Below are 72,089 nucleotides of genomic sequence, written 5' to 3' on the forward strand. Positions count from 1 at the left end.
CACCCTATGATCAATACCTCCCAGTAGACCCCGCCTCCAACAATAGAGGTCACATTTCACCATGAGATTTGGGGGGAGCACATGTCCAAACATTATCAAATGTGTTGCTGGATTTGGATTGCTAGTCTTTTGTTGAGGATTTGTGCACCTGTGTTCATCATGATGCTGACATGTAGTTTTCTTTTTTTGTTTCATCTGTGTCTGGCTTTGGTATCAGGGTAATGCTCACCTTGTAGAATGATTTTGGAAATATTCCTTCCTTTTCAATTTTTTGGAAGAGTTGAGTAGAATTAGGATTAGTTCTTTAAATGCTTGATAAAATTCATCAGTGAAGCCATCAGATCTTAGACTTTTCTTTGATGGGGTGTTTTTTATTATTATGGTTTTGATCTTGTTGCTTATTTTTTTGTTGTCATTGTTGCTAAGGCTTTCTACTACTCCTTTATGGTTCAATCTTAGGTTGTACATTTACCAGAATTTACCCATTTCTTCTAGGTTTTCCCATTTGTTGGTATACAGTTCTTCATAACAGTCTCTAATGGTTCTTTGTATTTCTGTGGTCTCAGTTATTATGTCTCCTTTTTCTTCTCTGATTTTACTTACTTGGGTAATCTCTCTTTTTTTATTAATCTAGTTAAAGGTTTGTCAATTTTGTTTATCTTTTCAAAAGAACAAAACTGAGACTAAAAATTGCAGTCTAGAAGATCAACAAAAAAAGGTGGATTTTTTTTTAAGATAAACAAAATTGACAAACCTTTAGCTCGATTAAACAAAGGTAGACTCTTGTATCTACCTGGCCCATCTTCCTAGTACAGGTTGAGCATCTCTAATTTGAAATCCTATATCTGAAATGCTTCAAAATCTGAAACACTCCTAAATCCAAAATTTTTTGAGTGCCAACATGATGCCACAAGTAGAAAAGTCAACACCTGACCTCATGTGACAAATGTACAAAATTATTTAAAATACTGAATAAAATTACCTTCAAGCTTTGTGTATAAGATATATATGAAACATAAACGAATTCTGTGTTTAGACTTGGGACTCATCCCAAAGATATCCATTATATGCATATACATGCAAATGTTCCAAAATGCAAAAATTCAAAAACATTCTTCTCATTTTCTCTATTCAAATCATAATGACCATCCTTTTCTCAAAACTCTTTATATTTCATATTGTCTGTTAAGACTTTCTCCGTTAAGAATATCAAGCCCTTGCCACCCCACTTACCCAGGGACCCCTCTACCCCTCATATTGCAAGCTTCTCTCCTAGCTACTTTGTTATCACTGAGGCTTAAATGTTTCACATAATGGATCAGAATCAAAAAGCAGAGAAGACCTTGGTATAGGGCAAAAGAAAGAGGTGGAAGCAATCAGGAAAGAGGTGAGGGAATGAAGAAGACTTCAGTTGCTTCTCAATTTGCCGTAAGGAGTTTTGTTTTGTTTTGTTTTGTTTTGTTTTAACCCATGACGACTGTTTATCCCCTCAGGATCAAAAAAAAAAAAAAAAAAAAACTACAGAGGAAGAGTTTGAGGAAAGATCATTCCAATTAAAAGAGTCTAACTAGGATTAAAAGAGGCACTTTTAACACATGAAGTAGAACGGAAACTGTCCCTACAGGGCATTTTCAGTATTCCTATAAGGTTTAAAGTTGTCCTTGGGTCTGGAACATAGATTGAGCCTCAGCCCAACTCCCAGAACCAACACCCATTCTCACAAAGTCCATGGTCTATTGGAGAATATGCTTAGGCCTGTCTTTGCTCATCTTATCACCAGAGTCTTAAGAGTTTACTGAGCTCAATATGCTTTCTTTAAGTCCTACTTCTCAGGTCATCTTTAGTTTCTCAGAAAACCATGAAATACTTACCTATAGGCAATGAGAACAATGTGGCTGCCTTGCCTCTAACTTCTCTGCCCTCCCTGCCATTCTGATCCCATTATAGTAAAATCTATTACAGAAATCTCTTTCATCATCTCTTATATTTAAAAGCAGTTACTCTGTTGCCTGCCAGCCAAGTAAAATGTCATAAAGGCCACTATCAAAGAAAGTAAAATGATATAACAACATCCACAATAGAAAAGGAAAAACTAATGAGCCACTGACCTTAAAACATTTATGATCCCAGGGTTAGTTATGTGAAAATCCTTGAAACTTCCCCACTTTGAGTTATTAAAGAGACAATTTATTGGTTGAGTTATTAAGACTTTTTAAAATACTCATGGGGGGCAACATAGCTACTATGTCTTGGAATTTTATCCAGATTGTGAAAGAGCATCAGGGTTGAATATGAAATATCAGGATGGTCCAATAGGGACAAACCCAGCACAGAAAATATGAAAGTGGGTAGGGATGGTCAGCGAACCAGGCCACAGGTGGTATTAGGCAGGCTGTCAGTAAGTAGCTAAGCCCAGCCACGTTTTTTTTGAAACTTTCAGCCAAGACTCTAATCACTGGCAGAAGCTTTTTTCAAAATTGAAGATACAGAAAATTCAATGCAAATTTGTTTAAGCAAAGTAGAAAATGAACTGCCTCAGAGTTGGCTTAAGACATGGTTGCTTGAAAGGACCCAAATGATGTTAGCAAATGTTCTCCATCTGTCCTCCTCTACTTGGCTCTACTCTCCTCTATATATTGGTTTCATTTTTTAAGAGTCACCTTCAATGTCACAGAAATGGTTACTGAAGCTCTAGAACATGCAGCTTCTTCCATCTTAGCCTGCATAAACTAAAGCATGGGTTTCCTGGTAGATCCTACAAAAGTGCTCTCCTTCTGACTCTGATAGAAACCGCTTGTGTCACATGCTTAGCCTTAAACCAATGACAAGGGCTTGTAAACATGAATGACAGAACTGGGTCATGTGTTCCATCCCTGCAAGTGGGGAAGGCATGGGATGCAGTTACTGAAGAAGGCAAAGTGGTTAAGTGACATCTATAAATAAATACTCACTACATAATCATACTGCGCCCCCATTCTGGGAGAGTGAGGGTATGGACAAAAAAAAAGATAGGAGCACCCAGAAGAGCAGAAGAAAAAAATCATTTTGTCAAAATTTTCCACAAAATTGAAGCCTAGTTATTACAACAGTGACAAAAAGTCAACAGCAGAGTAACAGCAAGAAGTGATTTAGGTAAAACTCCATAACTCCATGATGTAAACGTCAGGATCTGTCTTAGTTTCTCGTAAAGGTATGGTCATGTACATGATTTATGGCAAAAGGAGCACTCAGAGGCAGGCCTGATATTCTTCTGCTGAAGAATGGAGTACACTCAAACTAGGTCCCAAGTAAGAAAGATTAGCTGCGTCCAGTTTACTTAAATTCCTTGTCAACGAATATGAGGAGACAGTGCCCAGCTGCTCAGTTTTTATGACCCATGGAAAAGTCCTTCTGAAGAAAGTGATGGTTCCATGCAAGTTCATGAAATTGTAAAATCTTTGCAAATTCTGCCCAAACCACAAGGTAATGAATAAACAGGTTAAACCAAGTGCATAGGAGAGCAACTGAATGCCTCAATTTGGATTCTGAACATGTGTCTTATCCCAATTCCTAGCAAGAGATGCAAATCCAAAGCTTGAGAGCAAAAGGCACTCAGTAACTGGCCTTGCATGTGTCAGCTGGGGGCTGCCTAATAGACGATGACAGCCTGACCCCTCTCCTGGACAGCATCATGACAGGTCTGGACACTTGAAATCATCAGCTTCCAGAGGCGAGGTTCCAAGCAGCTGCTGCCAGGCATGAGCAAAACACAGACTCAGCTGCAGCAGGCAGCACGCTACATCCCAAGAACAGCAACTGAATGGGGCAGGGAAGGAGGTGAGTTGTGTTTGGATCCTGATTCCCACACTAAGCTCGACTCTAGCATAAGCAAGGACATGCTTACTGCCAGAAGAGCTTTAAACTGTGCTGTCAGAGAGTTTTGTTTTCCAGAGCTCTTCCCAACTGGACCTTCTGTCCTTGTTGGAACAGATTCTCTAACTCTCCCTGGGACAAGGCAGGTCCTTATTCCAACCAGTTACAGCTGATTGCACTTCATCCCACAGTTCTACATGGAATATCTGAATTCCATTCTGACAAACTTATTTTTAATTTAGTATTCTCATTCTAACTAGACTTGGTTTTATACCTCTAGATTGGTTTGAAAAATAGAGTAGTCTTACCTTAAATCTGAGTATGACCTAAGAATGTGCTAACATTCCTTGTCTAAATATCAATTTCCTGCCATGCTTAAAGCTGGATCTGTTTCCAAAATCCCTTGTAAATTTAAATTATTTAGTACATTCATTGATTAAAACATTAAAGCATGTATTGATATTTAATATGAATGTGTTTACGTGTTATACCACCAAATAGGTAGCATATTCATTCAAGAGAGAAGCAGAAAATTAAATAACTTTTGCACCTGCACAGCACTTGGAGAAGGGCCAGTGACTTTCCTTACTCCTTACCTGAACCCATGAGACCACCATCTGCCTCTCTATGCTGGGTTCTGGAATCAATCTCCTTCTTAGACAGGGTAACTGTTGTAAGCTACTCAGGTCAGTACTGAAGGGTCAGCATCAAATCACACTTGCTGTTAGTCTCACACCAACCCAATCAAGTAAGCAGTCTTCCAAAAGCTATACCCAGGCTTGATCCCATAACCCTGACTGAATCTCTAGGTAAGCAATATGTCCTATGCCTTGATTCCCCTAGACTAGAAGCCCTGTCCTCTTCTTGCCAGTCACTTCCCCAGTTCCTGGGGACTCAGTTTTTCTACCATAAATCAGACCTCCTTGCAGCTCTTCAAATGCTTCCTCCCAGACACCTCATTGTTTGCTCCACCTCTCTATCAATAAAATCTTCTTACCTCTTTTAGACCGCCCGATGCCTCCAACTTGCTAAGAAACCACTTGCATCCACTTACCAATTACAATATGCTATAGGATATGTTTCATCCACCTGGTTTACCTTTCTTGCTCCCCTAAAGGGTGGCCAGGGCCTGCCCTACTTATGGCTGTGAATTCTGCCTTTCCTGGCCACTTCACTACATACAGCTCATTTTGTATATAGCAGGTACTCCCAAGTGGCATTTATTTGTTTTGTTTTGGTATCTTGAAATAATTAGTTGAAAATGAGAAAATGGTCATCTCACTCTTAGCCCGAATGTGCAGTACTTCCAAAGACCTGAAGCCAAGCATTATTTTCCTTTTCAGACAATAGAAAAACATATTAGTTAATTCTTGTGCAAACACTAAATTTCCCTGTCATGCAGATCGGCCTTCTTAAGCTTCACCACTGAAAAACCTTTTGCTTCAGAGCACAATAAAACACATAACGCCTGCGTCAGACTTGCTTCCCCACATGCTGAAAATCCCTTTGAATTTGAACATTTTATCCTAAAAATGAAAATTTAGCTTCTACCTCATAATATATACTTTTTTGCATTTTAAAATACTTAATTACTTACCCTCAGGTAGAATTGTAGCTACTTCAAGAAAGTGGATTCCATTTATTCTGTGGTTTCATACATCCCTTCACACATATTTCTGTTTCCACAGCATATATTCAGCCTTAGCCTGATAATCCATGTAGAATAAGATTAATATTCTTTTCAGAAAAAAATCTTATGATCTATTGGATTGAACATAAATATAATTGACAAAGTCTGCCTCCTTTTGCCTCCTTAAAAAAAAATAGCTTATTTTCTCTTATTCCACATCCTCTATGAAACAAGACAGTTATATTTCCCTAAGAATGCTGTGAAGTTGAAAAGCTTCCTTTTGTTGAAGTTTCTAAAGGAAAATAGCTATTCTTGGCTACCTCAAATAAAATGAAATATGTGGTGTTACTTTATTCCTGACTTTACTGAAAATACATTAAATCCATGTACTAATTTTGGACCTACATCCCTATCTATAATTAGTAGTAGCAACATCAATACATGCTTTTTTAACTTCTTAAAAAATATTTTATCCTTGGCTCCTACCTTACAGAGGAAAAAAAATTTAAACATTATATATTTGAAGTAGAAGTCAACTTTACTGACAGATTAAGACACTTTTTGGTGCTCATTAATTAGGAAATTTTTATGTCAATTAAGATCTTTGAACAGATAATATAGTCCAAAAATGTTACTTTAATGAGAATTTGATGAGCCTTTACACAGAAGACTTAAAACAAAACAAATTTCAATTGATCTGGGAGTGTAGTTCTTTAAAAAATGAATAGACAATTTCTATTATACAGTAGAGTTTTACAAAACTGTAGCATGAAAAGAAGTATTACAATTTGGTGGAGTGGGAAGAAAGGCAAGCTAGCAATCAGAATGTCATATTTCACAATTCAGGAGATCATAGTCCTGGAGATTCCTCCAGTCCTTGTTGGCCTTACCATGTCCTTGAGTACTGGATATAACCCTCTTTGCAGGAAAAGCAGAAGAGAAAAAAAAAGGCCTCTTTGAAAAGCAGTAGTAAAGGATCCCTGGAGGATTTCTGAGCTCTTGAAACAAGCTTCATGGCAACAGCTTGACTCTGCTTCCTGCCTCAGTGAAGGATGCTGAAATATGAATTGGGAGTGAAGCATTGGACTATTTGCAAGTTCATGTTAAAATATGATTTCCCAGTTCAACAATAAAGTTGATTCAGAATTAAATCAAAATAGTGATTTAAAGGTGCCCTACAAAAGAGCTTGGTGCATTAAATAAGCACCAACCACCTTTGTTCTTACAAGTAGTCTCATGCGGGAAGATGTAAAGAAGATTCCATCATCTCCAATATTGCAGAGAGAAAACGTATGCAGAATACAGTATTTCACCAATGGTCATAATATCAATGTCATTAAAAGTTACATATGGAAATTGCTTCTCAGGTCAGTATTCAATCATCCATATTACACCACTTACAGTTTATTTTTAAATTTTAATAAATCAGGATAATGCCTTCTTTACTATTATAAAATTCCTTTCTCATTCCAAACCATTGCATGGTTTTCTTCCATGAAAGTACATACCCTAAAAACAAACAAGCTTGAAAAACAGATAATGGTGGGGGGAATGTATAAAATAGTGTAAATTACTTTCTGTATCTGTCTTTAGGCACTTTTAATGTGTGACTCTGTGTTCTCTTATTTCACTTCTCAATTCCCATCAACTGTAAGACACACCAATTTAACAACACCTTTTGGGGCAATGGATACACAATTAAATTGAAAACAAACTGATAAATACTAGACAATTAGTAATCCTTTTATGCTTCAGTATGAAGATCAGTCTGATCAGTAATAAAACTCTTATTTGAAAATAAACAGAAAACAGTTCATAAAGAGTAATGTGGATATTATATATATAAATTGGCTCTGTCTCACTCATAACAAAAATAAATCTAGAAGATGCCTTTTACATTAAAAAAAATCAGTTTAAGTATAAATGCCCTTCCAATTCAAAAGTCCAAAGATTCTTCATCATCAGTTTTGGCCATCATACCATCACAATGCCACACTTTTTAAGCCATACTTTCAAATCTTTTTCTATATAGCAACTTTAGTATTGATAGTATAATTTCAAGTGTTTAATCTGTGCTTCTCATGTGATCAAAATTTTTTTTTTATTTCCTTGTTGAATTAGTTACTAAAAGTCAAACAACTTCTCTTGACTGTCACCTGGAAGCTGATGATGATGGTGGATATTCAGTGACAGTTCTTCATGAAATATGAATTGTTCCTGAAAACTGTCCTGGCTTGTGACAAAAAAAAAAAGGAAGCTTTATCCACAAGTGGTAATTTCCACCACCGAATTCTACTGCCTGGGATTGGACAGTCATCTGCATTCATGTTCTTATTCAATACTACGCCATGGTATGACATTTTCAAAGGGATTTACATGGCACATCATGTTACAAGCACCAGTAACATAGCTGAGGGACCATAAAATTAACTGATACCTTGTGTGCATGGAAAAGTTCATATATTCACAGAAAATGTACCCGAAGTTTTAGTCCTCTTACTGTTAGCTAGGTAATTTATTTTGATATTAATAAAATATAATAGAATGTCTCAATTCCAAGAACTACTCTGAAACATAGACCTAAGAGGAATTCATTGGGGCATTATGCAAAGTGGCAGCATTTTGCTAATGGGCTGTTAGCTATAGATACCCTCTACGGAAGACTCACTGGCCTCTATTTGGCAAAGTTTTTCTTGTTGTTTGTTTGTTTGTTTTTTAGGGGGTGCAGTAGACAGGATTTCTAAGAAGTCCTCTTAAAAATGTCCTGCCCTACCCCCCAGAAACTGTAACTATAGGATATCACACACATGAGTATGTTTTGTTACATTACAAAAGGGACTTTGCAGACGTAATGAAGGCTACTCGTCAGTTGACTTTAAGATGGGAAGATTACATTGGTTTATCTTGGTAGGCACAATATAATCACACAAGCCCTAAAAACCAGACACCGTTTTCTGGCTTATGACAGGGAGGAAAGCAAAGGGAAATTCAGAAAGAGTCAGAGCAGAAGAAGAATTCAGTGTAACACTGCTGGATGAAAGATGGAGGGGGCCACATAAGAAGGGACTCAAGGGGCCCTTGTAGCAGACAGTGGACCCTAGCTGACAGCCAGTAAGGAAATGGGAATCTCAGTCCCGCACTGCAAAAAACAAAAACAAAAACAAAAAACAAAAAACAAAGGATTCTGCCAACAATCTGATTGGGCTTGGAAACTGATTCATTCCCAGAACCTCCAGAAAGAATCCAGCCTGACGGAAACCTTGATTTGGCCCGTGGGAGACCCTGAGCAGAGAACCCTATTAAACCTACAAAGACTTCTGACATACAGAACTGTGGGTGCTGTTTTAAGCCAGAGTGTTTGTGATCATTTGTTACTGTAGCAGTAAGAAACTGGCACAGGCAAATAGCATGTGGAGCAGGAGGAGAGGATGGAGACTGTAGTCCAGTCAGTCTGAAAAGATAGTGTAGTCCAGTTGATGGAGGGGATGACTGGTGTCCTAGCTGTTTCACCTTCACCTTCCAGACATAGAGATAACAACATAACCCGTGAGGTATGCATGTGAGCCATCAGAGTTTAGCTATCTATACATATAATTAAGGTTTTGTAGGGTTTCTATTTTTAGGAAAGAAGTATAAGCAGTTGTTCTTATAAATCTGAATTTTTAAGTGATAATATTTTTTAGAAAAAATTATTCCTCATCCAGAACTTAAGAAGTCAAAAAACCTTAAGATCCATGCCAAAATGGTTTTGTTTAATGGTGTTTTTGCCTAACTCAGTAAACATAAAACTCAATATGTCATACATCATATCAGGCATTTTCCCACTTTCTCAATGATTTCTGTCAATTCAGTTTACTAATACCTACATTTTTCACCCAACCTCACCTCAAAGACAACTATTCCCTTTTCCAAAAGAGTAGACATCTGTCCTTATTCAACCAGTATTCATTAAATGACCCTATTAGATGCCAAAACATTCTACTATTAATAGAAACTGATCAAAGATGAACAAGATATAATCCTTTCTTTCAAGATTCAAGATATCTAGTATGGAGGACATAAAACAAGAAAATATTCACTTACCGAGCTATCACATCTTAAGAGGAAACCTAGAAACTGGAAACTGAGTGATAAATAGCTTGTGGAAGTTTAAAGTGTCACAGTGCAGTGACAGAATGTGAAGCCTTGCCATACCTGTATATTTGTTTAATTCTTTAGTTCACCTTTAAAACCTATCTCTAGATATACAAATCATAGAGAGATGTGATGAATAAATTCCACAAGTGAAAAACACAGGTGAGGAAAATACCAAGTGTTATAATTTAATCTATACACAATTCAGTCTAATCAAGAGAGAAAATGGTCAGAAAGCATTTGATCTGTTTTTTTCTTGATATTATTAGTTCTATAGCTAATGCAATGTTTTTGGAGCTGGGGTTTGTTTTTCTTACTTGTGTTATCAATTTATTAGTATAAACTTACACCTGTCAACACAGATTTACAGCAATGGAACTACCTATTACAAACATTATAGGCTTCAAGGACACTTGGTTAAGAGCTCGAAACACTTAAATTGCTTTAACACTTGCTACTATATTTCAGTTTTACTTATAAGAAAACATAAATAGCCAGAGTCCTGCTAGAAGAAAAAGTTATTTTGGTAATACTTCTGATTTTCCTTCTGATTTTTCTTTCTAATTCCAAGGTTATTTTCATCTGTGAATCATTGCTTCCAATACCAAATAATGACGATAGTAATTCTGCCCACATGGGGATATTGCAGGAAACAGGGCTAAATTTCACTTCCTACCATAGAGCAGTTCAAATGGAAAAACATTTGTGTGCTTTGAAGTCATGCCCACTCAGATTCTTTGCAGAATTTTTTTAGTAAATGCACTAAAAAGGGGGAATTTAAAAGGGGTATTCATGTGCTTGGAATTGAGCTGTGACTTTAACTGAAAATATGAAATGACTTCTGCCCACAAGAAGTATTCAGGGTAGTTGACAGTAGAACAATACGCTGAGTTTGACTGTACGGACTACTTTCCATTCCCACTGCTCCTCATCTGATCCAGGCCTTCATCATCTTTTGCCAGGACAACTGCAAGAGTCTCTCAACTGCCCACCTGTCTGCTACCCAAACATCTTCCAAATAATATCCCCGCCATATACAGCCTTAATCAAAATTCTTTGTTTTGGATTATATTGCTTCCCTGATAAAAAGCATTTGATGGCATAGAAATGTATAAAATTCAACTCAGTAAGCACTAAAGAAACCCATGTCCTGCCTTCTTGCCACCTCTCTCTCTCTAGACTCTTCTCTTTAACCCCCAGCCCTGCCATTTTAATGCATGATCCAACCAGTCTTAGTTGTTTTGCCTCTATGCACCACACCTGGCTGTTTCATACCTCCAGTGCCTTCTTGTTGCCTGGAGTATTTTCTCTTCTGCTCCCACACACTTACTCCAGTCTCCACAGGTAGAAGAGACCATCTCCTCCTTTGTGTTGCTTCGGTATCCCCATAGACTTCCTTCTATCAGACCTTTGTCATCCAGGCTGGAGTGCAGTGGCGCCATCATAGCTCACTGTAATCTCAAACTTCTGGGCTCAAGTGATCCTCCCATCTCAGCCTCCTGAGTAGTTGGGACTACAGGCACACACCACCACTATGTTGGACTAATTGTTTTATCTTTTAAAATATGTTGTAGAAACAAGGTCTCACTATGTTATCCAGGCTGTTCTTGAACTCCTAGGCATAAGTGATCCTCCTACCTCTGCCTCCTAAATTGCTAGGATTATAGGCATGAGCCACTACACCCAGCCACCATCAGACCTCTTATAATGGATTTGGAGATATCTTTCTCTTCAGGTCTATACTCTATATTAAGCTACAATAAGGCAGGGGACATGTCATCTTCTTTGTATTTCTCCGAACTGTCTTCAAGGACATTAAAACATTGCTAGAAATAGAAAACCCATATATGAAGCAACTACAAATACAAATAAACAGTATAAAAAGAAATGTTAAAGTATATGTATCATGATCTGTCCACATTGAAAGTTCTATGAAGTCACAGGTAGAGTCTTGGTGTCAGACAGACCTGAATTCACATCCCGACTCTTCCATCTCCCAGCTGTGTGAGCACACATACTTCAGCTAATTTCCCAGAAGTGCCTACCTGACTGAGTAGCTGTGTAAACAGTAGATGAGATGTGACAATCCATCACAGCAGTTGCTAAGAAAATATCTATTCTCATACCTCTTCACTGAGAAGGGAGAGTAATTATATGTACTAAATTACTCAAGTATAACTGCTTAAAGTAGTTGAGATTTGAGCTTGACCTTGAATAGCAAGAAGAATTTGGACAGATAGACTTTTATACAAAGTGCCATTCATATGGAGAAATAGCTGTAACGAAGGCAGCTGACCTGCTTAAAACTCTTCCCAGATGTACCTAAGACCCAGCTTTCAGATGCTCTATCACTCCCACAACTCACCCCTCAGAGCAATGTGAGAATCATTACACATGAATGCAATCCAGCTTCAAAACCCCTTTGTAAATTAGAGAGAAATGTAAAATAGTAGTAATGGTATTTAGAAAAGACTCATGCTTTAATGAAAGAATGTTCCTGAAAAACGATATTGGGCTGTTCACTTGTTTGCACAGAAGTACACATTACACTAACAGACAGCAGAGCTGGCACGACAATATCTACCAACATTCAAGCAAACACAGGGTAGGTAATAATTTCCACGTGTGGATGGTTCCAGTGTTAACAAAGCAGTCTAAAGCAATCTCATTCACTTTTATGGTTAAGTATTCAAGAAGCATCTTTTTTTTTTTTTTTTAACATCTGAATGTTTTCATGGCTGAAGGGAGACCAGTATAGCCTGAAAAACAATTTACAATGATGTGTAAAGTAGTTACATTTTCCAACAAGTCTGTTTCTTCAATTATTCCACCTATATTAATAGCTCTTCATGGCATTTGATAGATAATAGTCCCAATCCAATCACCCACTTCAGCTGGAGGAGAGCAAGTGCTATCCAAATAGAAAGAGTCCAAGTTTCAAGTTGATTACAAACTCAGGCCTTTGTGCTGACCATTCCCAGCACCAGCTAGCTGTCACTGAGAAAGGGTGCTGTCGGTAGACTGGCCTGCTATCACTCTAACGCCAGTACATTCTGTTTCAGATCTGCAGCTAGGTTTGTGCTATCAGAAAACCAAAGCAATTGCTTCCTTTCTCCTACTGTTTAGATAAGTGGAACAATGTGTAATTTGGTTTAGGTAAAAAAAAAAAAGAAAAAGAAAAAATATAGATTGTAGGAAAAGGCTTAAAGAAAGAGATAAAGACAAAATGGAATTTTTATCCATCTCTTGAACACAGTATGAATTTAATAAATTTAAAGATTTATAAGGAATCAAAATAAAAAATCCAAAGATAAGAACTGAAAGAATGCAATGTTGTTGAAGTACTCCTTTTCGATACCATTCATGATCATCATATGTAGACAACTACCATTGACTCTGAATTGGGGTCCCAGCTTAGGCTTTTGCCCCTTGTAATCTTCCCACACACAATATCCACAGTTAGTCTTTTTAAATGGTAAGTCAAATCCTATCACTTCTTTGCTCAAAATTCTTGAATGGCTTCCAACCTCATTCATAATAAAATCTAAAGTATTCACAAGCTTTTTCTGAACTTTCCAGCCTCACTTCATCACCCTCCTTGTGCTTACTCCAACCAAGGTATACTCTGAACTCACAAAACACTAAGCCAGCTCTCACCTGCTGTCCACACCACAACCCCCGCCAGTGGCAGACCTTTTTTTCATTCAGGTTTCCGCTCAAATGTCACCTACTCAGGGAGGTCTTCCTGACCACACGTCACTGTCATCCTCTGCTTCAATGCATTCCCCTAAATTGACCTTAGCAGTTATCAATACTTCACATTAAATTACTTATCTATCTATCTGTCTCGCCCATTAGAGCATAAGCTGCAAGATGGGGATGTAGAATCTCAGAGCCTGGAACACTGGAAGCTACATAGTAGACACTCAAAAAATGTTGTGGAAGAAAGAAAGGGAGGAAAGGAGAGAGAAAAAAGGAAGTTTTCCTTGTCTTACTACTCAAATGTTGGTGTCTTTGCTCCCAAATAACTGAATGTGTAGGTTAATTGGAGAGCAATTATTTATGTCCCTGGATCCATTTGCTAGAGATAGTAACATCAGGAAAAGAGCAAGGGCTTTGGAAACAAAGAGACCTGGATTTAAATCCCATTTCCATCACCAAATAGCTTTTTGACTTTGAACAAGTTTTTAAAACTCTGTTGAACTTTACAGTTGCTAAGCCTTTAAACACCCATAAGTATTGGCTAGGCACTAGAGATACCTCAGAAAAATTGAGAGAATTAAATTAACTAACCTCCATTAAAAGTAGCTTGGCAGAAATGCATAATTAATAAATATTAGCTCTCAGTTCCCTACCCGCTCTACCTCATCCTCCCAGCAGCTTTACCTGCCCAATAAATGCACCTTGGATAAGCAAAAGGAAGAGTGGCTGCTGGTAGACTATGAAACCTATAATGAGCAAACAAAGTAACTCCAGTAAAAGCACTTTGAAAAGGGTAGCACAGTATACAAATAAACGGAAGAAAGTATCATTCCCTTTGTTAAAAATGTGTTGCAAAACCAGATTTCCATGTCTTAAATTTGTAGTAAGTAAATTAGCTTGAGAACAGTCCAAGTAAAGAGGACTCTGGGGCAAAGAATAAGCCAAGTGAAGATAAAACAGAGAGAAAAAGACAGTGTTCCAAGGGAAATGACTACTCTTGACAAAGCATTCCAGAATGCCAGGTGCCTGAATGTCAGGGAACCGACTGGCTAGAGCCTCCAGTAAGTGCTCCATCACACTCACACTGATTCGAGTTTCCATCTTTGTAGGAGAAGAAATGGAAGCCCACAATATCACAAACAAGCCCTTAGCTCCTCTGTGGTCATCTTTCCCGCTGATGTGTGGTCATGATCAAGCTCTGGGAAAGACAGGATGGATGATACAGTGAAAATCACCCCACCAATCAACAGAGGTGAGTAAAATATAAGCAAAGGAGAACACCATTCATATTTATCCTCAGCCTACATGGACTCTCCCTAAATTGCCTCCCTTGAGCACACAGCAGTTCAGGGAAGAAAATTAGCATTCCTCTGAGTTCCTGAAATATGTTGGGTCTTGGGATCTTCACCATCACATATACTGTCTTATTTTATCACCACAGTAATCCAAGAAAATCCCCATTTTCTAGAGGAAAAAGCTGAGACTTAGGAAGCTGATGAAAGAATTAAAGCCAGAAATAGCATTTAGCACTAACTCTATAAAAAAAGAAACAAGTCATCTCTTGCATTTGTATATTAGAACGTTATAAATTACAAAGTGTTTTCACAAGCATTCCCCTAAATTGACCTTCACAAACATACCATCAAAAGCAATCCATACAGTATTAGTATCCTTACTAAATAACAGAAAAAGCTGAGGCTCAGAGCAATTGAGTGATTTGTCTAAAACTGCACAGCCAGTAAGTGGCAGAACTGGGACTTGAACCCACTTCCCTAATTCTGGGAATGGTGCTCCTTCCTCTAAAAGATGATTCCTACTTCTCAAAAGAGAACCAGATTTATGTAAACCATATGCATTTTAAAATTTGAGCTGGAAAAGGATATGGTTCCCATCTAGAACCTCTAAGTAATAGCCCAAGCCCCCTGAGTTATCTGGGTAACAAAAGCTGTTAATACCTTGAAATCTCCATGGCTCAGCTCCATGAAGACTTACTTCTAACCCGAGTGAAAGCTCAAAACAGGTACTGTAGATATATGGTAATTCAAAGACCCAGGTTTCATTTATCCTTCACTTGGGCCTCTGCACCCAGGCAAAGGGGAAAAGAAATGGACACACATCACTTCAGTTTCATTCTACTGGGAGAACTAGTCACAGGCCATTCCTGGATGCCAGTGGCCATGTGGTACATGGCTGTGCAGCCACTTCACATGAACAACTCTACACTATGAAAAGCAGAGCATGAATTATAAGTAAATAGCTAGTGATCTCTGTCATTCCCTACTAACATAACCAATCATGAAACAAAAAATGGCTGTGAGATAATACCCTTAAAGTCAGGAGCCAGCTTAAATTGTTTTACACAGCCACAAGCAAGGATAATATTTTTAAACATTATTTGATCCTGCTGCTATATAGTCTTCCAAAGTATACAAATAATAACAAATAAATGTACATTGCCCCCAAGGATAGTATATTCTCATCCATCAGGGAATATGAGATCACCTGGGATGAATACTAAATTTTAAAAATGTAGATTCCCAGGACCCAGACCCAGTAATTTTTACATAAGTGCTTCTGATGCCTCAGGCCCACAGACCATACTTTGTGAAATACTGGCATAGAACCATTGTTATTTCATGACTGGTGGTTATATAATGGCTGCTTAAATGTTAGACTAGAGAGAGGAGAAATGCATCAGCCATCCAACAGTCTCCTCACAAAACCCAGCAGAAGTCAGCTCCAGGAAGGAGCAGGAAATCTTTGTGGTTTCAGATTTTCCACATTCAAGCATACACCCACTCCCACAAAGGGTTTGTTTTGCTGTCTAGGTTCTATTTTCTGGTCTCCTTGACACCGCAGAAACAACTTGGCCCTTCGCAGAGACTCAGATAACTTCAAATGGCAGGAGGTGCCTCACAAGGACAAAGGAGACAAAGATGGATTGGGCAGATCTAAGACCTAAAAAAAAAATCTGTATTTAATAACTTCTATTTTACCTACAACACTGTGGCTCTCTCTGGAGAAAGGAGAAACTAGGGTATGAGGTACGGGCTACACTCAAGCTACAAAACAGTTGTTGCTCATTAACCTTGTATAACATGACATCCGATTCTTCCTTAACACAGGTAACAAATCACTTCTCATATCAGGGAGTTGCCCCAGAAGCCTTCAAACTATTTTAAGCCTAGTGCTGTGTTCCAGAAATCATTCTAAATGTTATCAATGGTGATCCTGAGAAATTCAAGAACAGTCAGTCAAAGAAAGTAATTCAAAATATTTTCCACTTTGTGAGTCTTTAGAAGACCTTTATATTGGAAAAACAGAAAAATAAATTAAGATTCAGAATGCTTGACTTCATACTGGATTGCCAGGTTTTGCTATTATTCATGGAATGAGATGGGACTTTAAAAAAAAAAAAAAAAGGCAGTCAGAGGGCACCTGAATGTGAGCTGGGGCAGGAGACTGGGGATAAAAATAAAACTAACTTGGTAGTTGATGAAACCTGCAGCAGGGCCTGGCAACTGTGGTTGGGGGAGGGAGTTATGGTCTGGGCATACCATAATGCTCCCACCTACCTAGGGGTCTCCACAAGCATGACACTTTGATAAGGCTCCAGTCTAGAGACCCCTGGAGAGTCACTAGTAACACATACACACCCTCCTTAGAGCCCTGGGAAACTCCAAATTCTCCAACATGATGGATCCAAATTATTGTGTACAAGCTGAAATATGCCCAAGCTTATGCCTCCGCCCAGCACTCATAGCCATTATCTTCCACCTGCCTTGCAATTCTAATCAGACACCGCCCCCACCATGTTGTATTCTTGCTGCTCCTTCTCCCACATACCTGACCTCCCCACGTCACTAAGCTTCTCTCTTCCTACACAAGTAATTTCCAGACTTGCACCTACAAGGCATGGGTGGGTTACTTGCCCCTCCAGGTCACTGACTCCAGAGGCAACCTTTTGTCCTCCATCTCCTCTCCACCTCCACCTCCCAGCCAAGCTGTCTCCCACCCATCCACTTCCCATTTCCCCAGTCACCCAGATTCAGGCATTGCCCTTGTCCCCCTCTCAGGTTCCTGTCTGTGATTCCTGCCTCCAGTCTCTCATCACTCCAATGTACCCTTTAAACTATGCCTAGACTATTTGGTACATAACTAACCACGAACATTTCAACCCTGAATAAGGTGGATGTTACTGATTACATTAATGGTCCCAATTCTTCACCTTTCCTTGACTCTATGTCCTTTACCATGTAAATCTGCAGTTCCCTTTCACATTGACTTGAATTGGTCATGAGACTTGTTTGGCCAATAAGATGCTTACTTGAGAAGGATTTGCAAACTGACCTTGCTTACTCTTGTACTTCTACAATTGCCATGAGAACATTCATGGGCTGGCCTACTGTATGAGAAGCATGTGAAGAGCTGAGTAGCCCCAGGAGCTCCAGCAAGAGCAACCTTATACCAGCCAAAAGCCCAACACCAGACATATGAGTGAGCCCAGCTGAGACCAAAAGTATTCAATTAAGTCCAGCCTAACTCACCAACAGACTAAATAAATGCTTATTGTTTTAACCTACTGGTTTGTGGGGAGATTTGGTATGAGACATTAGGGTGGCAACAGATAGCCAATAGGACAATACACAATACAACAAGATTATTTCAAAAGACATTCTGCCCATCCCAGTCATAATCAAAGCTTCCCCTTCATGTCACCATCTATCTAGTTCCTGAGTCTCCCACCCTATTTGTAGGGTTTACGTGCCCTTGGGCCAGCAGACAGAATAGATCAGATCTGAACAGACCTTTACTATAGACCTTTCTTCCACATGCTTGAGAAGAGAAGATTCCTGGTAATTGGTGATATTCAACATTTTGTGATGAGACCAGTAAGTAAGCAGTGACTCAGTTTCCTTATAGCTAGAACTGGTGACAGAAAGTGTCCAATGCAGAAACAGTTAAGGTTTTATAGTCTAGCCCCTCAATTTGGGAAAATTAATGCTGAAAGTATGTATCTGAATCTTTCCCTTACACTGACCAGCAGCTTCCCAGAAAAATGGTTGTGTTTTCACAGGATATGTTTCTGATTGGTCTCATGTCCATGTGTGGGGGATCCAAGGGAGAGAACAGAACCCATCAGAGAAGTCCGTGAGACACAAATGGAGGATTTGTTAAGGATTGTGCAGAAGGAGAAGAAACCAATTCGTACTTTGACATATTGCCCCACAATTTGTGTTTTCTCTCCCCAAGTTGAATACAAATTATTTGAGAACAAGTTTTCAATTCAATCCTCTTTCGAGGTGGCAATAGAGGCAACAGAAAGAAAACTGGATTTAAAATCATGAACTCTGTCATGAGGAAAAGTGACTTAATCACTGTTTTCTGTGGGTTAGAGTCATCTGTTGCCTTATGTAATCACAGAATATAGAGAATATGTAGATAATGGATGGGTAGAATAAGTGGATCAACTAAATGTCACCTTCTTACTCTAAGAAAACATACTCTGTCATCCTAGCCGATTATTATCTCACATTACCATGTTTTATTTTCTTCATAGCACTTTATTATTATCCATAATTATCTTATATATCTATTTACATATCTATTTTCTATTCTTCTCAATTCAAAGGTAAGCACCATGAAGGCAGAGTCTCCACAAGGGGAGATTTCCATGAGGGTGTATCATTTCCTATTGCATCTCCAGCTTTCAGAAATTGTTAGGCACATGGTAGGTACTCAGTGAATAATAACTTGAAGGAAGAAACGAAGGTAAGAAGAGAGAGAGAGAGAAGGAGGAAGGAAAGAAAGGAGGAAGGAAAGAAGGGAGAAAAAGATTAATGGGTGCATGGATACTTTATCTTCAGAGTTATCTAACTTTCTATTAATAACATCCAATCCATCAAAGAAATTATATTTCTTTGGGCACACTTAGGGTTATAGAAATAATTTCAATTCATAAAGAGACAGGCAAAAACATTTCTTTGCATTATAAAAAACATGTGGTGTTCATACAAATATTTTAGTCCAAAGGTTTCTGTGGTCTCTAACTGATAGCCTATTCTCTAAATTTTTAAGTTTGAGAATTCTTCATATAAATACACAAATGGACCCAATGAAGGACCACAGAACGAGCCGTCTAACATTACTTAGCATATTTCCCTGTCTGTATAATTAGACAGTTGGATAACATAGATTTTATGATTGTTTTTGAAACTCTGTAAGTTAATGATAATTAGGAAAGTCATCACTTCTGGTTTCAAGCTCTCCTCCAAGAAACCATAATATTCACCAGATATACTCTCAAAATTAAGTAACTACTGAAAAGCACGAAAGCTGAATGGGGTACTATACTTGCATGTTTAAGCTTGCTGAAGAAAGGTCAGCTGGAATTGCAAAGTTCTGATTTAAAAATACTCCTCTGCCAACATTAATTTTGAACGTGAGAATTAGATACCTTAGTCAGAGCCTAAAGAAGCATTATATGGCCAGGGACCTCAACTTCCACCAAGGCAAGCCTACCAGCAGCTCCAGCTACAGTCAAAGATGTACAAAATGCTCCCTGTCCTATTGGATACTCAAATTTTCTGAATTTCTATTTGCCTCCTTGAAATGAGGCATGAATGAGGACCCAAGATGACAATAATATAGTTTCTTTTCCATCCTCTTGATTCACCCACATCACAGTATGTGTCTTAGTCAAGGCTCTTTTGTTTGCAAGTAACAGAAACCCTCTTAGCGTGGTTAAGGGAAAATAGCATCGTTTTCATAATGGAATAATGCTATCTTGTGGAATCTGAGACAAGAAGGTACCTGAGCCCTAGTAGGAGTAAAAATGTTGTTGCCAGCAGGAACAAGCCCACCCACTCTCTTGATCTTGGCTCTTAGGTTCCCTGCTCTGCTCTGCTCTATCTGCCTCAGGGATTGTTACATTGCCTTGCCTGTAGCCACCACCCAGCGCCCTGGTTTATGGTATCTCAGTTCAAGCTTGAACTGTGTGTAGAGGCTGAAACTAACACCCCCTCCACCAAATCCAAAGTCCTGGGAAAGAGATTGATTAGCCCGCATTGGGCCAAGTAACCTCCTCTATTCAAATCAACTGTGACAAGAGGGCAAACATGACTGTGAAGAATTCATCTGTGAGTCAAGAAGGGGCAGCCTCATGGGAAAATAAGGTCATTGTGAAGACACTCCAAAGAGAGGCTGCAATAGCATCTTCACAAGGACTCTACTAGGAGGGAGACTCTTATCATACAGGCTAAGAAATGACCTGTGTTAAGGTACTCCTAGAGGGACAGATCTCATATGACAGATCATGTAAGTTAATAACCAATAGTATATATATATACATACACACACAGACATATACATATATATATATAAAGTTTATTAAGTATTAACTTACACGATCACAACATCCCACAATAGGCTGTCAAAAAGCTGAGGAGCAAGGAGAATCAGTCCGAGTTCCAAAACTGAAGAACTCAGAGTCCAATGTTTGAGGGCAGGAAGTATTCAGCATGGGAGAAGATGTAGGCTGGGAGGCTAGGCCAGTCTCACTCCTTTTCACATTTTTCTGCCTGCTTTATAGTCGCTGGAAGCTGATTAGATTGTGCCCACCAGATTAAGTATGAATCTGCCTTCCCCAGCCTACAGACTCAAATCTTAATATCTTTTGGCAACACCCACACAGACACACCCAGAATTAATACTTTGTATCCTTCAATCCAATCAAGTTGACACTCAGTATTAACCATCACATGAGCAGAGTGAAGACTCTTCCCAACAGGCATCTTGAATTGCCACAAACTTAGTGACTTAAAACAACACACATTGATTACTTTATAATTCTGTAGATCAGAAGTCCAACATGGGTCTCACTGGGCTAAAATCTAGGTGTTAGCAGGGGAGAAAGTCTACATATCTAGGGGAGAATACACAGTAGTTCCTTTCCTTTTCCAGCTTCTAGAGGCCATTCACATAGTTCCTTCGTCCATCTGCAAAGCCAGCAAAGTTGCATCTCTCTGACCATTCTTCCGTCATCGTATCTCTTTCTTTGGCCACAGTCTGAGCAGTTCTCTGATTTTAAGGGCCCATGTGATTAGATTGGGACCACTCAGATAGTCCAGATTATCTTCCCATCTCAAGGACCTTAATCGCATCTGCAAGAACTTTTTTGCCATATAAGTTAACATATTCACAGACTCCAGAAATTAGGCTGTGGATATCTTTGGAAAGTAATTATTCTGTCTACCACAGAAGGGTTTTTGAAATTAAAATATTTTTAGTTTTCACTTTCAGGTATGTTTTTCTTATTTGCCTAAATCTCATAACAATTTTCCAATATTTCATCCAGGGGTCATTTTATAATGGAGATGTACAGTCCATGTGCATATGAAAATAGGGAAAAAAATATACATACACAATTTTCTATTAATTATTCTAATAATTATACATGTACATGTATATAATTATACATACATATAATTATACACATATAATTTCCTATTATATGTATATATGTATATGTATGTATAATTATATGTGTATAATTAAATGTGAATATAACTATACATATATAAACTTATTGTATATGTATAATTGTACATACATAAACTTTCCTATGAAAGTAGGAAATTTTAAGCCTCACCTACAAAGGCCTTATCAACATTTTATTTTATTAATATTGAATATCTGTAATCACCAATTATCAGTTCTAGAATAAAGTATAAGTAACAAGTATTGAACCTCTGCTAATTCCCAAACACTTTCCCAGGCTTTTTATATCTCTCATTTCAGTTAATCTTCACAATGACCCTACAAAGGGAATGGTATTATCTCCATGTTAGAAATGAATAAAACAATGATAAATAAGTTTGGCCAAGTCAAATGGATAGTAAGAAGTGGAGCCAAGACTCAATTCAAAGCCATGCTCAAATACAAGTTTCCCATTCTGTCCTTTACACCAGATAGCCACCGAAGAATAAAACCCTGTTTTTAGGTGGGCTTATAATGTTCTGCTCTCTCACAATCAGAAATAAGAACCATTCTATTAATAGCAATCCTTCCATTAATAAGCAAATATACTAGGAATGTGGGACATGGAGATAGACATATGATTCACTGCTAAGCAGAGCCTTGGTCAGTAGAGCTGACAAGGTTCTGAGGATGACCAGGATCTTGCAGACAGCTGTTTATTACTGGTTATGATATAGGTTTTCTTTCTAATTTTTCCCAATTACTTAGAAAAACATAGACATAGACATAAGGAAGAGAAAGAAAGAGAACTGTGCCTCGGTATCCTCATCCATAAAATGATCATAATTAAAGGTACTTAGCTAACTTCCAATGACTGTTGGGTAATTAAATCAGTTTATATATATTATATCTAATATATAATTACATATATTATGTTATATATTAGATATAACATATAATTATATATTATATGTTATATATTAGATATAATATATAATTATATATAATATATGTTATATATTTAATATATAATAATGTTATATATTACGATATTTGATTATAATATATATTATTTGTCGGTGAGGCTTAATATATTACACAATAATATATAATATATAATAATATATAATATATATAATAATGTATATATAAAGCACTTAGAACAATGTCTGGCTTATAAAAAACATTATCCTTACCACCACCAACATCATCGTTACTATCTTCTTCTTCATCACTATCAATATTTCAGGCTTGAAGCACTAATAAATATAAAGGCTAGAAGGTCTCTACATATTGGAAGGAGCTCCAGGATGCCAATGGACAAATTACTATCTGGTGTTTCTGGTCTTCTTTGGTCTCAAATACAGGCATCAGTAATACGCACTCCTCTATTGAATTTATTGCTTCCTTATAATTAGAGACTTTAACTCCTTAATGCTATTTTTTTTTCCTTCTAGGAGTCTAAGAAAATCCAATTCCCAGTCTATCCATTTTTTAAGTTTCTGTATGTATAATTTATCTTACAATAAAAAGACAAATCAAACTCCACGTTTAGAAACATCTTAGAAATACAATGTGGCCTCTTGGTAACCAGGTAACTCAAAACGTGTCATGTTGCTTAAGCTCTCATCCAAACTGTTTTCTTTTATCAAAAATTGAATCAATTTACTGTTTTTACCTCTAATGTGGTTCAATCTCCATTTTTTCCATTTCTTCTACACACACTTTATTGTTTTCATTTGCATTCCAAATGTTTTCCTTGAAGTTTTTTGTGGTTTTATTTCTCTCATCATCTCCCACTGTCTCCAATTCTTCCTAATTTCTTTGGACACTTAGGGCCAACTGTTTTCCTATTTCTTTGCTTGGGCTCCCCATCTCTCTCCTCAACTTTCTCTCTCCCCTCATGCTGGTTCCCTCTGTTCTTTCCTGCTCCATATGCTGCCCGTCTCTCACTTCCCCTTTAGCTATAGACAGTCTAAAGCTGCTTATCAGCCTTCTTCTTGTCGACACACAGTTGTTTGCCTGAATAGAGTTGAAGCAATTTCAACCCTTCTTTTTCCACCAGTGTCTCATGACTTCGCCCCTGCTCTGCTGCTTGCCCCTCCCTCCCCTGCAAGGCTTCAGTCTCAGCAGAACTCTCTCACTTCCTCTCTATTTCCATTTCTTCATCTCTGTCCCTTCTCTAGCAGTTTCCAATATCTCTCACTACCTAAAGTCTGCAGCAGAATCCTCTCTGCTAGGCTTATAATGTAATTAATTTCCTCATAGCTTACTATATGAGCATAATACTTCTTAGAATGTATGCCCCTCGAGTACAGAAGCCTGAAGTCAAGTCTTAACTATGCAAATATTCAGGGCTGATGTCAAGAGCTAGGAAGGTACATGATGTAGTGAACTGCGCATGGATCTTTAAACCAGTACTTAAGAATGACTCTACCACTAAGTCTTCATTTGAATAAAATGATTTATTTAACCTCTCTGGATCTGTGTCATTTCTGAAATACGGTAGTCAAATTGTGATCTCTTGTTCTAATCATCTTTGCTGAATAACAAATTTCCCTAAATTTAGTAGCACAAAGACACAATCGTTTTATTATTTTCATGAGTTTTGTGGATTGAGAATTTGGAGAGGACACAGTGGCTCAGCTCTTCTCCATTCCAAGATGCCTGGGGCTTGCACGAGGAGACTCAAACAGCCGTAGCTAGACAACATGGGTTGGAAGATCCATTTTCAAGATGACTTCTTCATTCACATACCTGGTAGCCTCTCCAGGTGGACTGGACATCCTCAGTGCATGGTGGCCTCAGATAGTTGGACTTTGTACATGGGACTGAGAACTCCAAAATGTGTTGATCCTGTTTGACAGGACAGAAAGAGCATGGCATTCTATAACCTTGGAAATCATATAGTATCCCCTCCACTCTACTGGTTAAAGCAGTTACAAGTTCAGTCATATTCAAGGGAGAAGAACTTGACTTCACTTTCTGATCACTTTCCTGACGTTGTAGGAAATCACGAAGGACAGGAGTTACCGTGGTGGCCATCTGGAAAATTCAATACATTCCTGCATTCCCTTCTAGCTCTAAAAATCTGATTCTATGCCTTACTTAGATTCCCAGTAGATGTTCAATTAAAATGTCTCCTCTGCTCTCCAGAGGGCAACTTGAGAAACACAGGCTGTGGGCTTTTTATACACATAACACAGTAAGAGGATAACATGAAACCATTCTTGTTCAAGCATCGAAGTGTGTATCACACACTGAAATATTGTAAATATAATGTGAATTCAAAGAAGGTGTCATCAAAGGTGCCGTTAGTCAAAGAGAGTCCACAGACTGAGAGAATTTACTGACCCTTAATTGTTCACATTATTTTATTTAATCTTATATTAATCCTGAGCAGTAAATAACGTATTCATTGTTTTGCAGATCAGGAAGCTGCGCCTCAGAGTTTTAAAAAAAATGACCTCAGGTCCACGGTTAGTCTTATAGGTTTTGTTGCCATATTAGAGGTTATAGCACAAGATTGAACTGTTTGGAGATGGGTTCTCTGTGTGGAATTTGCTATAACTAAGAAAAACAAAGGGCCCATTCTTTGCTTGGGGGACAATATAAAAAAAAGGCAAGAAGTAGCAGGGAGCAGGATAAATGAGGTGGGAGCAGTGGGCTAAGGAGGGACATTGCCTGGGCTACTCAAAGAGCAGAATTACTACTGGGTTGCAGCAAATCATGAGTTCTGTCTTGTGCAGTGATATCCACATATAACAACACATGGAGTTACTCTATTATCAATCAGAGAAAAAGGAGATTTGCAAACCTACGCATTTGCCAGTCTCCACAATGGCTCCCAAACACAGACTATCGTGCCTAATCTTCTTGTTAATTACTTGTGGTAATGGGGTATAAAGACCTGGTTCTTGCCCATTACCATGCAAATGACTATTGTTGTACAGCATTTCATATTTCCAAAATATTTGACAATAATTTAGCAGCTACTACTCTTCATCTGCAAAGAGAAAGTGAGTAATAATCAGACAGTTTTCATTTGTCAGATGAAGACATTTGGCATTAAATCAAAGATAGGTATGTAAATTATAATTTCAAATTCTTCATTAAATCCCAGAAGCCATATACCCTCCTCTATCACTTCATTTTTTAAATGATTTAAAAATCTTGAATGTTCATGAGTGCCTTTAAAATTTATAACACCTGCATTTCTGCCTTTAGTTTTAATTATCTTATACTTTTTACATTTCTGCTCTTATAATAAAGAATCCAAAGGGTACTGGGATAGAAGAGAAAAGAACTAAGCCAAAAACACAAGTCCATTCTCCCTTCATGGTTCACCTTCATTCTGCACATATTGTTTGACTGTGGACTCTGATGAGGGCCCTAAGTCTTTAGAGGACAAACAGCCTAAGTGGAAGAGGGGGCAGGGTAGTACCAGAGCCTGTACAATGTTTAAATTATATGCAGGTTCTGCTATTTAATTAAGAAAGATTCCACTGCCCATAGACTGAGGCACAAGAAGCTTGAGCTGGAAACAGAAAGGGCCTCCTCAGAGAGCAGAAGTCCCTAGTAGAAGTCAGAGGAAGCATCATCCCAGGTCTCTCTGTTGCCAGCATAGGCTCCAAAATGTTCTGCCTCATTAACATGTCAAACCGAGTCCTGAATGTAGCCCTACAGTAGCAGCTCTGTATGTGACTTCTGATGGTGGGACTAGGGTTGTAGGACCCTCTGACTGTGACACATGTCATGCCTCTGGGTTGACCTGTCTGACTGAGCTGGTGTTCTCTCTTTCTCCTGTACATGATTTGCATGTACCTTCCTAGGTGTAAGAGGAAGACATTTCAGCCCATAATATATAGGTTACCATTTGCCTACTACAGTCATTGATCATGGGGACTAAAGGCAGAAACTTATTACCCCTTAGTTCTGTGGAGAATGACTCAGCCCAGCTAAAGAGATTCTGGCCTCAGCTATAGAACTTAACTGCTGTGGCCTTAACAACCAAAGATAAGAACAACAAACTTTTATCGAGCACATACTATGTCCTAGTCACTCTGCTAAGAGTTTCTTACACTTATCTCACTGAATCCTCACAAAAAAAAAACCCTCACATGTAGCTACTAATTTTATTCCTATTTTACTGATGAGGATAAGAGATGTAGAATGTCACTATTGGGTGACAGAGTGATATTTCAAATGAGGCATCTTAAAACCATGTTCTTAACCATATGCCAGTCTGATTTGCAGACTATGAGACTCTATAATCCTCTGCTCAGACAAGGGATGGCTGATCCAGAAAAAACAGCAGTGAGTGAGATACTATGAAGAAGTCAAAGGCATAATACAAATGATCCCTGTTCTCTAAGCCAAGGTATCACCAAAATAAGAGATCCGTATAAACTGCAATAAATAACAGCACAAGATATAATGTCACCAAACAGTACAACAGATCCTCAACATCCCAGACAGATACAAGATATTTCCAAGAAAAAATCTGAGGAAATTCATAAATTTTCTAAAAGCATGCAATTTTTCTCATAAATTGTAGCTATGCATAGCTTCATAGATGGGATTGCCTCATACCTGATCAGAATACAGACAAACTGAGCAGCAGATGGGGCTTGCTCAATCACTGAGTGACTCGCTCTGCTCATAGCTTCATAAAGATTAAAATTCATACTTCAGCACAGTTAATCCACGCTGGACCATGGGACAATCTCATATTTTAAGTAGTTAGTCCTATGAATCCTATGAATAGTAATACAGGAATTCCAAGGTTTAGCAAGAATATTTATGGCCAGAATGAGAGGGGCAATTAATACGTGAAAGGAGCTCAGAGATGAGACTTCACCAAGTCCTCTTCTGAATGACTTGCCTGTTTTCTCTTACCTGCTGATAAGATATTCACATCTGCCTGTAAGGCTGAATTACGCCCCTACAGACTCTTTTTGCCTTCCTTTCAGGTTTCAGGGCCTTTCATCAATGGGGTGTTGGGCTCCAAGAAAGCACACACAGAACATTTTATACCTTTTACCAAGGCTGGGCAGAGGGAGATCAGTTACTGTTAATTACAGATGCTTTCTGTCATAATGGGCCAGATTTTCAAAAGAGTCTCAACTGCAAAGCTCCCAAATGCCATGCACAAACCTGGTAATGGCCCATGCAAATTGAATACTTAGTGGGTCTGTGTGCGTTCCGTTCCAGGGACTGCCTTTGAAAATTTAGCCCCATAACTCCAAAGCATTTGTAGCATCATAATCTGTCATCATTAGCAACAATGCTTGACTCAGTGCTCAACATTCTTATTAAGCATGCAATTATGAATGCAGACAATGTTTAATCACTTTTACAAAAATACAGCTGTGTTGTTGGGGAGCTGTCATTTACTGCTCATTAATGATTGATTTTTTTAACCATCTAAATTGTTTTCATGAGAACAGCAGATTAACTATAAAGAATTCATTATCGGTCATTAAGGAATATTAAAATGGAAAACCTTTACAAGATGTGTCCTGTCTTGCTATGTTCAGATGGGGCTGAAGCACTCTTGCCAATATGGGGGAGAAAACAAAAAAAAATCTTTCTTCCAGACCTCTGGTAGGGAGATAAAGCTGAGGAAAGGTGGGGTGAAAAGAGAAATCAAGAAAAAGATCTCTTTTTGTTGAAATAAAACATTGATTACATTTTACAATGGCAATAATTTACCCCCAATAATTACTTCAGCTATTGTCCAGCTTGTTTAAGCATTGACTGAGCTGTGGGTACCAATCGATTCAGTGCAGATTGTTAATAATGGACTATTTTGAAAACTTATAGCTGTTTCTCCATACCTCCCATACACAGGAAGACACTCATTTCTTTCCCACACTGCACACCTAATTAAAGATGAGTCAGGGCATTATTTTACGGCCAAGCTTTTTATACCCTGGATACAGAGAGCTGGGTTCTGTTCCATCAAATGTCTCCTGAAAATACTGTGATTAAATGCACTTATCCACTGCTACCTACAAAGAAAGTAAGTTGCAAAACCTATTAGGACATTAGAAAGATCAGATTGCTCAATGTCATGCCGTCCCTGGATTTCCAGTTTGGATGCTCAGTGCCCCCGTACCTGGGACTCTTCATTTCCTCACTTGCTCAGTGGCTTCCAGGATCCAATCATGAGGAAGTTTTTTCAATTACAGCTCTTTATTCTTCTTTTCTAGTGCGTCCTTACTCCTGGTCTTCTCTGAAATGTCTGTCTTAGTTCTTTTCAAAAATATTTTGGATTTTTTTCTGATAACAACTGTAATATGTATGTTTTGGAAAATATAGAAAGGCACATAAAAAAATTGAAAGCCATCTGTGGTCCTATACCTGGAAATAATCAGATATGATCACTGCTAACATTTTATATTTGCTTCCAGTATTTCTCCTATGAGCATGTTTATAATTGTATGATCTTGGATGAGTTACTCATTTTCCCGGTGTTCAATTTTCTTTTTCTGTAAAATAGGGAAATAGTAGTTCCTATTTCATATGGTGATTATGAAGATTAAATAAGTTAAAATTTGGAAGGCACTTTGAGAAGTGTCCAACATAAATTAAGAGCTATGCACATTCTAGCTATCATGATCCTATACATTTTTGAGTGAAAACAGTATTAGGAGAATTCAAAAGGAAAGAAGGACCTCTTACTAACTAGTAAAAATTTTAAACTGTTAAAATTCACAAGTGATGCTGATGCTACAGGTCCAGGGAGCCCTACTCTGAGAACCACCGCCTTATGTTAAATAAGAGAAAAACCAACCACAAATGAGAAAAACACTAATAAGGAATGGGAGTATGTATGGTCTAGTGAGTCTCCCCTGGGAAAAAGTTATTATGGGATTTCACTGGTGTTTGTGCCACCAGGAATGATGTGGTATGTGGAAATGACTTCTAAATAAAATAGCTGGTGACCTACCACTTTGGTTGGAGTCACTGCCAGGTAGTACATCTTTTAGTGACACATCCATATTGTTTCGCCCAGGATATTCCAGCATTATATGTGGAAGAAATCACCAGAAATTGGAAACTCAGGTCTGAGAAAAGCAGATACTCAGACTCCCTGTGCCTGGGAAAGCATTAAGGACAACTGAGGCAATCTATTGCTTTCCTTTACTTTGCTACCACCCTGAAGTGCCCAGGGATGGAGAAAAACAGTCAATGTGAATATTTATACATTTTAAAAAGCATCATACTACTGCTATTGTTTTACATTCAGCTTTTTCTGTAAGTAATATATTATGAGCATTTTTCCATTTCCTTTTAAAAAACTTTAATCCATTCTGTACTATTTCATCACATGGATGTACCTTACCTTTTAAGTAATCTCCTTCTGGGGGTATGTTTGCTTCATTAATTTCTCTATTATAAATAATTCTGTACTGATTTTTTATCCATTGTTCATCTTTTATTGCTTTCATGTACACAGCCAGAAATTTCAGATTTGGAAGTTGTGTGTCATAAGTATAAAGGGTTAAGAACCACTGCATCAGAATTTTGTAATTATAATAGAAACTCTAGAATAATTACAGCCAGTGTTCATAAATACATTTTGTCCCAAAAAGTTAAAACTGGAAGACTTCCTTTGTCAAAAAATCTATCCAAAAATACACTTTAAAGTATTTGTCTCAAAGATGTTGAGGTACAAACAATAACTCTACAAAAATGATTTGCCTGTTTCCACAGTAAATTTTGGTTATAAAGACACTGATGTGTTGGCTTATGGGACTGTTCTGGTGCCTGATACATGAAAGGATAAATAAATATTTTGAATCAATGAATGATTAAATGATGAAGCATTCACTTATAAGCACAGGCCACTCAATATTGGTTAAATCGTATTGGTTAAAGAGAAATAACTAATATCTCATATTCTGTGGTAATATATACATTGCTGGAGTGCTGGAGTGTATTTGCTTTTCATATGTTCCGTGGTGTCAGGCTGAACACAAGCTATGATGTTAGAGTTAGTCCCCAGGGGCGAGAGCAGAACATCTGAAAGATACACTTAGCTATCGTATTGAGACCATCTGCATTAAAACCATCCACTCCAACTCTTTTCTCATGATGGCTCCTAGACTGCTGAATCATGAGTGATTTCTGCTAAAAGGATCTCCTTTCATTAAACAATAGTACAAGAAGCCATCACTGTGGGTCAGGGATTCTCAATCTCTGCTGAATTTCCTGGGGAATTTTTTAAAAGAAGATAACTAAAAAATATATATATATAACGAACAAACAAACAAAAAAAAACCACTATCAATGTCCAGGTCTCATCTCAGGATAATCAGAGACACTGGGGCAGGAAGAGGGGTGGGCATCAGTTCTTTATACAAGGTCCTCCAATGTACCACCACAGTCAAGGAGCACTGCTTTAGAGAATGTAAACAGCCAACATAATACAACTTTAGGCACCCTATGACCTCAAGAGAACAGTGACATCAAAACATCTTCCAGGCATCACTTTGCTATGTAGAGACAGATTCATAGTTCTTTCAGGCATTGACTATCTTTGTAAGTACTAGAAGTAATATCCAGAAGCCTGTCAAGTTGCAAACCTGTGGAATAATTTGGCAAAGAGTGACGAAGTGCCAAACTGGAACAACTCATGGGCAATGTTGGCTCTAACGTGTAATTGGGATGAAATGGAACTATGGTACAAGTTATTTTTGGATTTCCAACATCTTTTTATAGTAACTACTAAATTGGAATGAAAATGCTTGCACTCAAATTGATAGTGCCTTTAAGTGGCAAGAAAATCTTTTCTGAGCTCCTTTGGACCCATTATCTCTGAGGTTTCTGTGATGTAAATTGTACCTTCCTGCAGAAAGCTACCATCCCTGATGGCTGACAGTTCATCTCAGTTCACTGAGAGTCAAGTAAACCGGCAGTCACAACCTGCTCAAATTCCATAATTGAATAATGAAGGTGTGGAATTTTGACCTTGGACTGAGTTAATTAATTATTTAATTTACTTTATTATAGACATATATAAAAGTATGTATATAATATGTATATGCCTTCAAATTTGTATGTGTCATATATATGTCTTCTAGTAGGCTACTTTGGATATTATATAAAGTAAGGTTCATACTTTGAACATAAAAAGTGTACATTTTTAAAAGTAAACAATGTTCATCACCCATGCTAAATCGTTATTAAACATATATTTAAAGATGATCAGTTTGAAGGGACACTACACAATTAGAATACCTAGGCTGTCCATCTGAGTCAATCCACTCTTAGCCATTGCCAAAAACTGTCATATGAATGAATACGGATGTCTGCACTTTTGGAACAAAGTTATCCAAACCTTCACTTCTAAAACTAGTCTTCAACTATCATGTGTCTTGAGTGTCGATTGTGGGTGAGTTATTATGGCAGAGGAGACTGACTCTGCCAAATCGTTGCTCCCCCTTCCAAAATACAGAGTTGTTAATGAGTAGCAGCTGCCCAGCCAAAAATGACATTCCTGAGTCCCTGTGGGACCCTGTGACTCATTCTTGCCAATGGGATGTGTGTGAGGCAATGGGGCCAATGTGGTTGAGGAGTCAATGTGACTTCTGCAACCACTCTTTCCACAGAGTGTGTACACAGACTTGGGAAGCCACATATTGAAGATGATAGAACTGCAAGATGAAAAAAGACTAGGTTTCCTGACTCACTACTTGGAAGAAGGCTACTCATAAGCCAAGGATATCTATTTTGTACTTTATTGAATGAGGAATACATTTCTATACTATTTGGACCACTATACACGTTAAGTGTTTTTACAGAAGCTAGCATCACACTCATGCAAATGATATATCTGTCCCTATTACAACTGATAAAAAATCTTTGAGTGATGCTTCTTCAAAAACTTTGTTGTGACTGGTCTGAAACATGTGTGACTTCTAGTAACTGTAAATAAGAGATTTAATGGGAAGGCATATTTTGCAACAGCTGACATTTAGAAGCATAAATATATTTAAAAAGAATAAAAGTGTTTCTTACTCAGATGTTTTAAATCTCTGGTGAAACTAAACCGAGTTTAGTAATTAGAGTTAACCTGTTCCTAAAGGAAAATTTAGTTTCATATTGTCTGTTAACTGGAAATTAGCTCACTACTGTAGTTCTAAATATGGTATATATTCCCTCATATGTATTCTTTCAGATTTTTTCATAGAATCATTTTAACACAGTATCTATTTTATGAAAAATAAATGAGTCATGTTCTATTGCTTCTCCAAATGTGAAAAAAAATTATATGAAAATATACACATTAAATTCAATATACTGCCAATAAGATTCCTTTTCTGGGAGAGGGTTCTACCTGAGAACCAGGAAGAAAAACAGGAGGTTTTATGGTAACACTATGTCAGTATCAAGGAAAGCTAGCAACAGAGCAAAAGAATCTCTCATGGCCTTCAGAGCTCTGAAAACCACTACAAAGCTTCCCATCTATGCAATAACAAGGCAAGGCAAGCAGTTATCACAAAGAAATACTGCCAGGCCAGGCTGCATTCTGATTCATGGTCTTTTGAATAACTAGATACTTGTCTCTAGACAAATACTAAACCTCTTTTGGTCTCATTTTTCTCATTTGTGTGCCATAAATAAGAATAGGTAATTCATATGATCCCTTCAGATTCAAAACAAAACTTCTGTGAAAGTTTATCACTTCCCTAGAAAAAGACCTTTGTGAGGTATGGGTACCTGGTAGATCTAAAAGTCCAAGGGCTGCACAAGCATGAATACGACGGCCAGTCTTCCTAGGCAGCTACCATAGCCATAGTCCTTCAGTTGCACCTGGAAAACAATGTAATGGCATAAATGCAGGGACCAGGAAACATGATTATATTACTTAGCAAACAGGTTTCTCAGGCATGTAGTCATTGTAATGTAAGCAGTAACCTTTTAAAGAACATTTTATTTTCTTCAAAATTCTTTCCATTTGTATTTATTCAGGAATTGAAAACATGAACATTTCACTTAGGATCACCTTAGCTAATAAACATTTCTGGAAATTTTATTAACATTTGAAGCATTACTGTTAGAACAAACCAAATAATTAAATAGTAGAAGGTATATTACATCAGATCTGCTCATGCAGATTTTCAGGTAATCAAGACTCACTTTCAAACATTAAAAAAAAAAAATCAATGGATAAAGCAGAGAAGTCATTTCCTCTGAAAAAATTAGGCTTATATCTTTTTATGGGACTGAAGCTGGGCACTGTCATATGAATAAATAAGATCAATAATGGTACATCCATGAACAGCCACTCCTGGAATTTCAAGACCTTAGAAAATGTTGTAAACAGACACACAAACACAAACACACACACAACACACACACACACACACAAACATATACACAGTATTGAAATAAATAAGCCAAGCCTGCAAAGCCTTCAACAACAGAGTTCTTAATGGAAATGATAGACCTTTAATGATAGAAACATTAGCAGACCCTGTAACAATATTGTAAGTCATTTCTAAGTAACAATATTGATAAGACAAGCCTTTCGAAACCACCCAGGACACCTCTTTAGCTAATTAAAACCAGAGAGTGGCTGTGGCTCTTTTGTCATTTACAATATTGTAGCTCTGATCATCCCACAGTGAATGATTTTACTTCAGTAATAACCCTGATCCAACATTCGTTAGCAATTATCACATCAGACTTTATCTACTGGTAACAACTGGTTCGGAAGATATTGCCCTGCATGCATTAATTTCATCATGCTAATAAAGTTCCCTGTTATAAAAAGCAAAAACATATTAACCTGTCTAATGCAATATAAGAAACATATATATCTTTCTTGCAAAATGATACACCAGCATTTCATTTTTATTTCAAGACTTAAGTGGGTAAAGTATATTAGAACAGAAAGTAACAAGCTATAATCTTCAGTGAACACAATAACATAACTAAGTCCAACAAATTTTCCTGTGAGTAATTGCAGCTATTGTAATTTATAAACATTCGATTACCTTGGAATTTGCATAACAATGCAAGACTGCTCATTTCTAAACACTGAACACTGAAATAGAAGTACATGCATCTCGTCTTTTCTGCAAAAGTCAGGGAGGCCACTGCTGGCTCCAGTTAACTCTCTTGGAGCATCTAGCACATGTGGACTGATGGGAACATTTAATAAAGATGCAGATGTGACTGAAAATGACCAGCCAGGATCTCCAGGACACAATCTGTGGCATACAGCAAGAAATCTATAAGGACTTGTTGAATGAAGTAGGAGGGGAGCTCTGTTATCTTACTCAAGAGTAGTAAGCACTATTTATAGGTCCAGGATCTATCCTGGAGACCTTTTTCCCTTCCGCCCTCCTCTTGCCCTCCTGAGCTTGCCCAGGTACCATCTCTATGTCTAAGCGAGGAATTCAAAGCAGGGATGCCCCACTTTCCCCTTGATTAGCACCCCTCACCTCCACTTCACTAACTTCCCTGTCCTACATTGATGATGGGACACATTTGCATGATCTATTCCTTCCCCTTCAACCCCAAGTTCCCTACTGGCTTGTTCTGTTTTCAGAATGTTAAATTTGAAGGGCTTACTAATTGTTAAAATCTCAGTGGAAAAATGAATCATGTGATTAAAACTACTATGTGGCCTTTCTCTCTTCTGTCTCCAAGGACTCATCCAAAACTGTCAACTCTTTATTAAAGCAACACCTTCACTTTCTAGAGAAAATGACTTCACAGTGTTACCACCAACTGTGGGACGCCCAATCACTCTAATGAAAAAAATTTTTAAGTGTCTGCAGCTTAATTAAACCCTAAGCAAATTAAACACGTCACCCTCTTCTGTAGGTAAAGCAGAACACTGACATACCCACTGTTGGGGCAGTTGAATGCATCTGTACACAAAGAGCCTGGGCTCTTCCCTGAGACACCAGTCAAAGGAAAGCATTGTACAAGCTAAAGCCTATTCCCATTCAGCACCTGGGGATTTGTCCACACCAACCAGGCAGGAATGCTCAGCTCTCTCTCGGGAAATGTGGTATTCACACATACAGTGTAGTACTGGCTGGAGGCCTAGCAAACAGTCACAGGAGTGCGGAGGATTTATAGACTGAAAATGAGCACATAGACAGCAGCCCCGAGTTCTCTCAGAAAACATGTGTGCAGCGACTGAACTGTGGGAGGCCTACGTGGGGCCCCCAGAGCTTGGCAGAGCCTCTAGTGGGGACCCAGTGTGTATGTGAACATATCAGAGCTATAAATCTGGTAACAAACACTCCTTTGTGACCTTATGAAGACTGTGAAAGACAAAGGCATTTTAAGATTGCAATGTCAGGAAAGAAGGAGGCCATTTGGAAAGCTGACTTTCATATTGCTGATTTTCAACTGCTTCTAGGCTTCTTGGGTCTACATAGAAAAAGCCAGAGTAGGGCTTCACCTACAGCCCCACAAGACAGCTGTGTCCACAAGGCATGACCTTCTGGAGAGAGCTGCACCTCTAAAGGTGAACACATTAATCTGATGACAGTTTCTTGTTCAGTTCAAAATGCTGGCCAAGGACATCCCTTTAAAATTTCTAACGAAACTTTAAAAAAAAATGTATCCAGCCAAAATTTTATCCCATTTCATTAAATTTTATATTCTTCATTAATTACAGGGTCACACTCAGAAAGCAACAAGTAGGCTACAAGAGGTAGGTAGGGATGGAGGTCGTGGATCCCAGTAGACAATTAATTGACTGTACTTTGAAATTCATGGCAAAACATTTTATTTACTTGTCCCAACACATACTTAGCCTACCCTCTGGGCTTCCATAGCTCTTTCATTCTGGAATCCAGTTCCAGAGTTTATGGCCTCCGAGGCTTATGGTCCTTCCCAAGGAAGTTCTCTTCACCTATTAATATGCATCATGGTTCTTCTTCTCAGAATGGTGGTTCTTGTGAAAGCCAAGCAATTTTTATGTAATCTACACCTGAATGGGAACTTTACAATGGATTTGGGTAAGACTTCTGTATTTTGGTATCAGTTTTACCTGTCTATTCTACTTAGTCTGAAGAAAGAGGGGAAAGGAAGAGATAAAAATAATCCTACTGTAATTTTCATAACAAATTACAAAATTTTAAATTTCCTATCAAATTTTCATATCAAATATTTTCAAGCAAACAGACAAGCTCTATTGCTTGTCTTGTGGTTTTTGAGCAGACTATTGGTCTGAAATTCTAGTCCATTAACAGTTCATTTGCCTATACTTAATTTTACAATGACACCAGACAAAAACAGCAAAAATAACAACAAAGAAAACTCACAGGCCTGTTGCTCTGAAACTGAAGTTGCCAGTCATTTTATTTCACAGTATTTCTCAAGCCCATTTCTTCACTCACCAATAACTCACCCACCATTGTTACAGAGGATTTTTGACCACCCAGGAAAGCAAATGCTGTCATCCTGACTTTACTGCTCAGAAGATACTTGTCAATTAAAGTCACCTCCAGGTCTTAGCTAGGAACAAAGACCAAATTCCAGAGATTCCCCTTGTCTTTCCCAAAATAGAGTTAGAGCTCATTTCCTAATTTTTTTCACCATTTACATTTGGCCACACCGCAACTTGTAGACATGGGGTTACTATTCACATATTAAAACTTGCTTATTTCCAAATAAACATCCATAGCTTTAAATGCTCATATAGCCACTATATAGATTTAAATAATTCTAAGATACATCTTATATCTTGTGTAAGATATATCTTGAGTAAGCATATTAAACAAATGCCTTTTTAAGTAAGAACTATTTTCAGTGCTGCCTTCTGGTTTCTGAGTCATCTCTGTCTCGCTCTTATAACTATATGTCTCCCAAAAGCCATCTAGTACCATAACATACATATATATTTATAAAATGCTAGTAATGTTTCATTCCTGCCTTTTTTACATGAAGGGCTTGGAAATATATGTTTTCTATGGACTGCTGTTTTTAACAATAATAGAAAGAGGGGAATAATAATAATAATGGCAAATATTCCTTGAGTTTTCATAATGTACCAGGCACTGCACTAAGCATTTTTCAATGTACACAATCTCACTTAATTCTTAATATACCTGTCTAGAAGGTAGGTACTATTATGATTATTACCATTTTACAGAAGAATAAACTAAGGCATATGCCTGTGGTCCAGGGATAACCAAGAATTCAAACTTACATCTTCCCAGTTTCAGCATCCAAGCTCTAAACTGCTGTATACCAGGGCATAGAAATAGGACTACCAGCCATAGCTTTGACTTAGAGGGGGGGAAAAAAAACGTAGCACAAATGTGTATATCATAAGTATGACATACATATTTAGACTGTATAGTTTAAAACTACAAATATTTTTTCTGTTTGCCAGTGTAATACATGCATAATTTGTGAATTAAAACTTAACTGAGCACACCATGATTGGAAAACTACAAAATACTTAAAACTTACATCAACTCAGCCTCCATTCCATTATCAAGAGAGAGGCTGTTTATGCATTCCTATTCTGGCAATTAAGGACAAGTATGTTTTCTAAAGTGAAGGTTATTTTGACTTTGATAAGTATATAGCTCACTGTCTGATCATAAAGGGCCAGAGCTGAAGAAGAATAACAGAGTACTTTGTCCTTCACTTCAGGCATGATGGCTGGACCTCCGTGGTTGTAAATTTTCCAATATTTGATGGCCACAGTGTCAGCAGCAAAATGATGCATAATAAACACAACAATACATTATGTGCCACTTCTTGACTTGGTGCCGAGTCAGGGAAGGAAACAGTCTACTTTTGAATGGGTGTTCGGAAATAACACACAGACAGTATGTATTGGAGAGATCTGAAGAGGAAAATTCAAGCTTCTTTTTCATCCCACAGTCTCCAAACTATTATTCTTTGAAACTGACTATCTGGAGTGATGTGAACCCCTTTACCACCACCGTTGGGTTGATATCAGGAAGCACAGCATCCACAGGCTTTCATCTAGCCAGGAAAAAGGAAACAGAGCTTATTTTGAACAGGAAGGAAAAAAGATATTTGATGAAAGCCAAAGAAACAAGCTGCCTAAATCCTTTGACAAAGTAGAGACGAAAGGAATGAGCTTCTGAAATAATGTGGAGACACATTTTTCTATCATGTTTTTAATCATGATTGAATCATGTTTCAATCATGTTTTTAATTGTCCATTCTATCCAGAACATTTGTTGCAAAGTCCAAAACCTTCCTTTACAATGAAAAGAGAAAATACTGTTCTAAGGCGTGCATCTATAAAATGGTATTTCTGAGGCACTCAGGAAAATGAAAGCTCTAGAAAGGGAATGATGTGGGGGAGGCACACATGGCTTCACCTTTGACAGCTGTCTCCCCATGGAACCAAACCAGAGACTCCTGGTGCAAGTGGGGACCTCAGAAGTCACTGGGTCCATCCCTGACATTTTATAGATGACAGGCTTAAAACTGTTAAGTAACGTGCCCTAGGTCCTGCTTGGGGTTGTACTGTCTGAATAACAAATGGCAAATGGACAAAAACAAAAGAGATCATAGTCTAAGTTACTCAAAGACTTTCTGTAAGGAAAATGGTAGTTATGGTCCCTAAGTCCAATTATCTACAAAGCTTAATATAAGACATCCAAGAAATATACACAGATACATAGATAGATTCTCTATATATGTATTATTGTGTATATATGTGTGTGTGTGTGTATATATATATAAAATTCTTGCTTTAGGAAATGTGTGTGTGTATGTATGTGTATATATACATGTAAATATATGTGTGTGTATATATATGCATATACATGTATATATGTGTGTGTGTATATATATACATACACATATGCGCGCACACACACACATTTCCTAAAGCAAGAATTTTTTAAAATCAGATATTCTGTGAGACATACTTGCTTTATTCAGTATCGGTTTAGGGTTTCTCACTCAGTTGTTCTTTCCAGAAAGGATATTTGTAAAGTCCAGGAATTATTCTCAGGGAGTAAAAGCAAAACCGAACATTTGTGTCCCTCTTTCATTTGAATCTCACATCAAGTCTGTAAGTGCAAAAGCACTTACATGTCAACCGAATTCTTACTGTCAAATCTAGATGAACAGAGATTGCAATAGAGAAATGTAGATATTTTCTAATTTCTCTGTATTCTACCATCTTACCCTAGGAGCTCAAAAATGACTCTACTCTTTTCTGGAAAAAAGCACAAAGGAAAATTCCTGGGTTGTGTGGCTTCTCATAGTCCCAGAACTTGGGCTACATCTGAAAGTTCCAGATGACATCTGCCCAGCACTAGACACTGGCTCCAATTCACAAGATGGCCCACCCAAGACTAATCTCCATCTACAAGGTCCCTTGGAAGACGGGATGGACTCCATACAGGCCAGAGGCTGTGCATGCTCCCTTCAAATCTTAGAACGTCACTCAGGAAACATTAAGGTGGACATTCAAAATGGTAAAAAGACTCCTTCTGGCCTAAGCATCCCCTCACACACTTTTCAATATCATAATTTATCCATAAAACAATCAGAGTTCAAGAGGATAATTATTTCCCTAAGACCAAGTTCACTATGACCTGGTCTCCAAGAACTTCTCGTTATTATCAACTATTGTGGGTCAGTCCCAACTATATAATCTTTACAAGTGTTATATTCATTCATATTTCTATAAGTAATATAGCTTCTTGTTCCCTGCACCCTGGGCAAATTGCCTTCATATTCCCCACTCCCACCCCAGCCTGGAGTAATAGGAAACATTCAAATTGTTCTCTCAGCCCTCATGCCTCTAATGATCACCGACAAAATCCTACCTGCAACCAGGACTCTCACTTAGCGGTATAGTTTCTGAGATAAACCAAAATTTTTCTTCTCCTTCTTCCCATCCTTTCTTGGTCTTCATTTCATACAGATAATAGTGTGTGGAAAAAACATGAAAGGAAAAGTGATGTTCACCGAAGAGCAACTCAAGGCATATGTGTGGACACAGGGAAAGGCCGCCCCTCCCAACTGGGTGGGTGTGGGTGATAGGTCATGTGTGTATAACCTCAGATCTTTGTTAGCACCAGCAGCTGGAACACATTTCTCTCTCCAAATAGCAGGCTCCTGGAGTTTCTCAGCATCAACAACAAGAGAACCTGTCAAAGAAGTGGGCCAGAGCTACAGCTCTGCTTCTCATACACATGACTGAAGAGAAGCAAAAGAAAAATATCACTTCACTGCTAGCCTAGTTTGACTCTCTCTCTCTCTATATATATATATATGTGTGTGTGTGTGTGTGTGCGAGCGCGCGCACGCACGCGCGTATATATATGTGTGTGTGTATATATATACATATATATGGCAATTATGTGTACAGGACTACAGTACTGGCCAGACTCCTTGGACATCTAAGGATGAATGAGGCCCAGCCCTGCCCTCATGGATATTACAATTTAGACAGAAAGATTTACATAAACGTTCATATGACTAGCTACAAATTCATAAGCCAATGTCCAAATTAATGTACTAAGAACAACCCTAAAATAGAATAATTTTTCTTTTTTCTTTTAAATGAATATTACACATGAAAGTTATCTATTTCAAAACACTCATCATAATAAGGTAACACATTCTAATTCACAGTTATGTTTTTCAAAAGTTTTGAAATCTCATTGTAACTGCTTTCTGAGTAGTTGCACAAGGATGGGGAAAAACAGGAGTGGGGAAGGGAGGAGTATTTTCTTCCTAATATTGTTTAGAATTATAGACTTGTGATGGTAATACGAAAGACACTGTATCTTAATCAGTTCTATTGCTTTAAACATTTCTATAGACAATGTATCTTCTTATTGCCTGCACCCTGGGTAAACTGCCTTCATACCCGCCACTGCCCAGCCTCTGTTTGCCACTGTTTCTGAAGGGTATATTCATCCCAATAGGCTCAAAGATGTCCAATCAATCTTTTTCACCAGTTGCAGAGTCAAATCTAATGAATAAAACAGAGGGTCAAGCCTAGCAATACTACTATAGGGCAGAAAGCAAGTACGGCTTTACACTGAGAGTGTGGTTGTCAAATACTGCCCCTGACAGCAATACCACCAGAAGACTCACTTCAATGTTTTAAGCAAAAACAGAATTGTTGAAATAGTGTATAATCTCCTATGTTAATCTAGGCAGACCATGAACAAAAGACTGCAAAATCTCAGTGGTACAATGCAAAAAAAAAAAAAAAAAAAAAAAAATCCATTTCTCACCCCTGCTGTATTTTTCACATGGATTATCACAGGGACTCTACTCCTTGTGATATCACATGGGCCTAGGCTGACACAAGCTCCATCTCAACATTTGCTTCCATGATGGTGGTGGCAGTGTAAGTGGATCTTTTAAAGCTTTCTCCTGGGAGTGACACAAGCTACTTCTGCTCACATTCCATTAGTTAAATAAAGTCACATGGCATCCTCAACTTCCAAGCGGTTGGAGGAGTAGAACCCTGCTAGGTTTTTGGCAGGAGAAAGGCCAGAATATTGGTGGGTAGCCTCTGACTAACACTTCTCATGTATTATCATTCTTTAAAGAAGCCAAGAATCCTTTGTATGTACATTTTGGAAAATTAGTTTGTAAAAAAATCCTCATTATTATATGGTCACTACCATGTGTTAGATTTCTTTACATGCCAGAGCTACAACACAGTTGAAGAAGCCATTTTTTAAAATTTTTATTTATTTATTTATTTTACCCAGGCTGGAGCGCAGTGTTGTCATCTCGGCTCACTGCAACCTCCGCCTCTCAGGCTCAAGCAATCCTCCTGCCTCAGCCTTGAGTACCTGGGACTACAGGTACACACCAATATGCCTGGCTAATTTTCTTTTTTTGGTTGAGCTGAGATTTTGCCACATTGCCCAGGCTATTCTTGAACTCCTGGACTCAAGTGATCCACCCACCTTGGCCTCCCAAAGTGCTAGGATTACAGGCATGAGCCACCACACCCAGCCTCAAGAAGCCATCTTAATGCTTGTGGTTCACTTTTAAGGTGCAGGCAGGTTTGTGAGAGGCATCTGTATGACTGACAGGGGATGCGGTACGGTGTAAAGGAGGTAGGAAGGAAGCTACCATGCCAGGTGGACTCACCTGTGCCAAGCACTGCTTTACACTGTACACACAATATCTCATTTACTCATCCCAACAGCCCTGCAAGGTAGGTTTCACTATCGTCATTTAAAAACTGAGAGAAATGGAGACATAGCTTAAAATACACTGTGCCAGCCAAAGTCATGAGTAATAGTGTTCAAACTCAGATCTGCCTAGTTCCAGAACCCATGGAGTGAGTCACATGAGGAAGTCCAAATGATACAAATTCCCTTTTTACTTTATCTGTATCGCTTTTATTGCCCTTCTAATGAGGCAACTGATTTTAAAATGAGAACGTGCTAAGCTCTGTAAGGACAGGGACTTAGCTCCATTCATCTTTGCCTGACTGGTAATGACTAGCAAATACTACAGCACATAGTAGGTGCTCAAGAAAATACTGATTGTTAAATGCATGTTGAAAGTCAAGGTTATTCTCAAAAGCAATATTCCCTTTCTCTTCTCCCGCACAGCACATGAAAGGAGACTGACAAGATGAAATGTTTCCTTAGTGATTCTCAAGAAAGGCAAAGCTGTCAACATTTTCTTTCATCAAGAGTGTTCACTAAGCAAGAAAATAGAGAGCAGCTCCCACAGTGCAGACCTGAACGTGAAGATAATGGTCAACGGGGCTCTGCAAGCTGTCTGAGTTCCCACTCCCAACAAGCTCTCGACAGGAACACGCCCGCCAGAGAAACAGAGGGAACCTCATTTTGCTAGGAAACAACACACAGCTGCACAGTTCCATACTCCACTTAATCCCAGACACAAATTCACAAGTTGTCCTAAATGTATCACTCTACTGGGAACTCTTTTTTCTTTTCTATTTCTAACCAGTGTCTGCCATTTGATATATCACAAATAAATCATGTTTCTCTCTCTCTCTCTCTCTCTCTCTCACACAAACACACACACACACAGACACACACACACACAGGCACACACAGAAATACACACACAATTTTTCTATCTTAAAAAGGTTACATTCATTTTGGGTCTCCTCTAAAATTGCCATGCAGGCCACTGGAAGTCACAACATGATACTGTTTCTTTACAAAGATACTATGATTTTCTCCTGTGGTAAAGGATTAGTACTGTCACTGCTCCATCCAAGAATCCTTTCTAAGCTTTTTCTTTTAAGCACATAAGCTATGCTTTTAATTGGGCATTTCATTAGAGAAGAATGAGGCATAAAGGAAAACAAAATGGTCTGTAGTCATTTGTTTCAAGGAGATCATTCCAGTCATCAACGTCTGAACCCTGCTGAAGTAGTTTCAATTTTTCTTCTCAGCCATGGGTAAAGCAATGTTGACAACACATATTTCTCTCTGTCAAAACATTTCACTTACTCGGCAATCTGTAGACAGTTTGAGAGTCATATCACCAATGAGCAGCGCTGGAGCATTCTTCCTATTATTTTAAAATCAAAATGGCACGTGCCTCGTGAGAGGGGCACAATGTGGGCCGAGATCCAAATTGAAAAGAAAAATGCTAACAGAGTCAGCAAGTAAAGAGGGCACTGTAAATAACAAGCCTCATTACTGAGCCACAGAGAAAGATGGGCCAGCCTCCGTCCCATTTCATTGTGAAGGCTTGATCCTGTTGCCCTTGGATTTCAGTCTCCTGGGAGGCCACTCAGGGATTTCTGTGAGATGTGTGCTCAGTACCAAGCTTAGGTTCACACTTGTGAAACGTGTTTCATACCATGAGATCTAATTAAATGATGATTTTGGCTGGGAGTGAGAAGAGGAAAAAGCAGAATCACTGGTTAAAGAATTGCATCCAAGTACCAGAGAAAGATGGGCCCTATAGATGTGCCTTGCATAGGACAAAGAACGGGAGACCGAAACTAGACACACACTGACAAAATTGCTTATGGCTCCCACAGATGACTATGGTGAACCATCTCAAAGTGGCTCATTTTCAGTGAGAAATATTTAAAAGAAATAATTCTGGAGAAAATGGCAATGTACTGCCCAATAATGACTTCAGGCTACAAGATAGATACTGCAGGGCATCCAGGCCACAGCACTGGCAGAAAACAAACACTGAAGCAAAGCTGAAACACTTACTGTCAAGGCCAGTGAACATTCACCAGTCACGAGGTTCAGATTCATGGGCATTATTGTTAAAGCTCGTGGGAGAAATACACCCAAAAAGCAGCAAAGAGAGTCGATAAAAACCCTCCAAGCAATCACCGGCTCACCAATGGGCAGCCACACATCTCCCCAGGCTCTCAGGGGAGAAGGCAGTTTACCAATTACTGCTGATTGGCTGGGTTAGTGAAATTGCTCAGACCTCCTACCATTCACCTCCAGCCTATCTTTCAATATATCTTGCTGGGGTCTGCTAAACTTATTTTCATCCATTTATAAAAAGGTCAACTAGGCTATGTGTTGACTTGACAGTAGTAAGTGCTTCTGCTATCATCCCTGATGATATTAGTCTGGCTGGGTTTCACAAGTGTGCAGTTTATTTTTCTTTAAAAATTCCATGATTTTTCAAGTTGGTACCAGCTGTTATCACTTTAATAGAGATCACTGTATAATTTCAAAATATCTTACTCTCTCTAAAACTATTCTGATGCTCAAAACCGTCTGGAGCTCAGAAGTGTGCTTCTTGCTTCTGTCTCTTATATGGATGGGTTAATTAACTGCAGTCATCATGCTATTAAGCTGGGCTACAACCCAGGGATCATGCTTTACCACAGCCACTGCCTTCCAGCATGTTCCTATAGACACACACAGGTACGCACAAGGGGGTATGTGATGATTAATATTGAGTGTCAACTTGATTGAACGATGTAAAGTATTGTTCTAGATGTGGTTTCATTGCCTGAGCAAATTAACACATCTCCTGGTACCTGGTGTGCAGCCATTGATTAGGCAAATGCCTTTTTCTCCATTCCTGTCCATAAGGCCCACCAGAAGCAATTTGCCTTCAGTTGGCAAAGCCAGCACTATACCTTTACTGTCCTACCTCAGGGGTATATCAACTCTCTGGCTTTGTGTTATAATCTTGTTTGGAGAGACCTTGATCACTTTTCCCTTCCACAAGAAATCACACTGGTCCATTACATTAATGACATCATGCTGATTGGACCCAGTGAGCAAGAAGTAGGAAACACACTGGACTTAATGGTGAAATATTTGCTTGCCAGATGATGGAAAATAAATCCGAATAACCTTCGGGGACCTTCTACCTCAGAAAAATTTCTAGGGATCCAGTGGTGTGGGGCCTGTCGAGATATTCCAAGGTGAAGGATAAGTTGCTGCATTTAGCCCCTCCTACAATCAAGAAAGAGGCCCAAAGCCTAGTGGGCTTATTTGGATTTTGGAAGCAACACATTCCTCATTTAGGTGTGTACTCTGGCCCATTTATCAAGTGCCCTAAAGGCTTCCAGTTTTGACTGGGGTCCAGAACAGAAGAAGGCTCTGTAGCAGGTCCAGGCTGCTATGCAAGCTGCTCTGCCACTTGGGCCATATAAGCCAGCAGATCCAATGGGGCTTGAGGTGTCAGTACCAAATAGGGATGCTGTTTGCAACCTTTGGTAGGCCCCCATAGGTGAATCATAGCAGATATCTCTAGGATTTTGGATAAAGGCTCTGCCATCTTCTGCAGATAACTACCTTCCTTTAGAGAGACAATTCTTGGCCTGTTACTGGGCTTTGGTAGAAACTGAATGTTTGACTATGGGTCATCAAGTCACCCTGTGACCTGAACTGCCTATGATGAACTGGGTGCTTTCTGACCCATCTAGCCATAAAGTGGGTTGTGCACAGCAGCATTCCATCATCAAATGGAAGTGGTATATATGCAATTGGGCTCAAGCAGGTCCTGAGGGCACAAGTAAGTTACATGAGGAAGTGACTCAAATGCCCATGGTCTCCACTCCTGCCACCCTGACTTCTCTTCCCCAGCCTGCACCAGTGGCCTCATGGGGAGTTCCCTATGATCAGTTGACAGAGGAAGAGAAGACTAGGGCCTGATTTACAGATGGCTCTGCACGATATGCAGGCACCACCTGAAAAGTGGACAGCTGCAGCACTACAGCTCCTCTCTAGGACATCCCTGAAGGACAGTGGAGAAGGGGAATCTTCTTCCCATTGGGCAGAACTTCAAACAGTGCACCCGATTGTGCACTTTTCTTGGAAGGCAAAATGGCCAGATGTGCAATTATATACCAATTCACTGGCTGTAACCAATGGTTTGGCTGGATGATTAGGGACTTGGAAGAATCAAGACTGGAAAATTGAAGATAAAGAAATTTGGGGAAGAGGTATGCAGATGGACCCCTCTGAGTGGTCAAAAACTGTGAAGATATTTGTATCTCATGTGAGTGCTCACCACAGGGTGAACTCACCAGAGGAGGATGTTAATAATCAAGTGAATAGGATGACTTGCTCTGTAGACACCACTCAGCCTCTTCCCCAGCAACCCCTGTTATCACCCCATGCCCAGTGGGCCCATGAACAAAGTGGCCACAATGGCAGGGATGGAGATTAAGCCTGGGCTCAGCAACATGGACTTCCACTCACCAAGGCTGACCTGGCTACGGCCACTGCTGAGCGCCCAATTTGCCAGCAGCAGCACAGACCAACACTGAACTATTGATATGGCCATTCTTTGGGGTGATCAGCCAGCTACTTAGTGGCAGGCTGATTACATTAGACCTCTTCCGTCATAGAAAAGGCAGCAGTTTGTCCTCACCAGAATAGACGCTTACTCTGGATATGGGTTTGCCCATCCTGCATGCAGTGCTTCTGCCAAGACTACCATTCGTGGACTCATGGAATGCCTTATCTACTGTCATGGTATTCCACACAGCATTGCCTCTGACCAGGGCACTCACTTTACAGCTAAATAAGTGTGGCAGTGGGCTCATGCTCATGGAATTCACTGGTCTTAGCATGTTCCCCATCATTCTGAAGCAGCTGGATTGATAAAACAGTACCTTTTAAAGTCACAATTACAAAGCTAACTAGGTGACAGTACTTTGCAGGTCTGGGGCAAAGTTCTCCAGAAGGCCATTTATGCTCTGCATCAGCATCCATTATCTGGTACTGTTTCTCCCATAGCCAGGATTCACGAGTCCAAGAATCAAGGGGTGAAAGTGGCACCACTCACCATCACCCCTAGTGACCCACCAGCAAAATTTTGCGTCCTGTTACTACAATATTTCGTTCTGCTGGCCTAGAGGTCTTAGTTCCAGAAGGAGGAATGCTGCCACCAGGAGACACAACGATTCCATTAAGCTGGAAGTTAAGATTGCCACCTGGCCACTTTGGGCTCCTTCTACCTCTAAGTCAATAGGCTAAGAAGGGAGTTACAGTGTTGGCTGGGGTGATTGACCAGGACTATCAAGACGAAATCAGTCTACTACTCCACAAAGGAGGTAAGGAAGAGTATGGGTGGAATACAGAAGATTCCTTAGGGCATCACTTAGTATTACCATACACTGTGATTAAGGTCAATGGGAAACTACAACAGCTCAATCCAGGCAGGACTACAAATGGCTCAAACCCTTTGGGATGGGCCAAGGGCGGTGGCTCACGCCTATAATCCCAGCACTTTGGGAGGCTGAAGCGGGTGGATCATGAGGTCAGGAGATTGAGACCATCCTGGCAAACACAGTGAAACCCCATCTCTACTACAAATACAAAAAACATAGCCAGGCATGATGGTGGGCACCTGTAATCCTAGCTACTCAGGAGGCTGAGGCAGGAGAATGGTGTGAACCCGGGAGGCAGAGCTTGCAGTGATGTGCAACTGCACTCCAACCTGGGGGACAGAGCGAGACTCCGTCTCAGAAGAAAAAAATAAATAAAAACCCTTCAGGATGAAAGTTTGGGTCACTCCATCAGGTAAAAAACCACAACCTGCTGAGGTGCTTGCTGAAGGCAAAGGGAATACAGAATGGGTAGTAGAAGGTAGTCATTAATACCAGCTATGACCACGTGACCAGCCACAGAAACAAGGACTGTAATTGTCATGAGTATTTCCTCGTTATTTTGTTAGGAACATGTTTGTGCATGTATACACTTGTAATATGAAAATATCTTCATTTTACTTCCTTTCCTTTTCCTTTATCATGTGACATAAGATTTATTGACTTTATATCACCATGTACGTGTTGTCAATTTTATGTAATAGCATTTAGGTTAAGGTTTAATGGGCTTCCAGTTGTATGAAGGATAGCTGTATTATGTTAGGCATAATAATGTCCTTACTGCCTTTACTTGAAGATTAAGCATGATTTCAGGAGATGTGCATGGGTTCAAGTTGACAAGGCGGGGACTTGTGATAGTTAATACTGAGTGTCAGCTTGATTGGATTGGAGGATGCAAAGTATTGTTCCTGGGTGTGTCTGTGAGGGTGCTGCCAAAGGAGATCAACATTTGAGTCAGTGACTGGGAGAGGCCGACCCACCCTCAGTCTGGGTGGGTACCATGTGATCAGCTGCCAGCGCAGCCAGGGTAAAGCAGGCAGACTAATGTGGAAAGACTAGACGGTTTTGTCTCCTGGCCTACATCTTTCTGCCACGCTGGATGGTTCCTTCCCTTAAACACGGGACTCCAAGTCCTTTAGCTTTGGGACTCTGGATCTTTGACCACAGACTAAAGGCTGAACTGTCAGCTTCCCTACTTTTGAGGTTTTGGAACTCAGACTGGCTTCCTTGCTCCTCAGTTTGCAGGCGGCCTATTGTGGAACTTCACCTTGTGATCACGTGAGTCAATTCTCCTTAATAAACTTTCCTTTATGTATACATTTATCCTATTCTGTCCCTGTAGAGAACCCTGACTAATACAGCATACCTTTACAATTTCTTTTCATTCTCTTTTTTTTTTTTCTTTGAGATAGAGTCTCGCTCTGTCACCCAGGCTGGAGTACAGAGGTGCAATCTCAGCTCATGGCAGTCTCTGCCTCCCAGGTTCAAGCGATTCTCCTGCCTCAGACTCCTGAGTAGCTGGGATTACAGGTGTGCACGACGATTCCTGGTTAATTTTTATATTTCTAGGAGAGACGGGGTTTCACCATGTTGGCCAGGGTGGTCTCAAACTCCTGACCTCAGGTGATCCGCCCACCTTGGCCTCCCAAAGTGCTGGGATTATAGGCGTGAGCCACCGGACCCGGCCTTCATTCTCTCATGAGGAGGAACAATTGGGTAGTAACTAACTGGTGGGGTAGAAGGTGGTGGCCACTTAAAGGCCATTCACACAGTTTGAGTTAATTTGGGAATTTAATGGCAAAGGTAAGGGAGAACAGTAAAAATTAAGAAGTTTATTAAAAAATAATTAATAGTTTAATTAAGTCCCACCTTTATCTCATACACATAAATGAGTAAATACTGCTATGTACCGATAAATATTATTTATTAATACTAAAATTTGAATTTCACATAATTTTTATGTGTCCCCATATATTGCTCTTCCTCTGTTTTTTTTTTTTTTTCTTTCCAATCATCTAAAAATGTAAAAATCATTCTTAGCTCTGGGGCCATGCCAAACAGGCAGTAGGCTGGATTTCATCCACAGACCAAATTTTGCTGACCCCTGTCCTAAAAAAACGAGACTGACCATGAGAGTATGTGTGTGCACACATGCAAATGTGTTAAACTAGATCTGAAGACAATTCCAAAGAAGCTCCTATATGTTTAGCAGGAGTGATCTCATTGCAAAAAGATGTTAGCTTCCCAACTGATTATACTGAAGTGAAAAAATTATTACAATACATAAGCTCCTTGGGGGCAGAGACTATGTCTTATTGCATTTTAGTTTTCCTCACTTGCCTTACAAATAGTCCACATTCAATTTATTTTTTGTCAATTGAATGCGTTTTAATGAGTTTGTTAAAAGTCATCTCATTACGTGATAGTCATCCCTTGAATACTAATAATTCAATGATTTCTGAACAATTTAGATCAATATACTTTTAACAGAGTATTAAAATATTATCCAACACTAACATTTGATTTATTCCTTAGCAATTTCAAACTGCAAAATTATAATGTTTTAAAAAACGTCTTCTTATAATTACTGGTAAACTGAAATCATTCATTCCTGTCCCTACCATGCTATCAAAAGTATAGTTGACAGACAATAGGAATATACTATTCTAGCTTCAAGCATCCAATAATGTCATATAGCCCTATATGTGAGATGAAGTCAAAAGATAAATCGAGTTTTGATTCAACGTCCACACTCTTTCTACAGACTTTTAGTGTGACCCTCACTCAGAGTCAGAACTATAGACACCTCAGAAAGTATATACAGCATCTCAATGTCTCAGGCTGATAAGCTCAACAAGAAACACGAAAAGAAGAGAAAGCCTTGGGTTCTTTCAGTTTCAAGACTTTCACCTTTATCCTAAATTTGGATAGAATAGATCTTAGATCATTTTCTGCAAGCTATTTTAGAAGACAAGCTGGGCCCATCAAAATGTTGTCAAAACCTCTCACTTTCTCTCATTTTCCTTTTCCCCTCTCCCTCCCTTTCCCTACTCCCTCCCCATAAACACACACACACACACACACACATACACATAAACACACACACGTACATAGACATAAATATGTACTTTCTTCCCAGGATGACCAACCTATTATGAAGCTTTCTTAGAAAGTTTCTCTCAGATGCAATTTTGGCCTTGCGAGTATTCCGTGCAGCACAAGAGGAAGCCATACAAGCCATGCTCCTCCTAAAGAACACTGTCAGTCATTACCATAGAACCCGCTTCACATAGCAACACTCAAGCACGTGATGCAGTTTTTTTTGCGGTTTTAAGTTATTTATTATTATTATACTTTAAGTTGTAGGAATTGCCGTATGCATAGCGTGCAGGTTTTTACATATGTATGCTTTATTATACGTAATGGGTGTGCTACACCCATCAGCTCGTCATTTACATCCGGTCTCGCTCCCGGTACGTCCTCCCTCCCCTCCCCATACAGTAGGGCCCATGAGGTGTGTGATGTTTACACCTTCCTGGATTAGGTGATCCTCATTTGTTCAGTTCCCACCTTGAGGTGAGGCAATAAAATTTATTCTAGTTTTCTCATTGCTTGTGATGGTTACTTCAGAATGATGGTTTCCAGCTGCATCCATTAATCACATAAAAGGACTGGCTCCATCCTTTTATGGCTGCATAAAGTATTCCATGGTGTCCATGTATTACATTTTCTTAATCAATCTATCACTGATGGACATTTGCATTGATTCAAGTCTTTGCTGGTACAGCCAGACTAGTGCTTGCTAGTAAACATCATTGTGCATGTGTCTTTATAGCAGCATGATTTATAATCCTTTGGGTATATGCCAGTAATGGGGGATGGCTGGGTCATATGAAAGGCGCATCTAGTTCTAGATCCTTGGGAATGCATGTACTGTTTTCCACAGTAGTTGAACTAGTTTGCAAATCCACCCAACCAGTGTAAAGTGTTCCCTGTTTTATACATCCTCTCCAGCACCCTGGCCGACTTTTTGACTTTTTAATGGTGTTAAAGCCATTTCTAACTGGTGTGAGGATGGTATCTCATTGTAGTTTTTGATTTGCATTTCTCATTGGCCAGTGATGAGCATTTTTCGTGGCATCTGTTGGCTGTATGCATGTGTTTAGCGCACGAAATTATATATTTCATATCCAGCACTTTTTGATGGGGTTGTTTTGTTTTTTTTCTTGCCGGAATTTGTTGGGTTCTTTTAGCCAGGTTCTGGATGTTAGCCCTTTTGTCCGGATGAGTGGATTGCAAAAGGAATTTTCCTCCCACGATTTCTGTCAGGTTGCCTATTCCACTCTGATGGTGGATTTCTTTTGCTGTGCAGAGCTCTTTAGTTTAGAAATTGGTCCCATTTGTCCATTTTGAGAGCTTTTGCACCGCTGGCACAGTCCATTTTAAGACGTGAGTCTTTTTTGCTTTATGCCACTATATCACCAGATGATAAGTGCTCTCGGTTTTCCTCCAGGATTTGCGCGCGGTGTGGGGTCAAGAGTATACAATCCATCTTGAATTAATTTCGTATAAAATTAAGGAAAGGATTCAGTTTCAACTTTTCTACTTTATGGCTAGCCACTTTTCCCAGCACCATTTATTAAATGGGAATCCACTTTCTTTGTTTTCTTACATTTCTCTCAGAGTTTGTCAAGATCAGATGAAGCAGCAGTGTGGCCATTTATTTCCTGAGGACTCTATTTGTGTTCCATTGAGTCTATATCTGTTTTGGTATTTCATACCTTTTGTTTTAATTTGCTGTAGCCTTGTAGTATAGTTGAAGTCAGGTAGCGTGATGCCTCCAGCTTTGTTCTTTTTGACTTAGGATTATCTTGGGATCTTGAGGGCTCTTTTTTTGGTTCCATATGAACTTTCAAAGCCAGTTTTTCCAATTCTGTGAAGAAACTCATTGGTGAAAGCCCGGTAGGGATGGCATTGAATCCTATATAAATTACCTTAGGCAGTATGGCCAAAGTACTGCGATATTGATTCCTTCCTATCCATGAGCGTAGGTATATTTCTTCCCATTTGTTTGTGTCCTCTTTTTATTTCACTTAAGGCAGTGGTTTGTAGTTCTCCTTGAAGAGTCCTTTACATCCCTTGTCAGTTGGTTCACAGGTATTTTATTCTCTTTAGGCAATTGTGAGATGGAAGTTCACATTCCTGATTTGGCTCTCTATTGTTGCTCCTGTTACTGAGTGTATAAGAATGCTTATGATTTTTTTTGCACATTTAATTTTGTATCCTGAGACTTTTGCTGAAGTTGCTTATCTGCTTAAGGAGATTTTACAGGCTGAGACAGTAGGAATTATTCTAAATATACAATCAATGTCATCTGCAAGGGAGGGACAGAGATTTGAGCTTCTTCTTTTCCTAACTGAATACCCTTGATTTCTTTCTCTTGCCTGATTGCCTAGCCAGAATTTCCAACGCACTATATTTGAATAGGAATTGAGTGAGAGAGGGCATCCTGTCTTTAATGCCAGTTTTCAGGAATTTTTTCCAGTTTTGCCCATTCAGTATGATAATGGCTTGTAGGTTTTATCATAAATAAGCTCTTATTATTTTGAAGTCGTTCCATCAATACCAAATTTATTGAGCGTTTTTAGCATGAAGGGCTGTGAATTTGTCAAAAGCCTTTTCTCATCTATTGAGATAATCATGTAGTTTCTTATCTTTTAGTTTCTGTTTATATGCTGGATTATGTTTATTGATTTGCGAATGTTGAACCAGCCTTGCATCCCAGGGATGCATTACACTTGATCATGGTGGATAAGCTTTTTTGATGTATTTGCTTCAAATCAGTTTGCCAGTATTTTGTTGAGGATTTTTGCGCTCGATGTTCATCAGGATATTATTGGTCTAAAATTCTCTTTTTTTTTTTATTTGTGTCTCTGCCAGGCTTTGGTATCAAGGATGAGTATTTGGCCTCGCCAAATGAGTTGGGAGGATTCCCTCTTTTTCTATTGATTGGAATAGTTTTCAGAGGAATGGTACCGGCTCCTCCTTGTATCTCTGGTAAGAATTCATTTATACAGATCGCATCTGCTCCTGGACTTTTTTGGTTTGGTGGGCTATTAATTATTGCTTCAGTTTCAGGGGCCTGCTGTTGGTCTATTCAGAGTTCAGCTTCTTCCCTGGTTTAGTCTTGGAAAGTGTAAGTGTCAGGAAATTATCCATTTTCTTCCGTTTCCAGTTTATTTGCGTGAGAGTGTTTATAGTATTCTCTGATGGTAGTTTGTATTTCTGTGGGATCGGTGGTGATATCCCTTTATCATTTTTCGAATTGCATCGATTTGGATTCTTCTCTCTTTTCTTCTTCTTATTAGTCTTACTTTAATTAGTCATCAATTTTGTTGATCTTTTCAAAACCAACTCCTGGATTCATTGATTTTTTGGAGGTTTTTTGTCTCTATCTCCTTCAGTTCTGCTCTGATCATAGTTATTTCTTGCCTTTCTCTGCTGGCTTTCAGATGTGTTTGCTCTCTTGCTTCTCTAGTTCTTTTTGAAGATTCTTTTGATGTTAAGGTGTCAATTTAGATCTTTCCTGCTTTCTCTTCTGGGCATTTAGTGCTGCTGATTTCCCTCGACACACTGCTTTAAAATGTGTCCCAGGATCCTGGTATGTTGTATCTTTGTTCTCGGTGGTTTCCGAACATCTTTATTTCTGCCTTCATTTTTCGTTGTACCCAGTAGTCATTCAGGGCAGGTTGTTCAGTTTCCATGTAGTTGAGCGGTTTGATTGAGTTTCTTAGTCCCTGAGTTCTAGTTTGATTGCACTGTAGTCTGAGGGAGACAGTTTGGTATTTACAATTTCTGTTCTTGTACATTTTGCTGAGGAGTGCTTTACTTCCAATTACATTAGTCAATTTTACAGGAGTAAGTACGATGTAGTGCTGAGAAAGAATGTATATTCTATTTGATTTAGGGGTGGAGAGTTATATAGATGTCTATTAGAGTCTGCTTGCTGCCAGGGGTGGTTCAATTCCTGGATATCCTTGTTAGCTTTTCTGTCTCGTTGATCCTGTCTAATGTTGACAGTGGAGTGTTGAAGTCTCCCATTATTATTTATACCTTAAGTCTAAGTCTCTTGTAAGTCTCTGGGACTTTTCCTTTGAATCCTGGGTGCTTTCCTGTATTGGGTGCCATTATATTTAAGATAGTTAAGAAACTCTTCCTGTTGGGTTAAGTCCCTTCCTGCATTATGTAGTAGCTATTCTTTGTCTCTTTTGATCTTTGATGGTTTTAAAGATCTGTTTTTATCAGAGACTAAGGGTTGCAACCCCCGCTTTTTTTGTTCTCCATTTGTAGTAAATCTTCCTCCATCCCTTTATTTTGAGCCTATGTATGTCTCTGCGTGTGGGATGGGTCTCCTGAATACATGAACCCATTGGGTGTTGACTCCTTTTATCCGTTTTCGCAGTCTGTGTCTTTTAATTGGGCATTTTAGTCCATTTTACATTTAAGGTTAAGATTATTTATGTGTGAACTTGATCCTGCCATTACTTGATGCTAACTGGTTATTTTGCTCATTAGTTGATGCAGTTTCTTCCCTAGCCTCGATAGATGCTTTACATTTTTGGCGTATTTTGCAATGGCTGAGTACGGTTGTTTCTTTTCGTATTTTAGTGCTTCCTTGGGGTCTCTTGTAAAGGCGGGCCCTGAGTGGTGACAAATCTCTAAGCATTTGCTTATCTGTAAAGGATTTTATTTCTCCTTCATACTTAAGAACTTAGTTTGGCTGGATATGAGAGATTCTGGGTTTTGGAATTCTTTTCTTTAGAATGTTGAATAATGGCCCCCACTCTCTTCTGGCCTGTAGAGTTTCTGCCAGGGAATCTGCTGTTAGTCCTGATGAGCTTCCTTTGGCCCAGGTAGCTTGAGCCTTTCTCTCTGAAAGCTTACCCTTAACATTTTTCCTTCATTTCAACTTTGAGTGAATCCCCAGCGGTATGTAGCCAGCTGGAGTTGCCCTTCTCGAGGGAGTATCTTTGTGGCGTTCTCTGTATTTCCTAGATTTGAATGGCCTGCCCTACTAGGTTGGGGAAGTTCTCCTGGATGATATCCTGAAGAGTGTTTTTTCAACTTGGTTTCCATTCCCCCTCCTTTCCGAGGCACCCCAATCAGACGTAGATTTGGTCTTTTTACATAATCCCATGCGCTTCTTGCAAGGCTTTGTTCATTTCTTTTCTTCTTTTTCTTTTGGTTTCCTTTACTCCTTCATTTCATTCATTTGATCCTCAATCGATACTCTTTCTTCCAGTTGGTCAGTTGGTTACTGGAAGCTTGTGCATTTATCCGCGTTTCGTGTCATGGTTTTCATCTCTTTCCTTCGTTTAGGACCTTCTCTCTGCGTTAATACTCTAGCCCGTCAGTTCTTTTTCCACTTTTTTTCCGTTGCCCAGCTAACAAGCGCAGATTTACCCTGAATTCCCTCCTTTGGCTCACAGGGGGTGATGGACTGGAAGCCCAGCTAGCCCTCTCATCTAAATCAAAGTCATTCTCAAACCGGCGTCCGTTGCTGAAGATGAGCTCGCAGCTCCTTTGCGGGAGATCGTGCCTCTTATTTTGAATTTCCAGCTTTTCTGCCCTGCTTTTTCCCCATCTTTGTGGTTTATCTGCCTCTGGTCTTTGTCCGAGTGTGGTATACTGATGGGGTTTGAATTAGCCGTGTCCTTCCTGTTTTGATAGTTTTCCTTCTAACTTAGTCAAGGACCCTCAGCTGTAAGGTCTGTTGGAATTGGCAGGAGTCCTCGAGGACCCTGTTTGCCTAAGGTATCAGCAGCAGAGGCTGCAGAAGATAGAATATTTCTGAACAGCGAGTATACCTGTCACGAGGATTCTTGCTTTGGAAGCTTCCTCTCGGGGGTGTACTCACCCTGTGAGGTGTGGGGAGTGTCGAGGCTGCTAGTGGCGGATGTCTCCCAGTTAGGCTACTCGGGGTCCAGGGACCCGCCAGGCAGAAGTCTCTGTCCCTTCTCAGATCTCAACCTCCGTGTTGGGAGATCCACTGCTCTCTTCAAAGCTGTCAGACAGAGTCGTTTGCGTCTGCAGAGGTTTCTGCTTTCACGTTTGTTATTTTTTTACTGTACTTTATCCCCAGTGGAGTCCTACAGAGACAGGCAGAGTTTCCTTGGAGGCCTGCTGTAGGCTCCACCATTAAGTCCAACGCTTTGTTTGCTTGTGCCAAGCCTCGGCGTTGGCCGAAATTTCCACACTGACCTACGCTGCTGCCTTGCGCAGGTAGATCTGAACTGCTGGCCGCTGTAATGAGGAGGAGGCTCCGTGGGTGTAGGACCCTCCACAGCCAGGTGTGGGATATGATCTCCTGGGTATTGCCTGTTTACAGCCAATTAAATTCATTCCACCCATTCCAGGTATTTTATGTGTCCTCAGTTCCCTAGCTGGGAAAAGGGATTCCTTCCCCCTTCCCAGGTGTGAGGCATTGCACCGCCCTGCTTCAGCTCTGAGTGGGCTGCAGCGGCCCCGGCCAGCACCGATCCGGCTCACGGTGAGATGGGCCAGTACCTCAGTTGAAAATGCAGAAATCACGGTCTTCTGTGCCGGCTCCTGCTGGGAGTTGGAGACTGGGCTGTTCTATTGACCATCTTGCTCCAGCCCGTGATGCAGAGTTTTACATCCAAGAGGGGGCCCATGGCTAGTCAACCCCAGCACATTTCAGACAAAACTGAAAACCTCTGCACGCCTGTGAGACTAACATCCACTCACCCTCATATCACACTAGGAACCTTAAGCAACACCCCAGGAACACTTACATGTGTAGTCCCTAGGCAAATGGTCAGCTGATTTTACCATATCAGGGAGGGCCACGAGCCAGTCTACAGTGGCTGAATTCCATGTGTGGAGGACAAGGTGACAGCCACAGACACTGCAGGGTCTCCTGTCAGGGCAGCCTGCTTCCACTTCCGTTTCATACATTCAGGTCTCCACACAGCAGCCAGAGCATGAAACTCAAAGCATACACTAGTTCATGCCACTCCCGTTGTCAAATTTCCCAATGGGGATTTTCGGCTTTCCATTATCCTGAGGATTAAACTTCAAACCTGTCAGCAGAATGAGCTGGATTCTTCTCCACACCCCAGTAGTCTGGCCCACAACTCTGCATCAATGGGCTCCTCTGCCTTCCTGTTTCTGGTTGGCTTGACCAGTGGGAGGTACCTTATGGGAGTTCCAGAACATGGAGGAAATAAAGGTCTGGTTTTTCCCAGCTTCCTCCTTGGCGGTTCACTACAGTTTGGCTGCCTCCCTCCATGGTCAGAAACTGACTCCTTCCCTTGCCCATTTCCCATCCCCAGCTCTGGGGTACTGCACTTTGTTTTTCCTAAAACTGCACTTTGCTTTTCCTAAAACACGGCCCACTTCAAGACACTCTCCAGGTTACCCAATTTGATTATGTCTTTGGTTTCCTGCCAGAACTCTGGCCAGTGCATGGGCCTATAGGCCCTCTAAATGATCAGACTTCTGCCTCCCACTTTAACTTTGTCTTATTAAACCCACTCTCACTCATTTACTCCCAGACACCATAGCCTTTTCTCCAGTCCTCAAATAACCCAAGCCTGTCCCTGTATCTGGGCTTTTGTCTTTGCCCAAACTATCTCCTTCCCCCACTGCTATTTTCATGCTGGCTCCTTTTAATCACTCAGGGAGAAGCTAAAACTGTCCCTCCTTGGGCCTTCCAGACAGCCCCAATCTCTAGACAATCATGCTGCCATTTATTTAATTGTATGCAATACTATCTGAAATCACCTTTTACATTTCTTTATTTTTTATTTTTCTATTAAACTTTTGTTTTAAGTTCCGGGGTACAGGTGTAGGTTTGTTATATAGGTAAACTTGAGTCATAGGAGTTTGTTCTACAGATTATTTTGTCACCTGGGTATTAGGCCTAGTACCCCTTATTTTTCCTGATCCTCTCCCTCCTCCCATCCTCTACCCCCAAGTAAGCCCCAATGTCTGTCATTTCTCTGTGTGTGTCCTTATGCTCTCAACATGCAGTATTTGCTTTTCTGTTCCTATGTTCGTTTGCTAAGGATAATGGCCTCCATCTCCATGCATGTTCATGCAAAGGACATGATCTTGTTCTTTTTGATGGCTGCATAGTATTCCATATTGTATACGTACCACATTTTCTTTATTCAATCTGTCATTACTGGGCATTCTGGTTGTTTCCATGTGTATGCTATTGTGAATAATGCTGCAATGAACATACTCAAGCATGTGTCTTTATGATTTATTTTCTGTTTCTATGGCATGTACATCCTGGAATAATACAAATCCTTTCTGCCTTGTTTATCCCTCTAAATTCAGAACCCAGAACTATTCTTGCCATACAGAAATAATAATACAAAATCATTTTCCATTGAATTAATAAATAGCATCTAATATGTTCCACATCTACCATGGAAGAGTAGACTATAACTAGAGTAGCCAAGTAGAAGAAAAACATTAAACCCATACTGCAAACTTTAGTCTCCCAAGAGTGGTAGATTATTATTATTATTTTAATTATCAGTTATTCTCAGTTAACAAGTGAATTATTGAGAAAATAATCTTAAGCAAAATAGGCCTCACCCCTGCCTGCGTAGGGCTCCCAGAAACTTGGGAAGAGAGATAATTGAATAAGAAATGAAGGATATACAGCTCCCCTCTGAAGTAACTGGTGATTTGTAGAAAGAGCACCTCATCTTATCCAGAGAGGGCCATGAGGAATACAAATGTAGGGACTTCTAGATTGAACTGTGCTGACAGACCACAGGTAGTCTCAACAGTCAGAGTGGCAGAGGAAACCAAAGCTTTGCAAACAAATTCTATACCATATTTAATGAGACAGGCTATAAAGTATATTTCCATATTCCATCCAGTCTTGGCCCAGGACCTCCACACCTGGGAGCCTCATATTTACTGATGATGAAGCTCCTTTTCTAACTCTTTCTTATTCATATGTCATATCTCCAACTCTATTGTTAACTCTTTTAGAACAGAAGTTATGTCTTATCTCCCTCTTCACAAGCCACACAACCCAATGCAGTAAAGGAAGCAAATAGTCTCTCTTGTCCACCTTCACCCAAAATAATAAAATGGCCGAGAACAAAAGGTGCATTACGCAAAGCCAATGATACACACAGTCTTGATAGCGTATCTAAGAGTAACGAGGTGAGTCTGGTAATTCTTTTTAAGAATTAATAGAAACATTATACTACTCTATTGAAATATTCAATACTTAGAAACAAGAAGTCCATGATCTAGTTTTAATTCCAAAACAAGGTGTTCTGCACTTTCTTTCTTTTAATAAGGAATCAGAGGATAGCTCTGGTCATCTATCAGTAGTGACAGGCAAGTGAGCTGAAGCCTGGGTTTGTCTTCAGACTCCAAGGTCAGACCTGGAAGTCAGACCTCTGTGGCCACCAGGTCTTGTTAGTGACATCACAAAGCCAGACCCAGAGAGAGGCTAAAATCACCCACATATACACACCAACTGGCCACCAACAGAAAAAAATTCAGAAAACAACAAAATTGTAGCTCACATTGGCCGCCAGCTTTCAACCTGCATCCCACCATTGTATAGGTGAAGACTTGTCAGGTTAATGACCGGCCAAGGTCCCACAGCCTGTGAGTGGTAGAAAGGGAACCAGAGTCCCCTCCTGACTCTTTTGAGAGAATAGCTCAGTTATTTGGTCACTGGAAAGCTCTGTTGAGCTGGGAAAACAATCTCTCATCAGTCATAGCTTTCCTCTAAAATCTGCACCTGCACACCTGATGTAAATTGGCTTAACAGAGCTTCTTCAGGCACGATTGTCACCTTGTCTGAATAGCATGAGGTGATTCTCAGAAACGGAAAACAAATGAGGAGTTTCTGGCTCAGTGCTGAGGAAAGTTGAAACCCATTTGGCCTTCAGCTTTTCAGCATTGCTAGCATATCCTTTTAACAGTGATTGCTTTAACAAGCATTGTTGAACTGCATTAAGTCGGGATCAATCCATCGCACAGTTCTGTGTCTACCAATGCATGTTCCAGTGGATTCCAAAAATGACTCACTAAATCAATCTCTTTTCTTTCAAAAACTACAGCTTGAAAACAGGGGTGTTTATCTTTTCCTGAGATGCACCCAAAATTTGAGCCAAAAATTGATTCCCCTTGTATACTGAATGTCTCTTCAATTTCTCCTCATACATTTCCTTCTTTATTTCAGCAACAGCCCTATAACAGTGGAAAGGGAAATTCACCTTTCGCTCAGGCTGTGCCCTTGAAAGTGACCTCTGACCCCGCTACCAATTCTCACTGCAACCTTTGCTATTGTATCCAAAGAACACTTCAGGCAATGACTAGAAGAGGGAATTGAGGGTGAGGAGAGGAATGTGGGGCCAAAGTAGAAGGCAGAACAAAAGTAATGTTTAAGGAATAGGGCCTGGAGAATGCTAATGGAATCAGAGTCACCCCATTCCAGCACCATGAGCTTGCCTTCCAATAAACCAGGAGGAAAGAGGCCAGATATGGGTGATGAGAGGGTTGGTGAAGGAGCCAGGTCAAAATATCCCTGCCCCGGATTCTGATCTGCTCTAATGTGAAGTTAAACAGGAGTGCAGCTAAGGTAGCCCTCACATGCATAGCAATTTTACCTGAGCTAAGTTAAAACTAGTTAAGCATATTGTTTAAAGTTACCTAGTACTCTTCCTATCTAAAGCAACCCAGTTATTCTGCTCTGATCTACCAGGAGCTGGACAGGAACAGCTGACTCTTTTTAATATTATTATTTTAATTATTATACTTTATGTTCTAGAGTACATGTGCACAACGTGCAGGTTTGTTATATATGTATACATGTGCCATGTTGGTGTGCTGCACCCATTAACTCATCATTTACATTAGGTATATCTCTTAATGCTATCCCGCCCCCCTCCCCCGACCCCACAATACGCCCCGGTGTGTGATGTTCCCCTTCCTGTGGTCAAGTGATCTCACTGTTCAATTCCCACCTATGAGTGAGAACATGTGGTGTTTGGTTTTCTGTTCTTGTGATAGTTTGCTGAGAATGATGGTTTCCAGCTGCATCCATGTCCCTACAAAGGATATGAACTCATCCTTTTTTATGGCTGCATAGTATTCCATAGTGTATATGTGCCACATTTTCTTAATCCAGTCTGTCACTGATGGACATTTGGGTTAGTTCCAAGTCTTTGCTATTGTGAATAGTGCTGCAATAAACATACGTGTGCATGTGTCTTTATAGCAGCATGATTTATAATCCTTTGGGTATATACTCAGCCATGGGATGGCTGGGTCAAATGGTATTTCTAGTTCTAGGTCCTTGAGGAATTGCCACACTGTCTTCCACAACGATTGAACTAGTTTACAGTCCCACCAACAGTGTAAAAGTGTTCCTATTTCTCTACATCCTCTCCAGCACCTGTTGTTGCCTGATTTTTTAATGATTACCATTCTAACTGGTGTGAGATGGTATCTCATTGTGGTTTTGATTTGCATTTCTCTGATGGCCAGTGATGATGAGCATTTCTGTGTGTGTCTGTTGGCTGCATAAATGTCTTCTTCTGAGAAGTGTCTGTTCATATCCTTTGCCCACTTTTGGATGGAGTTGTTTTTTTCTTGTAACTTTGTTTGAGTTCTTTGTAAGTTCTGGATATTAGCCCTTTGTCAGATGAGTAGATTGCAAAAATTTTCTCCCATTCTGTAGGTTGCCTGTTCACTCTGATGGTAGTTTCTTTTGCTGTGCAGAAGCTCTTTAGTTTAATTAGATCCCATTTGCCATTTTGGCCTTTGTTGCCATTGCTTTTGGTGTTTTAGACATGAAGTCCTTGCCCATGCCTATGTCCTGAATGGTATTGCCTAGGTTTTCTTCTAGGGTTTTTATGGTTTTAGGTCTAACATGTAAGTCCCTAATCCATCTTGAATTAGTTTTTGTAAAAGGAGTAAGGAAAGGATCCAGTTTCAGCTTTCTACTTATGGCTAGCCACTTTTCCCAGCACCATTTATTAAATAGGGAATCCTTTCCCCATTTCTTGTTTTTGTCAGGTTTGTCAAAGATCAGATGGTTATAGATGTGTGGTATTATTTCTGAGGGCTCTGTTGTGTTCCATTGGTCTATATCTCTGTTTTGGTACCAGTACCATGCTGTTTTGGTTACCGTAGCCTTGTAGTATAGTTTGAAGTCAGGTAGCGTGATGCCTCCAGCTTTGTTCTTTTGACTTAGGATTGTCTTGGCAATGCAGGCTCTTTTTTGTTTCCATATGAACTTTAAAGTAGTTTTTTCCAATTCTGTGAAGAAAGTCATTGGTAACTTAATGGGGATGGCATTAAATCTATAAATTACCTTGGGCAATATGGTCATTTTCACAATATTGATTCTTCCTATTCATGAGCATGGTATGTTCTTCCATTTGTTTGTGTCCTCTTTTATTTTGTTGAGCAGTGGTGTGTAGTTCTCCTTGAAGAGGTCCTTTACATCCCTTGTAAGTTGGATTCCTAGGTATTTTATTCTCTTTGAAGCAATTGTGAATAGGAGTTCATTTATGATTTGGCTCTCTGTATGTCTGTTACTGGTGTATAAGAACGCTTGTGATTTTTGCACATTGATTTTGTATCCTGAGACTTTGCTGAAGTTGCTTATCAGCTTAAGGAGATTTGGGGCTGAGACAATGGGATTTTCTAAATATTTTCTAAATATACAATTACTTCTGACTATGTGGTCAATTTTGGAATAAGTGCAATGTGGTGCTGAGAAGAATGTATATTCTGTTGATTTGGGGTGGAGAGTTCAGTAGATGTCTATTAGGTGTGCTTGGTGCAGAGTTGAGTTCAATTCCTGGATATCCTTGTTAACCCTCTGTCTTGTTGATCTGTCTAATATTGACAGTGTGGTGTTAAAGTCTCCCATTATTATTGTGTGGGAGTCTAAGTCTCTTCGTAAGTCTCTAAGTACTTGCTTTATGAATCTGGGTGCTCCTGTATTGGGTGTATATATATTTAGGATAGTTAGCTCTTCTTGTTGAATTGACCCCTTTACCATTATGTAATGGCCTTCTTTGTCTCTTTTGATCTTTGTTGATTTAAAGTCTGTTTTATCAGAGACTAGGATTGCAACCCCTGCCTTTTTTTGTTTTCCATTTGCTTGGTAGATCTTCCTCCATCCCTTGTTTTTTGAGCCTATTTGTGTCTCTGCATGTGAGATGGGTCTCCTGAATACAGCAAACTGATGGGTCTTGACTCTTTATCCAATTTGCCAGTCTGTGTCTTTTAATTGAACCCGTTAGCCCATTTACATTTGAGGTTAATATTGTTATGTGTGAACTTGATCCTGTCATTATGATATTAGCTGGTTATTTTGCTCGTTAGTTGATGCAGTTTCTTCCTAGCATCGGTGGTCTTTACATTTTGGCATGTTTTTGCAGTGGCTGGTATGAGTTGTTCCTTTCCATGTTTAGCACTCCCTTCAGGATCTCTAGTAGGGCAGGCCTGGTGGTGACAAAATCTCTCAGCATTTGCTTGCCTGTAAAGGATTTTATTTCTCCTTCATCTATGAAACTGAGTTTGGCTGGATATGAAATTCTGGGTTGAAAATTCTTTTAAGAGTGTTGAATATTGGCCCCCACTCTCTTCTGGCCTGTAGAGTTTCTGCTGAGAGATCTGCTGTTAGTCTGATGGGCTTCCCTTTGTGGGTAACCCGACCTTTCTCTCTGGCTGCCCTTAACATTTTTTCCTTCATTTCAACTTTGGTGAATCTGACAATTATGTGTCTTGGAGGTGCTCTTCTCGAGGAGTATCTTTGTGGCATTCTCTATATTTCCTGAATTTGAATGTTGGCTTGCCTTGCTAGGTTGGGGAAGTTCTCCTGGATAATATCCTGCAGAGTGCTTTCCAATTTGGTTCCATTCTCCCCGTCACTTTCTGGTACACCAATCAGACGTAGATTTGGTCTTTTCACATAATCCTATATTTCTTAGAGGCTTTGTCATTTCTTTTTACTCTTTTTTCTCTAAACTTCTCTTCTCACTCCATTTCATTCATTTGATCTTCAATCACTGATACTCTTTCTTCCAGCTGATCGAGTCGGTTACTGAAGCTTATGCATTTGTCATCACATAGTTCTCGTGTCATGGTTTTCATCTCTATCAGGTCATTTATGGACTTCTCTGCATTGATTATTCTAGTTATCCATTTATCAAATCTTTTTTCAAGGTTTTTAGTTTCTTTGCACTGGGTTTGTAGTTCCTCCTTTAGCTCTGAGAAGTTTGATCGACTGAAGACTTCTTCTCTCAACTCGTCAAAGTCATTCTCCATGCAGCTTTGTTCCGTTGCTGGCAAGGAGCTGCGTTGCTTTGGAGGGGCACAGGTGCTCTGATTTTTTGAATTATCAGCTTTTCTACAATGCTTTTTCCTCATCTTTGTGGTTTTATCTACCTTTGGTCTTTGATGATGGTGATGTACAGATGGGGTTTTGGTGTGGATGTCCTTTCTGTTTGTTAGTTTTCCTTCTAACAGTCAGGACCCTCAGCTGCAGGTCTGTTGGAGTTTACTTGAGATCCACTCCAGACGCTGTTTGCCTGGGTATCAGCAGCGGAGGCTGCAGAAGAGAGAATATTGCTGAACAGCAAGGGTTGCTGTCTGAGTATTGCTCTGGAAGCTTTGTCTCAGAGGTGTACCTGGCCATGTGAGGTCTGAGGTGTCAGTCTTCCCCTAGTGGGGGATGTCTCCCAGTTAGGCTACTCAGGGGTCAGGGACCCACTTGAGCAGGCAGTCTGTCCGTTCTCAGATCTCAACCTCTGTGCTGGGAAAATCACTGCTCTCTTCAAAGCTGTCAGACAGGGACATTACATTGACATCTGCAGCGGTTTCTGCTGCTTTTTGTTTAGCTATGCCCTGTCCCCAGAGGTGGAATCTACAGAGGCAGGTAGGCCTCCTTGAGCTGTGGTGGGCTCCACCCAGTTCGAGCTTCCTGGCTGCTTTGTTTACCTACTTAAGCCTCAGCAATGGCGGGTGCCCCTGCCCCAGCCTCGCTGCCACCTTGCAGTTAGATCTCAGACTGCTGTGCTAGCAATGAGGGAGGCTCCGTGGGCATGAGACCCTCCAAGCCAGGCACGGAATATAATCTCCTGGTGTGCTGTTTGCTAAGACCCTTGGTAAAAGTGCAGTATTAGGGTGGGAGTGACCTGATTTTCTAGGTGTTGTGTGTCAGGGTTTCCCTTGGCTAGGAAAAGGAATTCCCTTCCCCCTTTCACTTCCCAGGTGAGGCGATGCCTCACCCTGCTTCGGCTCTCACTCGGTGGGCTGCACCCACTGTCCTGCACAGACTGTCCAACACGTCCCAGTGAAATGAACCCAGTACCTTAGTTGGAAATGCAGAAATCACCTGTCTTCTGTGTCACTCATGCTGGGAGCTGGAGGCTGAAGCTGTTCCTATTCGGCCATCTTGGGCGCCCCCTGAGAATACCTTTTTTTTTTTTTTTTAGGAGGGGTCTCGCTCTATCGCCCAGGCTGGAGTGCACTGGTGCAATCTTGGATCACTGCAAGCTCCACCTCCCGAGTTCACGCCATTCTCCTGCCTCAGCCTCCAGAGTAGCTGGGACCACAGGCTCCCACCATCACGCAATTTTTTGTATTTTAGTAGAGACAGGGTTTCACCATGTTAGCCAGGATGGTCTCGATCTCCTGACCTCATGACCCGCCCACCTTGGCTTCCCAAAGTGCTGGGATTACAGGCGTGAGCCACCGCGCCCAGCCCAGCTGAATCATTTCACAGAACAAGCCACACACCAGAAGGTATAAGTAGAATACAACTTGATTCTTTTGTTTACTACCCATTCAGACTTCATCTACAGACTCATTCTTCCTTGCCTCCTGGATGAAATCTTTGGCACATGCCTTAATTCTTTCAGCTGGTTTTAGGCACAAGAACAGTTTCATTTTAGAAATAATTGCCCAGTCAAACATGAAAATAAAAACCCCAAACTCTAGCCTAAATTAGATTTTCTTTCCTCCTCCAGCATGTTACTGTTTTAGGCCTAGAAACACGATGTGGGAAGGAGACATATGGAGCTGCTTCTCTTTTTTCCCAGCTGTATTCTTCCATTGCTTCTCCTTTAGTACATAGCCAAGGTCTGACCCCTCCAGGACTGAGCCTAAAGGAGGACAGCATTAGGGGAAAGGACACGATCTGAGCATGGCTGATTTGTGATCTGACATTTGGCAAATGTTAGCCCAGTTCTGTTTCAAGAGCCTTTGGAGGGTGACTTGGAGAACTCCCTTCTGGCGACCTCCAAACACGGCTCCCTGGACATGGGTGCTGCCTCCTCCACCAGCCCATTCTGACCCTCACAACTCCTGGGCCCCAGCAGCCTCCTCAGAAAGGCTCTCCAGAGTGGCCACATCAATGTAAGTGTCTTGGGCCAAGTATCGGTCAGCTCCTCTCCACCACATCATTACAGATCCACACACCCCCACAGGAAATTTCACACATGTTGGTCTTGCTATTAAGGAGATTAGATGGCTGCCAGTGCAGTCTTTTTTTTTTTCTTATCATTGCTGCCAGGCCCAATAGTGCTAGCCACCTCCTCAGGAATGTCTGACATCTCTCCCTATGCCTCTATGCACTCCACCAAAGAGCCATGAATTTTGCAAGTGGACCTCCTAAAGCCCCTCTCTCAGCTTGAGCTGAGGGAAGTACGACATGGAAGAGGGAGGAGAAAGCCACAGTGTTCCAACCATCTTTTTTCTAAGGCATTCTCTCCTTCTTGGCCCTAATCCCTTACTTATCCTCTAAGTAAGGTTACAAAACTAACTGTTGACCGTTTCCTTTGCCAGTTCTGCGCACATGATCTGGCACTCACTTGGAATGTAGGAGTTCTGTTATTTTGTTCTCAGCCTTGGCAAAACCAAGAGACAAAGAATCCCATTTGCACAGCTGGCTATGCAGTCAATGCACTGCTCTGGTATCAAATGAATCCCTTACTCAAGTCAAAAAGATAGTGACAAAGAGAAAGTCTTACTCACATAATCAACCCCTTCTACTTACACATGAAAGTCCTTGCCTTTAAAGAGGGCTCTGGCCCAGTTATTTTAGACCTATTACAGATATCACAGTATAGCATCAGATGGCTAAGGGGATCTAATGGGATTTTTTTTTCTGTTTTCCCAGCTATGATTACTAATGGCTGTAGCTGTGAACAAAGGCACTCAACAACTCACATTCTCAGTGCAGAGAACTATTATTATTGTGTCCAGCTCCAGGTCACCTTGCCATCTCTCTCTTCCCTCTCCTCTCCCCACTCTCCTCTCCTGTCTCTTTCTCTCTCTTTCGCTCTCTCTCTCTCATGCACACACATACATGTGCATGCACACACAGAGAGACAGAGAGAGAGAGAGAGAGCTTAGTGAAGGGCACCATATGAACAGAACTGGGAGGCAGAGCTTGGCTGGAGGAATGTATTCATTTCCCAGGGCTACTATAACAAATTACTACAAACTTGTTGGCTTCAAGCAGTATCCATTTATTGTTGCATTTCTGGGGTCAGAAATCCAATATTGATTTTGCTGGACCAAGATCAAGGTGTCCTCAGGGCTGCACACCCTCGAGAGGCTCTAGGGGACAACGTGCTTTCTGGATTTTTTCAGTTTCTAGAGCTGCACTGCTAGGCATATGGACCCTTCTTCTATCTGCAAAGCCAGCAACGTATCAGGTTATTTTAGTTGTCACATTGTCCCCATCTCTGCAATCAAATCTTTCTCTGCTCCCTGATATATGGACAGTTGTGATTACATTTAGGACCCAAATAGATTATCCAGATAATCTCCACGTCTCAGGATCCTTAATCACATCTGCAAGGTCCCTTTTGCTGTATAAGAGCTACAAGGATTTAAGGACAGCCTCCTGGGATTAGAAACTAAATATCTTGGGAGGTTATTACTTATCCTACTCTAGAGGATAATGGTGTTTATGGAAAGAGAATGTCCTTTTCCAGCACCTTCCCCAAAGACAAGTAAGAGAGATCTCCATAAAATCGCTTGTTGTGGAAGACACTGTTGACTGCCTCTCCCCAGCCCCAAACCACTGTTCTTTTGCCTGTTCTATTACACAGAATACAAAAGCTAAACCCTTACTATCCCAGCTACCCCTATAGCTAATGATAGCCATGTGGTACCATGCTAGCCAGGGAGATCTTAGTGGAAATCTTGACAGTACCAGCCTTCACCCTTCTTCCTTGTCTTGAAGGTAGAATGTGGCAGTTCAGGCTACAGCAGACATCTTGGAGGAAAAACTCAAGAGACTGGCAGCAGTGCTAGCTCTGAAGTGTCTGAATCACTAAACTAATTCCAACAACCAACTACATCACAGGAAGAGCATTCAGTGAGTAAGAGCAAGGGGTTCTGCGGTTAGGTTGATGGGGGTGGATCCCAGCTCCACTTCTCAATGGTTCTGTGACCTTGGGCAAATCACTTATCCTCTCTGTGCCTCAGAACAAGAAAGGAGAAAATGCAAACAAATGTCAGTACACCATAAGCAGTCAACAAACGTGAGATATGGTATTCTTTTAACTCCACACTTTTAGAAGTTTGTGCCAGTTCCTTACTAGAAAGGGAATTCACAATTAAGATAGTCTTCTGTCAAAAACATGGGGCAGAAACTTAAGTCCTGGGGGCCTGTCCATGGACCAAAGCAAACCAAAGAGTAACTGGAATCACAGAAGTCTTGCCAGCAGCAGCTGAGCGGAGTGACTTTGAGGTTTTCTAACTGCAGCACAGCAACCATACTGTTCAGCTGTGTACCACCCCACATGCTGAACACACACCCTGACCTCCACATGCCACCAAGACCACAGCCAGGGTCCCTGAAGGCCCACTCTCATTTTGCCCCAACCACAGATCACATGCTTATAGGAATGAGATGACAGGATTCCTAGGAGATAAGACGTGTGCTTAATTTTCTTATATTACTGAGCATCTTGCTTACCTCAGGACATGAGTGCTCTTACCAAATATTATTCAAAAATTAGGGCCAAAAAATACCAGCAAAATGACTACCCTAGGTATTAAGGGTCATTAGAAGGAGTGTGTCATTCAGATGCTCTTTCTATTTATGGATTGCCAGAGCAAGGCTTCAAGGACTCAGGGACACAATTTCAAAAACAGAATGGACACCCAAGGAGGATAAGTGAAAAATCCAATTTTGGCCATCACCATGACATCTCATTATTGTTCCCTTCTGGTAAGATTCACCTGAAACTCCCTAGAGGTATTTTTTCTCCCCAGACATCCTGCACTGAGGCACACTGAGAAAGACAGTGAAGATCACAGAGAGAGGAAAATACCAACCCTGGGCACACACCTGCAGTCAGCAGAACGGTCAGGGCATTAAGTTTGGATAACTGAGAGCACTGGAGGGGCAGAACATGACAAGTGAACCACTCAGAAAAGAGGACAGTCTGACAAGGAATAAATTTGGTGTCTGGAGAAATAAGGTTGGACAGATATGGAGAGCCAGAGGAAAACAAGTAGTAAATTATAATTTAATTTTTTTTTCAAAAAAGGAAGAAGGCAATCTGATCTTTTGGGCAGTTCTCATGTCATTGGGATTGTTGGCATTTTTCTCTAACAAGATGGTCAGAGTTGATGTGATTCTGTGAGTGTACTAGGAAAGTACCCACGACTCTAAACCAAGAGGCAGAATTTCCAAAAGAGCAGAGCATCATTCCTTTGGAGTTAGTTCAGAGAAATATTGATGAATTTCATAACCATCTTCTGGAATAGTATGGCCCAAACACTTCTTGTTTTTAATATTGCAAAATGTTTCCCTTTTTTATCACAGGGAGCTAACTCAGCACACACTCACTTTATCTGACTCGTGTCGCTTGGAAGGGCAAGAATGCTTCAGGTAAGAAAATAAAGATGCTGCTAATAGGACCTGCCCATGGAGGAGCAAGATGTACTGCAGACTCACCTGATTTATCTTCAGTAATAGTTTCCAGGAGAAGAGAGACACAGTGAGAACCAATTGCATTCTGTGTAATGTTTTGCTTCAAAGGATGCTTTGGCTCATTTTCCTGCTGCTTGTACATGCTGCAAATGAGAAAGTACCTGGCTGACAGTTTGCCTTCTGATTTATAGGAAAGGTCATTTAATCCCAAGTAAGCATTTTGCTAAAGAGTAAGCTCTCCCATCCTCCTCAACCCTTTCCCCAGTCCCTTTATTTTTCTTGGTATAACTTGAGCTTGTGGTCTGTACCTATCGAAAGAGCGAATGAAATGTTCTTATGACTATATTCCTCAAGGTGATTTTTAGGTGTGAATTTGCAAAATATTGAGTGGAGTAATTTGGTTTTTACATATGTATGTGCCTTTCATGATTAGTTTGAATATAATACACTATATACTTGTCATACATGTAGCTAGAATATTCATGAAATTAATCAATCAATACTATTTGTATCAATGATATTTTCATAGAAAATTTATGGCACTACCAAAAACAAAAAAAGCTGAGACTCTGAAAAATATAATATCAGTAAAATAAAACCCATTTGTCCTTACTTGCAAACTTCTGAGTTTTAGAATATTTTTATATAATATTGTTTCAAGTTAAAGAAAAACTGCCTAGAATTATATTTTTCAAAGTATATCCCTTTAAATGTAAATAATGACCTATATTTCTTCCAAATACTTAATGATATCATTGCAA

General features: G+C 39.9%; 1 long non-coding RNA gene across 2 annotated transcripts; it reads right to left on the bottom strand.

Moving 5' to 3' along the window:
• Positions 1-1,503: 1,503 nt before the first annotated feature.
• On the bottom strand, positions 1,504-41,053 carry LOC103885352. Of its 2 annotated transcripts, XR_001903671.3 has the most exons (4): positions 40,606-41,053; positions 33,527-33,619; positions 24,554-24,652; positions 1,504-6,537 (listed from the first exon to the last, which is right to left on the bottom strand). It is a non-coding gene; the product is annotated as an uncharacterized LOC103885352 (long non-coding RNA). The 2 variants fall into 2 exon arrangements; XR_648390.4 differs by lacking the exon at positions 1,504-6,537 and having other exon boundaries at positions 24,243-24,652; positions 40,606-41,047.
• Between the last annotated feature and the right edge of the window lie 31,036 nt (positions 41,054-72,089).

The sequence above is a fragment of the Papio anubis genome, chromosome 5 (genome assembly GCF_008728515.1).
Source record: "Papio anubis isolate 15944 chromosome 5, Panubis1.0, whole genome shotgun sequence".
In the NCBI taxonomy this organism is placed as follows: domain Eukaryota; kingdom Metazoa; phylum Chordata; class Mammalia; order Primates; family Cercopithecidae; genus Papio; species Papio anubis.